Genomic DNA, 72,089 nt, shown 5'->3' on the forward strand with positions numbered 1-72,089 from the left:
AATTAAAAAGACAAAAGCGAGTAGCTTATGTGTTCTTCCAGACTATCCTCTACATCTATGCTAAAATCCAACGAAATCCGTTTAGTTGTTTAGGCTACAAACTCTAACAAACATCCATCCATCCATCTAAACTTTCACATTCATAATATTAGTAAGTAAATATGATTTTTTCTCCTATAAAAATCTCTCAATTAGGTCTCCAAATTGGGTAACATTTTTATATTTTCGACGCTTGATCTTTGTTCTTCATACGAAAAGAGTTTCTGTCATACTAATATTATAAATGCGAAAGTTTGGATAGATGGACGGATGGATGGATGTTTGTTAGAGTTTGTAGCCTAAACGGCTGAACGGATTTCGATGAAATTTGGCGTAGAGGATAGTCTGGAAGAACACATAGGCTACTCGGTTTTGTTATTTTTTAATTCCACGCGGACGGAGTCGCGGGCGAAAGCTAGTTTATAATAATCTTCTAATTCAATTTGAAAGTATTGTTATCGTCAAACACTGGTTAGTAACGGTGATTCCTTTCCTAAATGATAGAGAATCGTCGACCCGTAAAATGAGCTTTGACGGAGATCAAACGACGATCGTAGTTAATTAAGACGCCTCACAACATTTCCGCCGCGCCGTACGCATTAAGACCCCTTTTAAGTACGAGTATCTCTAATTATTTCTATTTACTTAATGTTATCTTTTATTAAAACTATGTAACATGTAATCAACTAAAAAACACACTATGTTTTTTGACCAATTAAGGTGCAACAGGCAAACAAAGAAGCATGCTATGACAAAGATACGACACGTGACTAGGAAAATTGTGTTTTAAAATGTCTAATAAAAGATATGCATGAATGGTGAGTTCATCTTATTTTAAAACCCACAAAATGTGGCTTATTTTCCTTCATCTGGAGTAATACAAAAAATAAACATTGAAATTCCCGGAGTGTTTCATCGTTATTTTTTGACCTTGTACAGTCCATGTAAGTTAGGAAATCTCTTTGTTTTTCGAAAGGGGTCAATGATCAATATAAATGGACCCAAGTCTGTGCCTCTTTTCTCGATTGGATATCTACGTGACCTAAGTAAAGACTAAAACATTTTCAATTTTTGAACGGTTTAACGTTGCTGGCAATACTTAAAAAAAATTACAAGTTTCTTTTAAAGGGAAACTTATTCAAACATCTAACTATCCTCTTTTTCTCACTTTCTTTCACATTTTTATAATTTGTTCAAAATACTTTATTACACATAGTAACTCCCTTAAAAATAACACAAGTAAACCCCTAGCCCATGTTTTAAAAAATGAAATAAAAAGACACAATTCAATCCATGAAACCCTCACAATCGACACGCAAATCGTGACGCAAAGAATGTTGGCATAAGAAACTGGAAATCGGTAGCCACTAACAGACCGAAGTGGAAAAAATTGCTTGACCAAGCCAAGGCCCACAAAGGGCTGTAGAGCTAAGGAAGAAGAAGAAGAAGTTCATTACGCTACGTATTTACGTTATTTTTATATTTTTATAAATATCTCCACATCACTATAATGCATTCAACTCTTAGCATTATTATTAACAGCATTATACACATTTTCAACATTTTAATAAAATTATTTTTCAATAATTTTAATTTTATAAAGTAACATGCTAGTTACAATGCGATCGAAAGTATCTTGCTCTATAAAGTATAGAAACCTAAGTAAAAGTATATGAAACTCATACGATCTAAATTGGAACGCGAAGAAATGAAACTTTGAGAAAAGTATTTTAAACTACGTCCTATACAACTCCCAAGTTGTTTGAAAGAAAGTTGCGGTTTTCAGTGTGATAGCAATTGGAAAAAATAAATCAAAACAAAATAATACAGATAAAATTTTACGGTATGTTTTAAACTGGAAAAATATATCGAATTCGAAAGTTAAGTCCGGTTTAAAAAACATTTTGTTTTCAAAACGATTTAGATATAAAGTTGTGCTATATAAAAATGTATTGTAAAGAATGTAAAGAAGATAAAAAATAATATTGTAGAGACGAAAGATTTGGATTTTTGTATGTATTGAAATATCTCAAAAACTACTGGACCAATTTCAAAAATTCTTGCACCATTTAAAAGCTACGTTATCACTGAGTAACATGTACGTTTGCTATTTTTTCACTTCCTGCGGACGAAGTCAAGAGCAATAACTAGTTTAAAACAAAAAGAACACTTTAATCCTTAATTCGATAATGCCCAGTGCGATAAACAACAATAAAAAATCTACTAAACTAGTTTATATGTCCAAAAATATGACTTGATTAATTTTTTTGCTACAAAAACTCTGTCAAATTAAGGCTTTAAATAAGAACATTTGTTTTCGTACAATATATTACGTTAACCGCAAAACTTGTAAACGTAGTATCTAACATTTTATAACTATTTTAAACCTGTCCACGTCTGGCCATATATCAAGAATGTTTCACGCGGTCGGTTCAATTACATGAATTTACTGCACCCTTGTGTGGTCCATCTGATAGCTGATGTCGGAATAGCTTAATAAATTGTCTTCTTTGCTAGAAAATATTTGCTGCGAAATATACAATATTTTACCAAGTTGTAACGCCAATGTTTTCAAAGATAAAAAAATGCACAAGAAGCGTAACTTTATATTTAATACTAGCTATTGCTTGAGATTTTATCAGCGTGGAATTGTAAAAAATCGTTAAAAAGCGTATGTTAGATAAGTTACTCAGAAAGAAAGAAATAGAAATGGGAATAATTTTATTGAAAAACAAGAGATTAACAATTATAATAACAGTTATACCAACTAAACATAATTACAATTTGTGGTTAATATACGTTTAATCTGGTGATGCCCACACTAGGCAATGCCTGTGTCGTGGGCACCGAAAACAGCAGGAAAAATTACTTACATTAATTACTAAAGACCTACGCTTACGGCGTTTCGGTATTATTTGTGAATTATATATTGCTGCACTATAAATCATCATCTTCACTACCTTATCCTACTCCCGTAGGGTCGGCGCACCGGGTTTTCGTCCTCCAAAGCACTCTATCACCGTCATCTCAGTCATCACTCCCTTCTTTATCATGCAAGATATATGGTAGATAAAATAAATAAAAAAGTAACAATAAAACTAAATACAGGTATTTAATATTTAACATCCTGTCGGGTTCCTGATAAAATAAGTAGGATAGTAACAGGAAGTAATGTGCAGTCACCAATCGAATGAAGGCTATAAGACCTCGGGAAGAAATCTCAGGAAAGCTTTTATCTTTTAACTCAATTGATTTATAACTGACAAAGGGTCTGGTGACCGCACTGTCAGTAAATCACGCGGCCACTTTCATCAACGATAAAGACAAGGACTCCTTTAACAATTTACTTGTATTATTATAAAAAAAATGCCCGATTAAAAAGAAAACGTCATCTTTACTAATATAGTAATAGAGAGGAAAGCTTTGTATTTTTGGATTTTTGTATATATTGAATTAAATCAAAAACTACTGGGTCGATTTCTTTCACCATAAAAAAGTTACGTTATCGCTAAGTAACATAGGCTATGTCTTTTAATTTCACACAAACGAAGTCGCCAGCAACAGCTAGTTCACTATAAGTTAAAAAACGTTATGGGTGTGAACTAATAGTAATTTGAATTTTTTAAAGTTTAAATTCACGTATATTGATTCATCTTCATAATAGAGTTAATAATACTTCAAGTTGGAAGACAGGGAAATGATGTACGTAATCATACTAATATTATAAATACGAAAGTTTAGATGGATGGATAGATTTTTTAAGAGTTTGTAACGAAACGGATGAACGGATTTCGATTAAATTTGATATAGATGAGGATAGTCTTTGAAAACACATAGGCTACTCATTTTCTTTTATTTAATTCCACGTTGACGGAGTCGCGGGCTAAAGCTAGAATACTAGTAAAAACAAAAATAAACATAACCAAAGATGAACATAACATATGAATGTTTCGAACAAACATTCAACCACGAGCAATCTATTTTTCAGGTTGTTGGCTAGCCTTTATCTAGGACTACAAAAGTCATATTTTACACCTGGCATGGTCTAAAAATAAATAAGTCATGCAAAACTGTGCATTTACACAGTTGTATGGGCAGTCCAGAATTCTATATACATTCGGAACAGGAATAAAACTGTCGGTTACTTTGTCTATTTGAATAACCGAAGGCACTTCTATTGTTAAGTTTTGAATACATAAGTAATTAATAGTTTTAAGATAGTTAAACTTACTTTTTGCCCCTAATTAAGGCTATCAAAATAAATTAGACTAATATAAAAATATTCATCAAAATTAAAAAAAAAAACATATTCATTAAAAAAATTAAAAATTTCAAAACAATTCTTAGATTCAAAGATGAGATCGACGTATAAACAAGTACGTGGTTACCTGATGAAATAAAAATTACAATATGTTTTCTTATGAAATATATTTCCCTATATGATATAGTAATTAGTAATCTTAATAATATAAATGCGAAAGTTAAGATGGATAAATGGATGTATGGATGGATGTTTGTTAAAGTTTGTTGCATAATCGGCTGAACGGAATCGGGGTGTAATTTAGCATAGATGTAGAGAGCATAGTCTGGAAGAACACATAGGCTACTTACTTTTGTTTTATTATACCACGCGGACGGAGTCCCGGGCGAAAGCTAGTAATACTATAAATGCGAAATTTTAGATCAATGGATGGGAGTTTGTAGCCTAAACGGATTCCGGAGTAATTTGGTACAGATGTAGAGGATAGACTGGAAGAACATATGGTATTATAGGCTTCTTACTTTTGTTTTTTTTTAATTCCAAGCGGACGGAGTCCCGTGCGAAAGCTAGTACAGTAGTAAAAAGATCGCTTATAAAGAGTTATTTAAGAATTAATCAAAAATAAAGTAGCACTAACATTCGCACAAAGGTCTGCTAGAAAGGGGAAACAAGAAAATATGTTGTCATGACAGAAACTTTCGTTTGAAAGGATGAAATACTGTGCCTCCATTTATTTTCCGCTACATTCTGGCAAACATTTCCCTTTGTTTTAAACAGAATAACAGAAATATCAAACGTACTTTGTCATTAAAACACGTTTAACAAAAACTCTTTTTGGTACATGCTTTATAAATGGAGTTCATTTTTGTTTAATCGAAAACAACGTGATACAAAAACGTTAAATTATATACTTACACTAACTTTCGCCCGCGACTCCGTCCGCGTGTAATCATAAAAAAAACAAAAGTGAGTAGTCTATGTGTTCTTCCAGACTGTCCCCAAGGTATATGCCAAATTTCATCGAGATCCGTTCAGCCGTTTAGGCTACAAACACTAACAAATCCATCCATCGATCTAAACTTTCGCATTTCTAATATTAGTAAAAAGGAAGATTATTTTTAAATCTTAAATTTACCTATTTTAATAAGACATGTAAAATAATTCAGAACGAAATTTTTAATTGATTACATCAAAATAGATAATATATTAGGCGTATTAAATTTATACAGACACATTAAAAATCTTTAACAGTTGCAAGAAAACAGTTATACCCTTAAATAATACAATAAAGAGTTTTTTAAATTAATTTTGATATTAAAGTTATTTATGTAGGAAACTTGTGGTCAATGTTTGGTTTTTTTTACAAACTACATAGTACACACGTAACTTTGGCCCGACTTCGTGACGTCCGTGCCAAGTCCATGTTTCATTGAGCTCTGCTATTGGCTCCAACGGGCCTCTAGAAATAAATTTTACAATCTTATAAATCGTATATATGTTATTGAACATGTATGAAAAAGCAAAAAATATCTAACCTATAAAACTATCTTGAACATCAACATTCATGTTTATTCAAAAACTTCTAATGTAATGAACATAGTTCTCCTTTCTATCGTCTTTTGTTTTCTCATCGCCATATTTTTTTTAATTATGCGTGGCCAGATCGAGTTTCATGGTAGCATTAGAACCCTTCGGATCTACCAAAGAGGTTGAATGTGCTTATTTAATTGGTGATGTTTGACAATAATAAATATGCTATTTAAGCACTTATAAAGTTTGTAATGTAATTAAATTCAAACTGTGATATTAACAGTTAACTTAATATAAACTATCAGTAGTTTTTTATTAAATTATACGTTAATCCTTTGTCAAAGATCAGATATTGCGTTCAGTTTTGTCACAGGCTGGTCGAAAATTGCCTTATAATAGGAATAAAAAGTTAGTTCCTCAGATGTTTGGTTGGACGTTGAGTGATGACGGCACATTCGAGACGACAGACGCATATTGCGTTAAAGGAACTAAAAAACTGTTGAGTTTATTTATTAATATATATTGACGGAAATGAATGAAATCCGTCATTGTACACAATTCCTAGGCAATGTATAACTCCTAAAATCGTTTGGATTTATTGACAACCCACAAATGCTATTTAACAATTTTATTTCATAGAAAAGATTTTTTAATTCCATAAATTTTCTAGGAAATGTTTAATTACCACGATATGTGTATTTAATAATCTTTGAAACATTTTACACATTGCCAAATATGCTTCGAAATTCTATAATTTTACTAGACAAAGTATACAATCCCTAGTAATAAAATTGGAGTGTCTGTAATATCAAAAGAAAATTTCCAGATTTAGAGAAAATGATGTATTTACGTTGCTTATAACGAAAATCGCATTTAAAAACATTTGTCTATCTGTAATTTACATATTTATTTATTTCAGTTATTTTTTAGGGTACAAGTGCTACCTCGAAACAACCATAGAAAGAAAAATAAAGCAGAGATTTAATTTTCGCTTAATACTTGATGAAACTTAATATAATATTAAACAACCATCATGAAGTGCAGTACAATTTTAGTCAACTACTCCATACTTTCTCTATTCGTTTGTAACATGCCTCAGCGAAATTGTTCAGCAACGCAAGCTTCTTTGTTTTGGTCAGTCATTCTATTTATCAAAGTCATTCTATTAATGTCAAAAAATACATATCATTGTCCATTTAATATGTAATTTGCTTCATTAAAATTAGCAAACAAAAGATATGGAGTAATAAAAATAACCTGTAATATTCAAAGGGACGAAAAGAAAAATTTTAAAAGTACATCGATTTTTTTTATCCAGAACTAACTAAATAGTAACATACCTTTTTTAATATCATTACGTATCGAAAATACTCCTACAAACTTACTAAACCTAGTAATATTTTAAATGCGAAAGTTTACATGGATAGATGTTTATTAGAGTTTGTAACCTAAACTGCTGAACGGATATCGATGAAATTTGGCATAGATTTAGAGTATAGTCTAGAAAAACACAAAGTCTAACTATTTTTTTTCACGTAAACGGAGACGTGGGTTAAACCTAGTATTTCAATATATAAGTTGCAGAAATCCAGTAACAATTGATATTGAATCCTTCCAGTAAACTTTTACTAATGGAAAAAGTTTCGTATTCTTTTATATAACCCTTTGGTACAGTTTTTCACGCAGTTAGTGTTAAATCAGGCGTACATTTCTCCCATTTGTCTGCTATTGCGAAGAAGGTATAAATGGTGCCTGACGAAAGGCAATAAATTACTTTATCCTTAATGGATGCCTGGATTTACGGATCGCTTAACACTCGCACCAATGCAATCGCTTTATGGTCCATAATATCGTCTACTTCCTGATACCCTGGTATTCTTAAAAACTGAAACTGTGTATTACTGCTAAATTATCAAACCAAATTTCATTCTCATGTCCTTCTTTGTTTTGAAAATAAAATTTCCTCCTGTTATTGTTTCGAGTGTGAAAATCTATCTTAGCATTTAGTTAATACACATAGACGCTCAGCCAACTCTAGAAGCGAGCCTACCATTTCCTCAAAGGTGAGCAACGCATCTGTAGTTCCTCTGATGTTGCGGATGTCCATTGTCGCTGATCCGTCGTTGTTTCCGCCTATGGTTTTCCCCCTTTTACTATAAAAATCCGCAATTTTAGCAAATATTTCTAGTATTAAGTGATTATTGATATCGTATAAATAAAAACTTTGTGATATCCGCTTATTTTTATTACTTGTATATTTATTCTTCATTTTTACAGCAATATATAATTCATAAAACTACGTCAGCGTAGGTTTTTAGTAATTAATGCAAGGAAAGATTTTTACTGCTGAATCGGTGCCCACGATACAGGCATTGCCTAGTGTGGTCATAACCAGATTAAACGTAATAACAACAGATTGTAATTTGCTTTAAGTTGGTATAACTGTAATTGTAATTGTTAATCTTTTGTTTTTTCAATAAAGTTATTTTTATTTCTATTTTTAGTCGCGTGTGTGTTGAAATGAAATAGGAAAAAACGTAACCAAAACTTCATTAAATACAGAAAATGTATCTAAAGGAATATCCAGTAGACTAAATGGTAAAATAGAAAAGGATATGAAAGTATCCGTAAATCAAGTGATCCATTAGAGACACCTTAATTTATCGCCTTTCGTCAAGCTCCATTACAACATCCTTCACACGAGCAGGAAAATGGATGAACTGGAAGCTGGAACCAAAAAAGTATTCGAGAAAAAAGTGGTGCAATATATTCTACAACCTAGTTTTAGTTCACATCAATACTGTACTAGTAGGTTCACAATATACAATACTAACGAGGCACCGTCTGCAAGAGTATTAGAGATATACAGGCAATTTGGTGTAGTGCGTACACCATGAGTAATAGACAGTACTGTCTGTATGGCAATTCTTAAGCCCATGAAGTCTATGATGTTTCTAATTCATTGACCGACTTCTCAAAAGAAGGAGGTACTCAATTCGTCTGTATGTTTTTTTTATGTGTGTTACGGCATAACTCCGCCGCAACTGCACCGATTATGATAATTCTTTTTTTTAACCGAAAGGCACTGCTTGCAGGTGGGTCCCATTTTTTCGTTTGTTTGTTTTTTTTGGTTACAGTACAAACAAGTACTATCAAATCGTATAACAAGATAGCTTCAGAATTCTAGTGTCGTCATTAGTTCCAGGGGCCAGATATATACGAGTAAATAATTGGGTATCGTGTGTCGTAGTTGCAATATCCTACCGAAGATTGAAGCTCGTAAATATAGGAAAATGCTCATAGATTAACAATAAATAATTTTTTTAAACTGAACTTGTTACATAAGTGACAAATTCAGTGAATTTCGAGTAATAACACGTTATTTAAATTTAAACATTTCATATTATAAAATCTTTTTAGCAAAGTCCCAGCTCTGCCGCAGAACAAAATTGAAATATTGCTTCTTGTCTGAAAGAGTATGAACTATTGGCTCGCTCGAGATTGCGCCGCAAAACTAAACTCATATTGGATAATATAAACACTTGTAGTGCTTGTATTGTACATAATTTATACTTTATTCTCCGATAAAACTTGCATCTTATCTATACTAAAACATTATAAAGTGGAAGGATTTAATTGTTAATATCAAACCTGTCTAATTTTCCAACCCTTCATGGGGAGAGAAAAGTGGATTTGACAGCGGAAGGAGAAGGAGAAACAGTTTATGTGCGTCTCCTCATATGTCAATTAAGGGTAGGCAACGCATCTGCAATTGCGGTTGTCTATGAGCAGTGGTCGCTTCGCCATTTCGGCGGATTCTGGTGGCCGCTTGCTTGTTTGCCAACTTATAATATAAAAAAAATCCTTCGAAATAACTGAACCGATTTCAAAAAACATTTTTCCACAAAGCTACAATATCATTGAGTAACATAGGCTATATTTTACATCAACGGGAAGGGTATGGACATGAAAGACAAGACATAACACAAATATCTTTGAAGCCCAGTAATAGCCAGAAAAATAAGCAGAGTAATCGTATGCAGGTGTATTTTAGGTTAATAATTTGAAAACTTGTGGAAAGTTACCCGGCTGTGTAAAATCACTACTGTTAATAAAACGGTACACGCCTTAATTAAGTTTGTAAACTATTAATGAATTGCTTTGATATCACAGTTCGGGTGACAATTTGTTTGGGAGTTAATTTCGGGAAGCTTGTAACCAATTATTATAATTTTTATAACAGAATCTGAGCTTTACCCTACTAACAGGAGGGTATTTTTTTTTTCTAATAAGTTCCTTTGTCGTTGTACTTGAGTGTTCAATTGGTAATCCCAGCTGTGTTCCATTGGGTGAGGTTTTTTAAATACCTCATTAATGGCCGGTTACCTAGCTAGATTTAACCATTCGTTAGTGTTTTTGTTTCGTTAACATAATGAAATTAATTTCCAAACTACTTAACTTGAGTTTTTATCCGTTGAAACTTGCTCAACCTAACATTAATGATTCACTAGGTCACGAGGTAATAATAAAATAAATAGAAACTTTAGAATCCCGGTATAAGAAAATCTTAACCAAAACATAACTAAAAAGTCTTAGCCTAACGCTATTTCTTAACTCAATCCCTTAATGTAATAAAAAGGGCAATGTGATTCACAATTTTAAATAAAAGTAATACAATACGAAAAGATACAATTAGTTTGGGACTGCAATAAAGTGAAAAAGATTTTATTCTAAAATTTATTTTACCCAATATGTAAAATTGGATTCGCGTAACTTATTTACATTTAGATCATGAAGCAATGAGTTTCAGAAAATTCTTTTAGTAAAAAAGTCTATGCTTCAAACAATTTACTATCATAATGTTTAATCTACAATTTTATTTTGTAATATAAAAAGAAAAATTCCAGATTTCGGGAAGATAATGTATTTGCGTTGCAGATAACGAAAATCGCGTTTTAAATTTTTTGTCTGTCTGTCTGTCTCTCCGCAAGCCGCGTTCGTTCCGGGTAATCTTAGTTACATCACATACAAAACAAAGTACAAGAATATTCAATCGATGTGCTTACGTTTTATCAATATCGCTTACGATGCTAAACCGAAAAGGTCACCCACAGTGTAAACTACATAATAACAATACGCCCAACGACTTGCAAACGATCAAATTGTAAATTCAGCAAATCCCAAGGCTCTGCTACGTACGAATTTTATTTGTTGTGATCATTTTATTGACTGACTGAATATTGTTTATGCAAAGATTTGTCGCTGTCCGTATCATTTTATTTGCTTTTGCGAGTGAAACTGTTAAACAACTAGTTCATTTATGTTGAGTGCAAAATACAACCTCTTCGGCTGACAAGCAGTACGAATACAGCCAAAGAGGTTGCATACTGGCCACTAAAACGTTTGCATTGTTTTTATTAAAAAGATATAAATTTTAACAGTGGTAGAGCCCGCTTTAACCTCTTCGCACGAATAGGTCGGCTCGCCCGGTGTAATTCCACGACCACATAGAAGACAGACGTGAAGTGGAAGCAATTCCGCGTTTCGTCTAATAAGTGTGGTGCCGGAGGCCTACAATTGCTGATGTTTATGGCCAGCGGTGGCTTTCCATTTCGGTGCATTCAGATGGCCGCTGGCTCGTTTGCCACCTTATATTATATAAAACAAAAACAAGAAAAGAAAAAGATGCATACAAGAACAAAATATGTGATCGCGGGATAGTTTTAGGTCCTAAGTCTAATTTTCCTCCTGTGACACAGGACACTAGTATCTGTAGTCCTTTGTGTTTACAAACGATTTTTTTTTTTCACTTTCATGTTCGTGCAATAGAGACCATTGTGTTGTTTCAAATATAAAATTTACATATTTTTAATTTACACGAGTTTAATAAAGTTTATCGTACAAAAATTTCTATACAAGTTAGTAACAAAACGAAATTTAATATTGGTCAATATGAAATGTAATCACAGAGAATTCCCCGTTGTGCCGGCCCACATTTCTATCGGCACAGAAAGACCAAACAATATGGTTATATTTTTTTATTTACTACATTTTGATTGTTTTTCACCACTTATGCTTTTATTAGTTTTTTTCGGCCTGGTAATAAAATTGTCCATAGAACAATGGTTAAATAAGACGACACTTTAATGAATAAAAACTCCAACAACCATAACTCTTCCAGCAAGTTATCTATATAAAGATCGCACAGAACTAAAGACGATATCTATACTCTGCTATAAAACTGTAGAGTTTTTGTCTTTAGAACTTGTAGAAGTAGTTAAAAGTAACACAACCTAAAAATCTCTTCAAGAAGGATGGCAACCCATAACCGTATATTCTATATTCATACCAACATTAAAAAAACATTTTGGGCACCAACGTTGTTGCTTCTGCTATAGAAGTACGGAAACCTATAATCATTTTCAACACATTCGTATATTCTCGTTGAATATCACATCCTTTAGTAGACATGGATACAACTCTTGAAAAGAGTTACAAGTGCGAGTGAGCAAGCTGATTGTTCCTCTGATTACAATAGCACAATGAAACAAAGGAAGAAACGGAGGCGGCAGCAGAGTTCCGGACTGAAAGCATTCGCGTTCAAATTGTGACGTCGTGCAACGTGACATGTATTACCGGTGTACTGATTTGGTACGATATTATTCGAAATGCAAACGTCAAAAATTGCGTCATTTTTATACTTTGGCATCTTAAAGAACTGCAAGATCAGACGCACATTTGCCTAAACTAACGCACAGCTGTTGTGCGATTGTCGATTGTTTCGCAGACAATTCAACTGTTTAGTTGCACAACTAAAAATCGAGTAGTTTAATAGTGATTAAACAGTTTATCAAAGGTGTGCGCGCGTTCTTAGAATACCATAACAGATGTTGATGGAACGAGTGAAGTTATTTTGTCCAAAATATCACCATAGGTTTAAGCCCTAAATTTTTATTGTACAAGTTTTTTATTGTAAATAATTATTGCTACAACAATCATACTACAAATACTTTTGTCAGCTATAAGAGAATCGCCATTAAATTTAAATAAAGATAAACTCTTACTCGAACGAAATTGAGTTGTGAAGTATGTGTCTGAAGTTGAAGTTTGATGGATATTGCGTCCCGAATTTAAGGATTGAGTACTTGGCAAGGAGGAAAATAAACTTTGCACACATTCAAGCGATACTTATATTACGCGATTCAAATAAGAACGTAAAGTTCAATAACCTGTTTCTTTCAAAACTTTGGACAGAAGTACAACAAGCAATTGTTTCTTTAAGCAGATTTTTATTAATCTGAATAAGTTTCATTTCGAATTCATTCTGAATAAGTGTAGTTAATGGCTATCTACTGTTAGCTAACTAGATTGGTTCGCAAGTATAGTAAAAATTAAGAAAGTGAACAAAAATTAATATGAATGTTGATTATGTATACTGTGGATGCATCACGACGTCTGGTACAAAAACATCCGAGGTCTATGAGGCCGTCATAGTGCTGGCTATGATGTGGAGGATCATAAGTCTCATAGGCAACCGCAAAAAGGGCGGAGAATACGGCGGCGCTTGTGGTGATGGCGGCCGGACGCTGGGTGGAAGCAGCCGGGAGAGGCGGCTAGCAAAAATATATTTAGATAAAATATGTTGATTTTTAAAGGGGGAGATAGTGTAGTTTATGGCCATAATGTATGCACTGTTTGCTTATGATTAATAAACCAGTCTAGTGCCAACCGCCGTTTCATTGAGATCCCTGACATCACAATAAGCTTAACGCTTGTTCTTGTGCAATAATCGAATGGAGGGATTCGAACCCTTGACCACGTAATAATATCCCCTTAACCAATAGGATATTGGCGCTTAGGTTATTGTTTACATTCGGAGATTAAAAAAACTCCACACCTATCACATTACAAATTTTCCAAGTTTCTAACAATTAGAAACATTTTCGTGTGAAATAGACACAGAATTGTTCACATTTTCAATGCAGTCTGCAATCTAGTTTCAAATAATGTTTGACATCAGCGTCGAATGGCGAAAAAGCAGATAATGGAAAAATCAGCTTGATTAAAAAACAGTTCGATTGAAATTGTACAATGCAGATATATTCTTGTTTTAACATTTCATCGCTATTGAATTCGTAACGTAAAAAAATAGTTTGTTTTAAATTTCAATACTTTCTTTCGCAATATAGATGTGCAAGAATCTTTTACTTTGATATTGCCAATGTGGCTTGGTATTTATTAGAGCAACTAGTAAGCGAGTAGACAAAAAATTTCCAACTTCTTTCGAAATTCCCCAATCATCATCACCCTCCTTATCCTACTCACGTAAGGTCGGCGGAACAGGTTTTTATCTTCCAAATAACTGTATAACACGTCGTCTCAGTCATGATTTCCTTTTTGATCGTGTTACCTTTCACGCAATCCATCCATCTTTTTCTAGGTCTACCTCTACCAGTGTACCCAACCACACTCAACACAACTAACGTTCTCCTCATAACATGCGATTGATCCCTCCTTATAACAAGCCCATACCATGCTAACCTTTTACTCCTTACCTTTTTTCCCCCTTGGGCTACTCTCAAACTTTCTCTAATATACTAATTTCGTATCTTATCCATCTTAACATTCTCATACCTGCCACATGCAGTCTCCTTTCATCCGCCCCTTTATTGCCCAACATTCAGATCCATACTTCATGACAGGACTTACGACAAATTCTCCTATGTTGAAAACAAAATAAAACTAAATGCAATTTTTTCGCAATTGATGTTATAATAATAGCGACATTCACCTGTGCAGTTGCCATTTCCTCGTTGGTCAAAATATGACGCTTCCAAGATGAAATTTGAATTCACCAAGCCAACTGCAACTGACAAGATCCTTATAGGTCTCTAAATCAATTGTTGTTTAATTTTGGTCTTTTCCTTTGCAATCTTTATTTCTTATTCGATCAGAATTCCAATTTCAATTTAGAAGAGAACATTTTTAAATTTAGCATCAGGCGATATGAAATTCAATGAAACCTTATTCCCCATTGTACTGTTTCGCAATCTGAAGATCGCATTCCACTCGTAACTTTATTATTAAATAAACTAGCTGTTCCCGTGCGGCTTCAACCGCATAGAATTATAAAAACTTTATTTTATTGCTTACATTTGTCTAATTCTTAATTGCAAATGCCAAAATTAACCTTGCTTCCTTAATGCTAGCTTGTAGTTTATGGTCCCTTTCCCACAAGAAGGTTTTTTCCAACTTATTAACCCTCTAAGTTTAATAGCGTCAAAATATATAACCTAAAGCGTGCAATAGTGTAGGGCTTTTTATTAGAGAAACATATATTCAAAAACATACTATGGTTGCCGACATCCTACGCTACGAAGTTGTGTATGATTATGCATTATTATAAAACTATAGAAGTATTTATTGAAAATTAAAGTCTCTTTCCCTAGAAAAAATCGGCATGTTTTTATAGAAATTTCGATTGGAATTTGGGATCTTTGTTAATTTTTTTAAACTCAACAATAATTAAGCATTCAATGATTTTTATATACCTTGAAAACATTTTAATGCATAGAAATTTTAAAATTTAGAAACGAAAAGTTTTCAACAAATTGTGTTCCATTCATTCTTAAGTGTTTTGTGAAGAAATTGATTTGGTCAGTGTTAGTTGAATACAAAGTTTCAATGAATTTATATTGAAGTTTAATAAATTCCACTCCGAATCATTAAAGTATATAAATCGACTAGCTTTCGATCGCGACTCCGCCCGCGAGAAATTAAAAAAAAGTAAGTAACCCATGTGTTCTTCCAGCCTATGCTCTACATCTATGCCAAATTTCATCGAAATCCGTTCTGTCGTTTAGACTACAAACTCTAACAAACATCCATCCATCTAAACTTTCGCATTTATATCAGTATGAAGTATGATTTGGTATTTAAATAAAAAGTATTATTTAAGAGAAAAGGTGCATTAAAAAAACTTAAAATGTTAAATGTGAGTAAAAAATCTTATATTGGGATAACACAAAAATGATTTGACTCAGTTCCAAAACGTATTTGCTTTTTGAAGTTTGAAAAGCTTAAACTGGTTAACAATTATGCGACACTGCAGAAAGTCGCGTTTAATTTGAATCCGCTCTGCAATTTGTTATAATTTCGTCGTTAGGCCTTTGGACATTTCATTCGCCGGGTAATTCAAAAAGACTTTCAATTTGGTATAGAAAAAACTAGCAAGTAAACATGAAACTACTAACTATATTGACCTACAAACGAAGTCGTCAAAAATCACGATAAGTAGCAGTGACATAACCTTATGGTACTAATATTATAAATGCGAACGTTTAGGTGGATGGGTGTTTGTTAGAGTTTGTAGCCTAAAAAGTTGGACGGATTTCTATGAAACTTGGTAGAGATGTAGAGGATAGTGACAATGACCATAGGCTACTTATTTTGTATTCTGATTTCATTGACAGGAAAGGGGTCGCGGGCGATAGCTAGTCATAGACTATCTAGAAAAGACATTTTGATAGAAAAGATATGTATGTGTAATTTTGTATTTGCTTATTATAAAGAGATCCAGTAAGTAGCATCTTATAGTTTAGTTAAAATTTAATCAACACTAAACCAACATTAGCTCGGGAGATACCCGGGGCTTAGGAGGACGAAATTGCCTTCTTAGTTGTACGTCCGAAGGCACATAGTACACAGTTAGGTAAAATTCAATAACTTTGTAGAGAATACTCGATAAAATACCTTAATCTACACTATTATAATAAAGCGTAAACACACACTTCTTTGTTGCCTAAGGTGTCAGCAATTACAGCATATTATTGAATTATTCTTTTTTTAATAAAGAGCCCTACACTTACGTCACGCTTTAGGCTACATATTTTCACGCCATTAAACTTAGGGGTAAATATTTTGGATTAAAACCCTAATGTGGGAAGGAGACCATAAGTTGCTGCCAACATTAAGGAAGCAAGACTGTCAAGGTGTGTCATGTCATTTTGACATTTTCTATTGATAATTTGACAAACGTAAACAATAATATAAAATTTTCATAATTTCATGCGGATGACGTCGCATGGGAACAGCTAGTAATATCTATATAATGGTAGAATCACCATTCAATTTTGGTATAATTTAAATAGCCAATTTAATTTACATTTGTAAATAATAACTGCTTGTTTTTGCCCGTGACTCTTTCAGCTTGGACTAAAAAAAAAAAGACTAAGTGGCCTATATGTTTATTTTAGACTACATCTAAATCTATGCCAATTCATAGAGATCCGTTTAGGTGGCAAACTCTAATAAACATCCATATCTAAACTGTCGCATTTATAATATTCGTAAAGTATCATGATTGTTTTAAAAACTACGCGGAGACCACGCATTGACAACGATCGCAATTGTTTCAAAATTAACCGATCTAAAATCTTAAGACAGATCGATCTATGGTTTGATTTAACTCAGATTAAGGATAGTTTCTATTGTAAATATTATTAAAATCTCTTGACATTTTATGTTAAACAATGTTTGTACAATGTAAAGCAAAATATGTCGCGTGTTATAAATGATTTTAATCCTCGTTCCGTATGTGGCACATTCCCTGAGCTTCATTAATTTAACCATTAGTCTTAAAACGTGCTTACTTACGACGTGCGTGTACTTCAGTATGAAATAAGAGAAAATTTCTTAATGACTACTATCGCACCTGGTTTAATACTTGTGTTTAATTAAATTACATGAAAATTACATTTTACATCTTGTATTCCTTCGTGAGTATAATAAAGGGTTAGCACCCTTTATAAGTTAGAGGCGATATTTTTACCACTATGGTTTTTTTCACTGATTTTCATAAAAAATAAAATTAGATTTTGATACATATTAGTTATAAGTAAAAAACACTTTCTTGTACTACTATTTTTATAATAATAACTTGATTTTCGCAAAGTTTTTTTTTAAATACTACCAAAAATAAATTATTGTATATAATTACAGTAATATACCAGGTCAGACGCGTGAAGAGTTTGCAATAGAGAATAGAATCTGATCGGTAGAGGGAATATATTTCCTAACACAGAAACTCCTTATGATAGTTTAAGGGTAAAAATATACCCTTGGATTATATGATCAATTTGTATTACCCATAAAAGCTTAGTTAAACATAATTTATTTTTTGTTTTGAAACACACGATCTTTTAACTTTAGTTTACGTATTAAAAAAGATATTAAATTTAATTAAATCCTGCCAGTTTTAATTGGATTTTCATTATATTTAGCCTTTTCAATATGCTACGTAGGAGGTCCAATGTATATTGCTCTTTATTGGTGGAGTGATTTAATTAAATTTGAGCAAAATTATTTTGTTAGTGCACTTTCTGATATAAGGGCGAGAATACACATGCCAATAATAAAAACACTATAGTTATGAGTATGCTTGTAACATTTAGTGTAATGTTTGTAATGTCCACTCTATCATACTAATATTATAAATGCGAAAGTTTCGATGGATGGATGTTTGTTAGAGTTTGTAGCCTAAACTGCTGAACGGATCTCAATGAAATTTGGCATACATGTAAAACGTAGTCTGGAAGAACACATAGGCTACTTGGTTTTATAGACGGAGTCGCGGACAGCTAGTAACTTATATTTGAATATCTTTTAATCGAAATTAAATAGATACGAGCAAGTTTTTTAAGATCTAAAACGATAGTCATGCGCGTATGATTAATGCTTCATTAGGCGACGTTGAACTTACCAAGGGCTTCATTAATTCAGCCATTAGTCTGAAATAACATCTTACAAAGGCAATATATCTCCGTTCTCGTATACGGGGATTTTAAGCGACTTCACGTGTTATAGAAATATTTATAAGTACGTAATACCCTTGACACAAAAACAACATAAACATTTTTTGTTAAATACACAAAAAGTTGTGGAGTAAAAAATTTTGTGAAGGTAAATTATCGGTCGTTCAAAATGAATGTAGTTTTGTCGTTTACTGAAGAGTAGCCTATGTGTTTTTTCAGACTATCCTCTGCATCCATACAAAATTTCATCGAAATCCGTTCAGCCGTTTAGGCTACAAACTCTAACATCCATCCATCCATCTAAACTTCCGCATTTATAACAATACTTTATGAAATTCTCTGCATTTATTTCCTTAAAAACGTTGTACCCACAAACTATTCACTTCACGTATTATTATAATTTAGTAGTTTATTTACGATTACGGTATTTAGTTTAAATTCTTATATTATCTTTGTATTAACAAGCACATACTGTGTTAATTGGTATCCATGTTATCGAAGTCTCCCAGCGACCATTTCAATTTGCCCGTGTTCGATTCCCAATTTACATACATTACAATGCAAAACGTGAACCGGCCAGCTGCGGGTCGTATTATTGCTATTGTTACATTAAATACACATTTATATAGCAATTGTTTCACTTTCCACACCTTTAGCGTCTTCAATTGTTTCCACGTAAGTTAAAAAAAGAGCGTGCACACCTTTGACTAAACAAATTTTAGTGCCTTTACCATTCCATGCTTTTCTTAAGAGGAAGGGATGGGAAGGAAAAGTGGACTTGACGGTGGAGGAGACGCATAAGGAAGGGGAAATGTCCTCTTAATGTGCGTATCCTCCTCCGTCTATTGAGGGTAGGCAACGCATCTGCAATTGCGGATGTTTATAGGTAGCGGTCGCTTTCCAATTCGGTAAATTCAGGTGCTCGTTTGCCACCTTGTATTATAAAAAAAACCTATTGCACAGCTGTTGTTCGATTGTCGATTGTTTCGCAGCCAATTCAACTGTTTTATTTGTACAAAAATTAAGTTGTACAGCTAAAATTGAGTAGTGTGCGCACCTCCACAAGCTCGTAGGAATCAAAGCACGACTAAACAGTTCTGCGATAGTTTAATCAAATGTGTTTGCACGCTCTTATAACCAGCAATATTTTTTACAAATGTACTTAGCTATTTGAAAAATGATTATAAACTTAACATGTGTTTTATTACCCTTATATTTCTACTCTTATTCTTAAATGGTTTGTTTTAATTTAATTTTAAAGATACGTAAGCAGCCAATCTCATTTGGGTGTTTTATAAAAATAATTACCACCCACTCATTTAGTGATCACATAAGCGTCACCTAAACAAAGACTAAACTTACACTTAGCGTTTAATTAAATTACTCTAAGATATATCTATTTATTACACTGTAACATATTGGACTGAGCAAAAGAGCATTTAAGCTAAATTGCATCTTAGACGAAGCTGTTACGACGCCTCTGAATGAAGACAAAGTGAGCAATAAATATACTAAACAATTTTCATCAAGTTTTCACTCCAAATGAAATAAGGTGGACGAATATTAAGATGGAACCTTTGGTAGCGAAACTATTAACCTAAGGTTAATTGATCAATTGTTTTTTATTAACGACAAATATTAAAATCAGTGAAAAACCATGTTAATATTTATCAATTTTCCGTCAGTACGACAAAACAACAAAATTCTAGAAAACAATAATCTAGCTAGACTACACTCCTTAAGACCCGTCAAAGTCGGTCCAACCGTTCCTGGGATAACTCGGAAGAAACGCGTCTTAGAGGACAGGGAGACAAATTTTTAATATTGTGCTTTATTAGTAAGGAAAATACATCATGTGTACGAAATATTAATACTGCATACATAATTTTTTCATGTCAAAATCCCATATTCATTATGTAAAAATCATTTCAATTTTACAAGCATCTGTTACAAGACATACCTATTAAAATTGTGATGAAAATTCCATTTCGTTCAAGCACTCGTTGGTATTGCATCGAAAATTAAAAACCCGGTCGGAAGATTAATTAAAATTTCCACTAAAAGTCAGAAGAACGTGATGTTGCCGTCATCATCGAGTTTATAACACGTTTACACTGTAAAGTTAAAATTTCAAACAATGTTGGAGGTAAAAACATAGACTGAATAAAATCAAATTACTTTTGCTAACTTTAAAAAATTGTATATTATTTTGCATATTACATAACAGATAGATCTTACTTCTTTCTAATATTATAAATGCGAAAGTTTAGATGGATGTTTGAGAGTTTATAGCCTAAACGGCTGAACAGATATCCATTAAATTTGGCATAGATGTAGAGGATTGTCTGGTTGAACACAAAGGCTACTCATTATTTTTAATTCCACGCGGAAAGAGTCACGGGCGAAGGGTAGTATATTATACAAGTTTAGATGGATAGACGGATGGATGTTTGTTAGACTTTGAAGCTTAAAATTTTGAACGAATATTAATGAAATTTGGTATAGATGTAAAGGTAGCCTGGGACACACATAGGCTTACTTTTGTTTTGGTTTCCTTCCGCGGGCAAGAAGTCGGGGTCGAAAGCTAGTTTATTATAAATTATTCTATAAAAAAAAGATACGGTTGCGTGGTTTTTGAACGATAAATTGTTAATTTAGATCATTTGGTCAGTGAGTTGAGCTACAAAAAATATTTAAACCATTTGTATTTTATCAACATTATGCATACTTATTATATTTTTATTCAGTCTCCATTGAGCAGGAAATATGAATACCATCTTTTCATGTTCATCTTTTATCACAGGAAGTGTTGCGTAAAATTTTCTTTGATGTTACAACTTTAATATACAATTTAGATGATGCGTTACAATACATTTTATGCTTAAAAAAAGAATCTGCGTAAAGTTTGAAATTAAAAAAGATATCAAAGCGCAGTTCAGAAAAACAAAAAGAATACTTGTATAATTAATTTTTAAAGAACGACAGGTTATATTTACATTAATGAAAAAAAAATTAAAACATCCTAATTATTCTTTTTAAAATATTTCATATAATTTCTTATTAATTAAATCCTTATACCGTGTTAATGGAAATCAAGGGAACTTAATTAAGTTGTCACTTGCGCATACGAAGCATATTATTCCTGCTCGTTGAGGCATAGACAACCCCTAGCTAATATCATTCCTGTTATAAATTAAGGGTATTTATTTAATTTTTAAACGTTATAAGCGTCACTTTATCCATAAATATAACAAAATTAGAGTGTCCGTAATATCAAAAGAAAAATTCCAGATTTAGGGAAGATGACATATTTGCGTTGCTGATAACGAAACTCGCATTTAAATTTGTTTTGCCTGTCTGTCCGCAGGCCGCGTTTGTTCCGGGTTATCTCCGAAACGGGTGGGCCGATTTCGACCGGACATAGGCGGGCATGTTATAGGTTACTTTTTATATCAATGTTGCGTGGACGAAGTCGCAGGTAGCAGCCAGTGAGTTAAAAACTAAAGTGCTGCAAGTGTACCAGTAAAATATCGTCTAAAATTGGATAATCGATAGCACTGAAGATAGGCGATAGAAAATAGCAAACATCAAAACCTCTCATAGGCGTGAAATAGAAAGATTTCTTAACAAATTCCGGTTGTTCGATGTTAAAGAAATAAGAAAGAAAGGCTAGTGCGGGTCTAATATGAAAAATACTTTTTGCTTTGTAGATTTTAGGCACCTTTTACATATTACAATTTACATTTCTCGGAGTAGTATAGTTTGACAACACGCATAGATATAAAACAATACAATGCTGCTATACAAAAAAAAAGTTTTAGATCTAATCGCGTTGCATCAAATTACATTTTAACAAAGTGTATGTATACATTTATGAAGGCTGACAATGTTCACCAGCTTTTCCCCTGTATAAAACCGTCCCCTTTGATAATATTAACAAGCGTTCCGAATTTTAAATGTAGACGAAGCGCTAAAACGAGGATTGCAATTACGTTTTCATTTGGGTCTGTGGTGTTCTCAAAATATGCGGTCCCCCACAATTTGCTCGGAAACGTATGTTTAGAATTAATTTGATTTATGTATACCTGTCCGAACTTTTTTAATTTTTAAAAAATATAAGAACAAATTATTTGTAGTTTTATAACACGTTGAAAGTCATCTTATACTTTTTTACTAATATAGTAAAGTAGAAAGATTTGTATTTTAATATGTATTGAAATAACTCAAAACGCTAGTGGGCTGTTTTTAAAAAATCTGACATAATTAAAAGGCTACGTTATCAGTGAGTAACATGACCAAGTCGAGAGCTACAGGTAGTTTCTATAAATTAACTAATCGCTGTTTTAATTCCATCATCACTATCATTGCCATCACCTGAGGTCGTCCAATACTGAACGTAGACCTCATAATTTAACATACATGAACAAGCTATACGCACTAATCTATACTATTATAATAAATCGTAAACACACACTTCTTTGTTGCCTAAGATGTCAGAAGTCACAGTATATTTTCCAATAACTCTTTTTTTAATAAAAATCCCTACGCTTACGTCACGCTTTAGGCTATATATTTTCACGCTATTAAACTTAGGGGGTAAAATTTTGGATAAAAACCCCAATGTGGGAAAGAGACCATAAGTTGTCGCCAACATCAAGGAAGCAAAGTTGCCATGGTTTGAGATGTCATGTCATTTTGACATTTGCAATTGACAATTTGACAAATGTGAACAATAAAATGAATTTTTTATAATTTTATGCGGATGAAGTCGCATGGGAACAGCTAGTAAAAAAAATAAAATAAAATACTATGACATAGTACTGTATTTAAATACACAACATTTTAAAACATAACTCACCAGTCAAATAAAATTTATATTTCTGATTAACGTCATTTTATTATATTACAATGTAATGAGTCTACATTTTTAGCGTTCTTCCATTAAATAATCGTGAGGAACCTTGGTTATATCGAGTTGACACATGATCCATCAATTTCAAGGTATTTTCAATTACTTTAGCTGTTAATTCTAGTTATGGACAGTTCTCTTCGATAATCATCTTCCATCCACTACATGACACACTAGTAGCCATAGAATTAGTAGAATTACTACAGTTGCTAGAACCACTAACACTTGATTTAGGTCTACGCAAAATTCCTGTGGACTGCGAACATTCTTCTTTGAAGATTTCAATTTACTCATGATTCTGATAAACTTTACATTTTGAATATCGTTTTTATTTCATATTATTAGCCTTTATTTTTAATTTTCTTCATGTTGTTGACATGTCATTGTCAATTGTCAATATGTTAACCATAGACGGAAAACAACTTTTTATTTACGGTAACCAGCCAGCGTCCATTTAAAAATTACTGTAAACCATAGGCAAGTTTTTAAATGTCATGACATGTTGAGATGTCGGTTTCAAAAAAGCATATACTCACGCTCGTACTCTACAGGGTTTGGTAGATATTAAGGATTTCTATTTATCGCAATTTTGGAACATTTCTTTCGCCTCTCTGTTTCCATTGTATTAGCGTGTCGGAGGACTTTAGTCCTCTTCATAAATGTATTCAGTAAAGGGGACGCATTGGTAGGAGTAATATCCTCTTTCTGTGAGTTAATAAAATTAGTAAACGCATCTACAATTATGTATATGGGCAACTGTCGTTTTGCTATTCCGGCGAATTCCAGCGGCCGCTTGCTCATTTAATACTAATAATTTAAAAATGCGTACATCTGTGCTTATAGTAATTTTTAGTTCTTTGCTATTAAGATTACTAGAAAGAGAAAAGATTTGTATACTTGTAAGTATTGAAATAACTCACTATACAAAACTACTAGGCCAATTTTAATAATTCTTACACCATTAGAAGTTACGTTATCGTAACATAGGTCATATTTTTATTTCACTTGGCCGAAGTCGCGAGTAACAGCTAGTCTAAAATATTTTTAAAGACACCAATATACTGTGTCATTGACATCAAAATAAAATCCAACAGTATCCCTTCGTTTGTTATACCTGGCCGGTACAAACGGAATTAGCATGACAAAATAAAAAACAAAACGCCCGCAAATCTGCGTTGAATTGTTAATGCACGTAATTAACTTACAAGGGAAAAAAACAAATAGATATGCAAATTGAATACCTGAATATATTGTGAACAGGGTGTATTAGTTTATTAATAATGAATATTATATTTTAAACCCATAATTTCTTTAATCAAATTCACTTCATTCATATCACGTTTGTACCGGAACGTTTTTTTTTTATAACAAAAGGTGGCAAAGGCAAACGAGCAAGCGGCCACGTGAATCCGCCAAAATGGCGAAGCGTCCGCCATTTCGAATATCGACATTTATAAGAGTTTCCCAAAAGAAAGAGGTACTAGTCCTTATGTTTTTTTATGTGTCTTACAGCATAACTCTGCCGCTAGTGTACCGATTTTGATAATTCTTTTTTTATCCGAAAGGTAGTGCTTGTGTGTAGGTGAATTTCTAAAGTTTTAAAACATTGTTTCAGCAATTTTAAAACTAAGGAAAAATGAAACGAAAATTAATAAATAATATAACATTATTAATAACAAAAACAACTTGAATTTTCCTTGTATAACGCTAGTAGACCGCGTCATGCATTTGAGACAAGCGATTTTCCTCTCCTGCAAGAAAGCATTTTTAAAATATTAATTTTTTTTAAAAATACTTTAACATAGTTTACAAAATTTGTAGGAGATATAACTTTTTATTAATATCATAGTTGTTAATGTGTATTTCTATATTACATGCTATAAGATTCATCATATCGTAATATTATAAATGCGAAAGTTTCGATGGATGTTAGTTAGTTTGTTTGCTGCACGGAATTTAATTAAATTTGCCATAGATGTAGAGCAAAGTCTGGAAAAACACATAGGCTACTTTTTTATAAATTCTACAATTTATTTTATAGCCATACTTCTTACTATCATTAATGCAAAAGTTTAGATGGATAGAAGTTTGTTAGAAGGTATCTGTAGAACCGCTTAACGGATTAAAAGAAGGGGGCAAACGAGCGACAGTAACACAGAGGTGGTCAACGACGTCCATGGACATTCGCAACACCCGAGGAACTACAGATGCGTTGCCGGTCTTTGAGGAAATTGTAGGCTCGCTTCTTGAAGGACCCTAAGTCGAAATTTGGCATAGAGGAGAACATAGTCTGAAAGAACACAGGCTACTTACTTTAATCCATGAGTTTGGAGTCGCGGCATTAGATAGTATAGATATAACTTAAATATACAGTATTTACATATACTTACTTTACTTAAACCATCACCGTATCTGTACAAATTATTGAAACCAAAGATCTTTGTATACGAACTCACAATCCTACAGAATTACAAGATAATTATGTTCACGACTTCCTTAACGAGACAGAGTTTATTAAATTTGTAAAATATGTATGTTCTACATAATTTAATTTGATATCATTACATACGGCCAAATATTGAAACGACATTTAAATATGTTATTCTTAAACGATAAGGTCACACTTAACCTCTTAATTAAAATTTTTAAAACGAATGTTCAAAGTTAGTTTCAGTATTCGGTCGATAATAATGTTAGGTGAAGTAACCAAACATACTTCTGAACCTGCCAATTTATGGTATAGTGTGTAGGGGCCCTTATTCACATTGTGATGAAACAAAGCATATTTACAATAATTGAAAGACAATTTTGCTAAAGCATATTTATTTTTATAATTTCTCTACAGTTCCCATATTAATTATAATGCACTGTCATATCCTTACCAAATAACCAGTCGTTGCTTATTCTAAAACCAACCGAAGCATAAGGTGTTAAATCACATTTTCCAATACCCTCTGAAGACAGTGCATATTTACAATCTATACAATAAACCAAATCCACGCTAACTGTAAATGAAATGTCATTTCATATAGTCGTCACACTCATTCTTTTAAAATAATCATAGACATTTTTTTCTACGTATCTTTAGACAATGGAAACTAACTGTATAATGGAAACCTTGACAACATTGAATTGCTATTTTTCTACGACTTTAAAATAGTTATAGACACCTATTTTTTATACATTTCTGGGATTTTCCTTCTACATTCATATGTTTGAATTATTTACTACTCATCAAGACAAATGTAATACTTTTAGAATATATATTTAATTACGTTGTTTTCTTAGTAAAATATTCATATGTAAAATGGCAAAATTGGGAAACCCATTTAGGCAAGATATTAAATTAATCTAGCTAATGACAATCAAATTATACAGCGTTTATTATTAACTTCCTCTTGTATTTTTAAAATCTAGTTTCTCTCTGCAATAAAATATAAAAATACCCCAATTAAAACTAAGTTAACATAGCAACCAGTTTGGCAGTTAATTTAAAATTCACATAAACCTAAATTAAACCCAATAATTATCTAAGTAAAAAAACTTAAATATAGGAAAATGCGAGCAATAAGCACAGCCTGCTTAATATAACTTACATTTACTATATTTCATTGCACTTTTTATATACAAAATATTAATCTTTGGTATTAAAAAGTGAAATATCATGCAAGAGATAGGATATGCATGCGTCTATATATGTATACGTACTATAAGTTTATTATATAACAGCTATAATAAACGGTTTCGGAAAAACAACCACATGCAGTTTAAATCCTTTAAACATTTTTGAGATATAAAGATGACCTTTGGTCAAGGTCACCGTCAAATAGATGTCATTTGATAACAAAAGTAAAACAAAAGAAAATTGCTTATTTATTTGTTTAAAAATAAAACAATGACATAGATTAAGTAATAACGATTTTAATGTTTTAAGTCAACGTTAACGCCTCGAATATTTTGAATAAATTAAAAGATTTGAATTTGGAATTAAAATGTTTAAAAGATTTAAATACACGCCGGAAATAAGATGCGGAAACATTAGAAGAAAATAAATTAATAATAAGCAAAATTAAAGGAAATCAATCGACTTGGAGTAATGCAAAATATTTCCGGCAAAGAGTTTTACGTAGCTTTACACATAGAGGTAATATTACATTCAATACACATTAGTTCGACTAAAATGATCTCTAAATAAACTTGTCCATTAGATTGCACCTAAAATCACAACAAAAAAATATATATTTTTAAAAGTAATTAATGTACATTAAAAACAAAAAATAAGATATTCCAATTTCAATCAAAAAACCAGTTACGATCTTAAGCGTAGGTTTCTATTGTTATGTAAAACGTGTGAAAATTACAAAGCAATTGATATTCAAATTTGAATTATAAATTATTTTTCACATGTATAGACAAGGTCAGATAGAGATCATATTTTACTAATAACACTAAGGTTAGTGAATAAAATTATTGTTGTTTATACTTCTTCATAGCTTTTCTTCGCGTGTTTTCCATAGATCTTGTGACGAGCCAGACCAGGAAGGGTCCTGTTAGAGCGTGTAACGCGTTGAGAGTCTTCACGAACAAAGCGTGTGGAAAATACCCATTTGTTCTGCACGTTGTTCCCACGAGTCTGATTGCGGAGTTAACAAATTGTTTAGCGGTAGGTGCAAAGAAAGTGCTTCGACGAATCCCTGACATATTTGAGCAGACGAAACCGGGCAATACGCATTGGACAATAATACCGTATTTGCTATATTCCATATTGATACCTTCCGTGAACTTGTCAACATAAGCCTGCAAGGGAATAGAATTATTTTACAATCTGTTACGTTGGAGAACACAGAAGCCCTTCGCATCCTGAAAGGGCTCTAAACACCGATAAACATGAAACTAAAAGAGAAGACATCGAAGAGGAAAGAAAAGCGTGACAGAAAGCCTCAACAACAAGAGACTACCTAGAACTCTTACCTCAAATGGATTTGACCATCGTTAGCCATTCCAGTCATGTAATCAAATAGACAAAGAAATGGTAGTTTTACACTTTGAAGCATAAAACAAATATTTTCATCATAAAAATCTTACTACCTTACTAATCTCATTAATGAATTCAAAATTTTGAATGGATGGATGCTAGAGTTTATAGTCTAAACGGCTGAAAGTATTTCGAATAAATATTATGTAGTATCTGGAAGAAGATATAGGCTACTTTCTTTAGATTTTTCAATTCCACACAAACGGAATCGCAAGCCAAAGCTAACATACATTAAAAGCGCTAGTTATCTCCCTTGAAGAGAGACTAACGGTGTCCAAAGAAGATTCCAATAGTACTGTAAACAAGTTTGTCGAATAAGTTAAAAAAGATACTGCTGTAACTAAGGTACCTAGAATTTTTGAATCAACATTTTGAAGACTATATTTTATACCCTTGGTAATTTCAATTAAATTATGAAATATCACAAAGCTTACAAAAATTATATGCGGAATATCTTCAACCGAAACCTATTTACACTAAAATTAGTCAAAACGATTGTCAGATAAAAATCTTACAACTAACTTTGGAGTCAGTTGATTCTTACCTTAGAAGCAGCGTAAACGGTGAGCAGAGGGCTTGGTATAGCCGAGGATGCGGAGCCAATGTTAACGATCACACCACCGCCTCGCTCCTTCATACCAGGCATGACGATCTTTGTCATACGGGTCACCGGCATGCAGTTCGCCTTTATTATGTTATCCACGGTTTTAGTCCTGAACAAAATCATGAAACTTTGACCCTAGGAAAGACTTTAAACTGGCATTCAACCAGAGACCTATCGTAATTTGTACAAACCCTAATTTAAATAAGAGGTTCAGTGGCTGAGATTTGAGCATTTAACTTGTAATCCACAGGTCCTGGGTTCGAATCTCGCCATGTACAGATTTTCGATTTTACAGATTTCATGTGTACATAATTTCCCGACGTTCTTACGGTGAAGAAATTCAAAGATATGTGTGAAGTCAACCCGCAATGGGCCAGCGAGGTTTACTAAGGCCTAGCCACACAAACTTAGGGTAGGCCCCGGACCCCTCAGTGGGGACACATACTTGATGAGAATTTGAATTACTGTAACTACATAGTTACCGGTAAATAAATCTATGATATTACTTCCTTACATCTATATCTATACTAATAATAAAGCGTAAACCCACACTACTTCTCGGCGTAGGATGTCAGCAATCACAGCATATTTTTGAACAATTCTTTCTTTAATAAAAAGCCCTACGCTTACGACACGCTTTAGTTTAAATTAAACTTAGGGGGTAAAGAAATTGGGAAAAGGACCATAAAGTACAAGCTGCCAACATTAAGGAAGCAAGGTTGTTATGGCAACGGCAATTTTGACATTTGCAATTGAGAATTTTACAAATGAAAACAATCAAACAAAATTTTTATAATTTCATGCGGAAGAAGTCGCACTGGAACAGCCAATAATTATAAAACAAAATGAATATCAATAATAACAACCTTCATAAGACGTTGATAAGCAAATGTCACGGCTAAACAACTATGACCCTAAAGTACATTTAAGTAGTAAGTACGGTAAGTCCTATCTTAATTAGTGCCTATCCGTCTCCCAGGAGTCTCGTAATGCCGAGATGATAGCTACTTTAATTAATATAATTAACTATACCTTACATTTGTAATGTAACCCGAGTAATGACAGTATCGTTAGACCCTGGTTTTATTAGTAATGCTTTACTGAGAGATTATAGTGTTAGCTAACAATAGTTAGATTCGTCTCAATTTGCGTTACAAAATTGTATAAAGTCAGGTAATTTCTACAGTGGTAGAACCCGCTTTAACATCTTCGCACGAATGGGACGGATCGCCCGGTGTAATACAACGACCACACAGAAGACACACGTGAAGTGGAAGCAATTCTGCGTTTCGTCTGATGAGTGTGGTGACGGAGGCCTAATTTTAGTCCCTTTCCCTTTCCACCCTTTTTTTAAGCGGAAAGTATGGGAAGGAAAAGTGGATTTGACGGTGGAGGAGACGCATATGAATAGGAAATGACCTCTTTATGTGCGTCTTTATCTCCGTCAACGAAGGGTAGGCAACGCATCTGCAATTGCGGATATTTATTGGGCAGCGGTCGCATTCCATTGTGCGTATTCAGGCGGCCGCTTGCTCGTTTGCCACCTTATATTATTATAAAAAATAAAATATTAAACCATATCAATCGAAAATCAACTAAATACGTGTTTTAAATGGAAAGAGCAAAACGCAAACACACTGACCCTAAAAAAATTAACACGACACGCAATATTAAAAACCACATGCACATTCTTAAAAGGTCATTTTAGGGAGAGTATTTAAAATCCTACGAATAAAATAGTACTAATATTAGAAAATGTTTAAAATGTATTTTGACTCAAAGGTGTGAATAATAAAAATAGAGTACAGAATATAGATTGCAGGTAAGGCGTTAGTAATATCGGAAGGGAAGCAGCACAAATAACGCTCGCTCGATAAGGCGACGATAGCTCGAATAATATTTCAATTCACCAACACTTATAAGGTGGAAATACTCCGCCCGGCTTTGAAAATATTTTCTCTAAAAATTCCAACGTCAGTGTAACTTTCAGGTGCAAGAGGATCTCAGTGTCGAGTTTTAACAAACTTTACAGCGCTATTTAAGTGCTATTTCCCACAGCACTGTTTGCATTTGCACTATCGATTTTCTTTTTATTAAAACTCTAGCTGTTCCAGTGCGGCTTCATCCACACGAAATTATAAAAACTTTATTTTATTGTTTACATTTGTCAAATACTCAATTGCAAATGTCAAAATTACCATTACCATAACAACCTTGCTTCCTTAATGTTGGCAGCTTGTAGTTTATGGTCCCTTTCCCACATGTATATTTTTTTGCAATTCAATTACCCCCTAATAGCGTGAAAATATATAGCCTAAAGCGTGTAGTAAGTGTTATGCTATTCATAGGAAAACATTTATTCAAAAATATGCTGTGATTGCTGACATCTAACGCCACAAAGTAGTGTGTGTTTACGCTTTATTATATTTGTATATATTAAAATAGTATTTGTGACAGACAGATTGTTAGAGGCATAAATTTATTCGCTCACTGATCGGGTATGTCCAGGAAGTATTCCGGGTAAGGATAGGACACGCCCACATTGTTAACCAGGGTACCAATCTCGAGGTCCGCAATCTCCTTTTCTATTTTGTCATATATTTCCTCGCCTTCGGTGAAATCCACTTGTATGATCTTTGTTGTCACGCCGTATTTATTTTCTACAAGAACAAATACATTGTACAAACAAATATAGCATCGAAGTCACCTTCATTGTCCATAAAACATTTCGATAATATGATATTATACATTATGAGCTAGATTTTCATTGTATAAAGTTAGTTCCTCCTGTTAACATGAGTTATGTTTTTCGCCCACAAATGGTGGTCCATTTTTTACCTTTTACTTTAACATGTATGCCATAACAATTTTTCGTTTTAAATAAACTAGCAAACCGACATGTTGACACTCTGTGAGACATTTAAAATGGAAATTAAAGGTGGAAAAGTTCAAATTATTTACCGATTTCCTGGGCAGTATCCTGCAGTTTTGTCATCGAGCGGCTGATCAGCACGATGTTACAGCTGCGGCTTGCCAGCTGAAAAATACGTGCTATTAGTGTCCGTTTTCACTGCTCATACAGTCATACCTTTGATTGTCTTTAAAAAATGATATTCAATAACGTGTTTGAAACTCATGAATAAGTTGAATAAAAGCGTTCTATTCCAGGATTTTTATTTATTCTAGGTCATCATTCGCAGCAAAATGTGCATCTTGTTAACTCTATACTGTTATAACAGAATGTAAAGTGGCCTTAACTGATAATTATCAAACAAAAATTTAAGAAATCACTAGCTTTCGCCTGCGACTCCGGTCGCGTAGTATTAAAAAAAAGCAAAAGTGAGTACCCTATGTGTTCTTCCAGACTATCCTCTATATCTTCGCCAAATTTCATTGAGATCCGTTCAACCGTTTAGGCTGCAAACTTTAACAAACATCCATCCATCCATCTAAACTTTCGCATTCATAATATTAGTAAGATTAAATCAAAGTGACTATTGTGTTAATGTTTGTATGGACCAGCTTATTATTAACTAATCTGTCGTGTATCTGTGTTCTAGCAAAGCGTAGTACGATCCCGGCCTAATGTATAAAATGTTATCCTCTTTATATGCATCTCTTCCTCCGTCAATTTAGGGTAAGCAACACATCTGCAGTCTATGGCCAGCTCGCTTCTCCTTTTCGGTGTATTAAGATGGCCACTGTCTCGTTTGCCACCATATAATATAAAAAAAAGCAAATAAAAGTAATGTATTTTAAAAATCGCCACATCATACTTCCATTAATCGAACAAACAAATCTAAATACGAATTGTATTCAAATACACCGAGAAGGCAAAATGGCGTTATTTACATTACGGCTTGATCAATATTTGTTATAGAATGTTTAACAAGGAGCAAAGGTACATTTATTTATAATAGTGTATTCATTGTTTGCCATTTGAGTAAACGTACAAGATTATATGAGCAAATATTAAACTATTTATTAATACAAAAACATTATTCATTAAGTTAAAGATATTCGTAAATTACTGATTTTATTGAAAAACTAGCTGTTTCCTGCGACTTCGTCTACCCAATAATAAGATAAAATAAGTACCATAGGCATTTTTTCCGCATTTAATCGAGATCCGTTCAGCCGTTTAGGCTGCAAACTCTGACAAACATCCATCCATCCATCTAAACTTTCGCATAGCATTCTATATCAGCTCCCTTCAATGAAAATTAACTTTCCGACATATGAAATTTGTCTTTTGATATTATATTACAAGACATTCCAATTTTATTACATGTAAACACAGATAGTTGCAGACGGTGTCGCTGAAAACTGCTAGTACTATGGTAGTTTGGTTGTTAAGTCAGTCATTCCAGGATAAGATTGCAAGAAAAACCAGACATGAGAGTCTTTTTATACAGGAAAATCTTTAGTAAATATTTAATTTTATAAATAAATTGCGGTGGGCACGTACCTCAAACGCTTTGAATATTTATTAATCCTATGTCAGTTAAAAGGTCCCTTGATGATGTTCCCGTTTTCAAAGGAAAATCTCAAAGGCCTTTCGCTCTATTCTATAATTACTTTTCAAATGATGTGCAAATATAATTTCTTCGACGGTAATATTTCATATTTTTTCATGCGGACAAATTGCTGAGTCTAGTCATATAATGGTCAAAGTATTTAAGACAGTATGTAAAAGGTAAAAAACTTTTTATTAAAAAAATTTTATTTACCGTATTAAAATACCGTTTTTCAGTAATACATCGTATTAAATACATATCTGCAATTCAAACACGTTGACGTAAATGTGAATATGTACATTTTAAAAAGTCACGCATAAATGGATATCAAATATACAACCTTGAATATAAAATAACCTATTAAATTAGTAGGAAATATTACATATACGAAAGTCTACGAATACATCCTACTTCTTACTAATATTATAAATGCGAAAGTTTAGATGAATGGATGGATGAATGGATAGATGGATGTTTGTTAGAGTTTGTAGCCTGGCTGAAAGGATCTTGATGAAATTTGGCATAGACGTAGAGGATAGTCTGGAAGAACACATACTCACTTTCGTTTTTTTTTAATTCCACGCGGACGGAGTCGCGGGCGAAAGCTAGTAAACATATAAAAACGTGAAAAATCGTTAAATAATATCTCCTTACTACTTCTACGTGTTTCTTTATAAAAAAAATACTAGCTTTCGCCCGCGACTCCGTCCGCGTGCAAATAAAACAAAGCAAAGTAGCGTATGTGTTCTTCCAGACTACCCTCTACATCTATACAAAATTTTATCGAAATCCGTTCAGCCGTTATGGCCACAAACTTCAACAAACATCCATCCATCTAAACTTACGCATTTATAATATCAGTATGAATTATAATTTCAAACAACAACAACGACATAAACAAAATAACACAAATTTCATATCCCAATTTTCATCTCACTCATTTCTCGTTGATGCATCAGATTTTCATCATCCAATTTAATCTATCCTCCGTCATCTGTCATCATTCCCTTCTTGATCATGCCACCTTTCACGCTGCCTACTTCTAGATACACCCCTATTAATGTACCCTCCCTTACATTTAAAGCTCTCCTAATCACATGCAATTCTTCCTTCATAATATACAGGGGTATATTGCATATATTGGTTTATTTTACGTTTGTTAATGTTTTTAATTACTTTTATTAGAGTTTTAAAAACTAACCGTAACTTTAGTTCGAGTACGAATACCGCCCGATTCCATTGAAATCCTGTGTTTATTTCAGTGGCCTTGTGACAAGTTCCTGGTTATTATGAATTTTTGGAGAGCTAAGGAAACGGGCATGTTTTTAAAAAAAAATCAGCAGACCAAGTTCCATATTTTTTTTTTCGTTTTTAAGGCATTTCAATGGACGAGGTTCTCGAAAAATATTGAAGTAAAATGTTTCTTTAGCTCGCATTTTTTAAATTTGGACAGATAAATTATGTTTTTATATTGTATAATAATCAGTGTTTAATGGTTTTTATAAATCCAAAGAAAAAAATTAGTTATAAATGATAGTTTTTTTTTAAATAAAGTTTTGAATCAAGATTACTTGAAAACGGTTAACTTTTGGATAATGCACATAGGGGTCAAAATTATCACGAATTATCCCCTCTATTACCCTCTAACGGCAATACATCTAATTACCAAAAACACTGTATATCATGCTAACATTGTAAATCATACCTGATGTGCGTATTCCTTGCCGATGCCATCAGTACATCCGGTAATAACTGAAACAAAACATACAATAAATGTGAAAACTCTTTTATCTTGTGGGATAATATGAAAACTTCATTGTTAAGGTGAAGTTCTTGCTCAGTGATGGAACTTCACTTATATTTAGAAAATAATAACTAATTATTTTATATATACACTAGCTTTCGCCTGCGACTCCATTCGCGTGGGATTGAAAAATACAAAAATGAGTAGCATATGTGCTCTTCCATATATCCTCTACATCTATGCCAAATTTCATCGAAATCCGTCCAGCCGTTTAGGCAATAAACTAACAAACATCCATCCGTCCATCTAAGCTTTCACATTTTTTTTTATTTATAATATTAGTTAGAGTAAGATTAAGAGCGATTACAGTAAGAATCATATTGTTATGTTTTATTTTTCATTTTATTAAGCAAATGTCGATTCCCGTAATTGCTGGTATCTTTAATAACAAGATATTTGTGGTTAAAGATCAGAAACGTATAGATTACGCGTCAAGGGTTATTTACATGTTATTAATTATTTTTTTACTCCACAATAACTAATGTAGGTATAATCATTGTATATGCACTCTATTAGAATTTAATGTTATAATATGCAGTGGAATTTTAGCAGGACTTGGAGAAATTAATTGAAATTCTGGTTATACTCGTAATTACTTAGTCTCCAACCCTTTTGACGAAATTCCAACGGGAAATATATTGCACATTATGAAAGCCGTGTTGTTAAAAGATAACATAATTCAAAATAAAGCGAAGATCTAAAAGTTAATGAAATTTCTTACATAGTCGAGACGCTTTGGAGTATTTACTTAAGATCAAAGCACGTAATTTACTGGAGTTTTAATGGCTCCAAGAGGCACGTGAAAATGCGACGCGCAATTCTAAGGGTGTTGACACATTAAGCTGACACGTGAATGGTCTGTTATGGGATGTTATTGCGTCATTTGAGAAATTTATAGATTTTTAACATACATTTTTGAGATTTAATGAGTGCACACCTTTATAAATGGTTTTAGAAACAATTAACGAAGACACAGATTATATCTAGAAGAATTACGGGTATTATACTAAGTGGTCATGACCACTAACTGTAGATTTAGTATAATAAATCTATACTAAGGAATTACCTAAGTAGTTTCGAAGCCAGTCTTAGTGCGCCAGTGTGTACGATCAGTGATCACACTACTCGACTGGTATTCGAATTTCAAAAATTCTTCGAGCCATTTACGAGTACGTAACTAACATTACAAACAAGAGGTAAACTTGGAAAGCACGTGCTTGATACATCGTTCAGGGAACCCTCAAAGGGGAGTTTAGAAACACGTCGATAAGCCGAGTGCAAATAAAGTAAAAGTCAAAGAGGCAAACCCCTCGGGCTTGTGAGTTGCAACATTTCCTCGTTGCGAACTGTTAACGAGTTCCAAAGCTGAACGATGATTGGTGCGACTGTAAGAATACTGGAAACTCCTATATAAGTTTACCACACGTGGAAACTTTCATTTCCGGTAGAAATGTTTTATGAACAATGTTTTTGTGCTATGTTAAACTTCAACTACTATGTCGATTATTTAAACTAGCTAACATTACAGCTCCCTATTTAGAGACTGATTTTTTTATATATATAGAAAAAGCGGGCAAACGAGCAGCGGATCGCTTGGTATCAAGTACCCACGCCCATAAACATCTGCAACGCCAAGGGAACTGCAGATGCGCTGCCGGCTTTTAAGGGAGGAATACGCTCTTTTCTTGAAGGACCCTAAGTCGTAACTGCTTGGAAAGAAAGACCGCTGAGGACAGAGTATTCCACAACGCGGCTGTACAAGGTAAGAAGGTACGTGAAAACCTCATCGTTGTGGAATGCCAACCATCAAGGTGGTAACGATGATATTTGGCGCTCTGTTTTCTTTAATTATGTTGATGTTAAATTTTCTACAATTACCAAACACGATAGTCTCAATAAATATTGCATTATTTTTTTTTTGTTTTTTTGCGGCTTCTGCCGCTCTCGTCGCTCCCCTGACATATATTTCTCAGGGACCTGTGATGCGGGTATTTTTATAATATTGCATTATTTAAGCAACAAGGAAAAATCCGATAATGTTTACATGTAGTTTTTAATATTATTTTGTTACATTCGTTGGTTATTTTTGTAGGCTGCAAAGCAATCATTTTTAATTCGTTTCCAATCGTAGCGAAGCGCGCCACTCGATCCTATCAAATTTAAACCCGTCCATAAACAAAGCCATCAGTTTAGTTTTATCAAACGCTACATATTTATATTGCAGATTTTAATTTACTTTTTGGACGTCCGTTATTTTAAACTATATCTTTTTAAACTTTGATATAAGTATTTTTTTAATCTGACACATTTGGCACTCCATCATCATCTCCCCTGCCTTATCCTACTCCCGTAGGGTCGGCGCACCGGGTTTTCGTTCTCCAAAACACTCTATCATCCGTCATCTCAGTCATCACTCCCTTCTTGATCATATCACTATACTAGCACAATATACTAGCTGCCCTCCCCCCCCCCTTTAGACTTACCTAGATCATAAACTGACTACGCCTATCATACTACTATTACAAATGCGAAAGTTTAGATGGATGGATGTTTGTTAGAGTTTGTAGCCTAAACGGCTGAACGGATTTCGATAAAATTTGGTATGGATGTAGATGATAGTCTGGAAGAACACATAGGCTAATCACTTTTGCTTTTTTTTAATCCACGCGGATGGAGTCGCGGGCGACAGATAGTGCGTACATATTTTACACGTGTTATAAAACTTATCGTAAAGAAATATGTAAATAGCTAACCTTGAAACCGATTCCTATCCACAATCTTATTGTAATTGATTTTTTGTAACAGCCATAACGAATTTAAAAAGAGTTACATTTTTTGCAAATAACAGGATATACGTAGCCATTTTTTCAATCTACACTAATATTATAAAAAGGAAAGATTTGTATTTTTGTATCTATTGCAATAATTCAACTACTGCGCTGATTTAAAAAATTCTTTCACCTTTAGAAAGCTACGTTATCGCCGAGTAACATAGGCTATAAATTTCACGTGGACGAAGTCACGGGCAACAGCTAGTATCCAATATTCTCGGAGTCGATCAAAATTAATTCAAATAAAGTGCCTTGATTCACGCATTTGTAATAAATTATTTAGTATGTGTTTTGCATAAGAGTGCTAAGATCGTTCCTATTGATTCGTCCTGCGGTTTTCAAGTCAACGACCTAATGCAAATATGGTAATTTTTAAAACAAGAAACAACAAGCTCTCTAACTTAGTCCGGTTTGACAATATGACATTCAAAACAAGAGACATGTGAATATAAATAACTAGCTTATCCCGTGCGGTTTCATCCGCATGGAATTATTTAAAAAAAAAAATTATTGTTTACATTTGTCCAATTCTCAATTGCAAATGTCAAAATTACCGTTACCATAACTTTGCTTCCGTAATGTTGGCAGCTTGTAGTTTATGGTCCCTTTCCCAAAAGTATTTTCCCCCTAAGTTTAATAGCGTGAAAAAAATAGCCTAAAGCGTGTCCTAAGCGTAGTGCTTTTTATTAAAGAAAGGATTATTCAAAAATATGCCGTGATTGCTGACATCTCACGTCACAAAGTTGTGTGTGTTTACCCTTTATTATATTAGTATAGATAAACAATTCTTATGGCACTTAAAAAACAAGTAAAAAAAACAAAAAATAAAAAAATGAAGTACAAAACTTCGCCGTAAAACCCAAGCAAGTATTGATTTTTATTAAACCACAAATTAAAAAAAAAAAACATTTTTTTCTCAAACTAAGGAAATGTCATTAAGTTACCTTTAAAACAAATGTTTAACTTCCGTATCTATCGTACAAGGAATAAACGACCTTGTACTTCTCTCGCCAAAGACCAGTTTTCCTTGAACTTGGCTGTGTGAAGGTGAAAGTTACGTTTACAAAGTACCGTAATGGTCCACAGTTAATTTGTCAATCTAAATTGAACTGTGACACGTTGTAATAAGGTATAAATTTAGTTAATTAAAGTCGATTTATAATCTGTTAATGTCCTATTGAAAAAAATACACGCGTTTTAACGTTAAAAAATGTTTTTTTTTGGTATATCAGTCAATAGGTCTTGGCAAAAGCGTGTCAACTCTATTAACATAAAGCACTTTGAACATATTGTTTCCAATATAGCCGCTTGCCTCCATTTTAATGTCAACGACCGAAAAAATTCTAGGTCACAACAAAAATTTACGACAAACATTTTTTCATCAACAAATTAATAATGATTGTCACTTAAAGGAAACAATGTTTTTAAAAGTATCTATTATTTAAAACCTTGAAAACAAGAATAAATCACAGATTATATTCAAATATCGACTATTAGTAATCATTTAGGGAAAATCGAGGTAAAAACACCAAATACTATTATAATAAAACTAAATCGTCAAGTAATAAAATAAATATTATACAATTCGAATACGTCACGCGTCATAATCATTTTGACTAAGAGCGGGCGCTAAGTTTGACTAAACTATCACACAAATGTTGTGCGATTGTCGATTGTTTCGCAGCCAATTCAACTGTTTAGTTGCACAACTAAAAATCGAGTAGTGATCGCACATCCGCATAAGCTTATAGGAATCAAAGTGAGACTAAACAGATGTGCGATAGTCTAGTGAAAAGTGTGTGCTCGAAAGGGAACTCAATGGAAATATAGTCGGGGAAGTTTATTTTCTACCCATATCAATAAAATACCACAATGCTTCGGTCAAACACTATATGTTATATTGTCATAGTGCATTGTAAATTGTTGCTCTTGTAATGACAGTTCTACGATATGCGATATGGTTAGTAAATTTAATTATTTGAGTACACACTATGGTTTATTCCCAACTGTCACCCCGCTCTGTCCCCATGTGGAGACAGATGAGAATAAAGTTTCATCCGTCTCACTTTTTGCGACGAAGTGACGGTTAGAACTTATTTAATTTCATAACGGTTCCATCTGCCTCCTTATTGGTGATGGTGGGACGGTTGAAACTATTTATACCTACGTGGGGACATAGTGGGGTGACGGTTAGGAATAATTCCACTTTATCTATCGGATTAAAAAGGCACAATACCTGTATAATTTGCAACCACGTGTGTTGGCATGTGAAGTATAATGTTGTAAAATAATAAATTAACTGACCTTGGAATTTTAACGTACTTAACTACGATTATTACCTTCCGTGTAATTAAGTGCGTATCATACCAACTTGTAATTAATGTTTGCAACACAATTTGAATTATATGCGATATATATGCCTTGTGCATTATATTAAAACTAGCCATCGCCCGCGACTCCGTCCGCGTGGCAGTAATTAAAACAAAAGCAAGTAGCCTATGTGTTCTTCCTGACTATCCTCTACATCTAGACTAAATTTCATCCAGATCCGTTCAGCCTTTTAGGCTATAAACTCTAAGAAACATCCATCCAAACTTTCACATTTATAATTTTATATTAATTAATATATTAATATTAATATTACAATATGGACCGCGTGATATTAAAAAAATAATTAAAAACTCACCCTATGCATTCACTGATAACGTAACTTTTTAATGGTGAGAGTATTTTTGAAATCGACCGAGTAGTTTTTGCTTTACTTCAATACATACAAAAATACAAATCTTCTTCATAATATCAAGTACTAGCTTTTGCCCGCGACTGTCCGCATGAAACTAAAAAAAAACATAGCCTATGTTACTCACTGATAACGTAGCTTTTTGATTGTGAAAGAATTTTTGAAATCGGCCTAGTAGTTTTTAGATAATTCACTACATAAATACAATTCTTCTTTATAATATTAGTATGGATTTAATAAAAGCAAAAGGTTTCTCTGTGATCAAGGCAAGTAAGGTAATTGAATTCCTTCATAAGGGCAAAATACGTAACGACAAAGAACAAGTGATAAACTTAGTATAAAAAGCCTCACGGTCAAATATTGAAACGATTCTTGAAAACTCCACTTCTGATATACGTGAAAATGTGTTATTTGTAAGCGTGACCTTATCATTTAAGACGCTTACATATTTAAATGGCGTTTCAGTATTCGGTCTATAAACATCCAGGCAGGACAAACGTCATGCGAGGTGAACGGCTACTCGTGTTTCCGGTAAGGGTAAATAATTCCTATATCTTAAAGAGTATTGCAACCTTGCGACAACCTGATTCAGGAAGAAATAAGTGGTCAAAAGCGGACAACTTTTTTTATTAAATGCTTTACTTATGCTAATTTTTTTAAAGTTAAATCTACATACATAAAATTTAACAATAATTATTAAAATTTATTTAAAACTAGCTTTTGCCTGCGACTTCATTTACGCGGAGTTAAAAACGTATTAAGTAAATACGTTCCTCCAGACTATGTTCTATATTTGAGCCAATTTTCATGAAGTTCCGTTTAGTCATATACACATAGTAACAGGCATCCATCCATCCATCTAAACTTTCGCATCTATAATACTTTCGCCCGTGACTCCGTCTGTGTGGAATTAAAAAAAAAACAAAACTAAGTAGCCTATGTGTTCTTCCAGACTATCCTCTACATCCATACTAAATTTTATCGAAATTCGTTCAACCGTTTCGGCTACAAACTCTATCAAACATCCATACATCTAAACTTTCGCATTTATAACATTAGTATGAAGTATGATATGATTAGTAAGAAGTTTTTTTGAGGTTATCAAAACCAAAGTACAATATAGTCACAGCACCTAGTTCAATACCATGTCTGTCAAGACTGAAAATTCAAAGAAAGAATGCTCAATCAAATATTCTTTTTTTAACTAAACTAAACTATCGCAAAACTGTTGTCTCGCTTTGATTCCTATAAGCTTATATGGAGGTGTTTACCACTCGATTCTTAGTTGTACAACAATTGAATTCGCTGCAAAATAATCGACAATCAAACAACACTTGTGCGATAGTATAGTCAACGGTGCGACCGATCTTAATGTAATAAAGAATTTAATATATTGGAATCACAAGTTGTTAAAAGTAATTTAGAATTATGGTTACAACATTAGGTTATTTAATTATATTATGAAGTCATTCATTTGTAATGAAGAATACAATTACGCTAATATTTTTTGCCTAAAGTATGTAAAATCTAGACTGAAATAACAAAAAATGATTTACAATATATAAGATTATATATTATTAATATTTATAAGAAACTAGCTTTCGCCCGCGACTCCGTCCGCGTGGAATTAAAAAAAAAACAAAATTGAGTAGCCTATGTGTTCTAGACTATCCTCTACATCTACGTAAAATTTCATCAAGATCTGCTCAGCCGTTTAGGCTACAAACTCTAACAAACATACATCCATCCATCCATCTAAACTTTCGCATTTATAATATTAGTAAGATAGTAAGATTAATGTTTATAAGAAACGAGCTGTTGCCCGCGACTTCGTCCGCGTGGTATTAGAAAACATACAAACTATATAAATTACAAAAAGTTACGTATCCCGCGGGAACCGGACATTTCTCGGGGATGAAGCTTATCCCATGTGTACTCCACACTTTGTTTTATATCTGTGCCCAATTATAATAAGATATGTTGAACCGTTGCAGAATAATCGAGTAAACATTAAAAAACTAAATTAATGAATCCCACGGGAACCGTAACTATTCGCGGGATAAAAGTAGCCTATGTGTTCTTCCAGACTATGCTCTAAACCTGTACCAAATTTCATAGAGATCCGTTCAGCCGTTTAGGCTACAAACGCTAACAAACATCCTTCCATCCATCCATCCATCCATCTATCCATCCATCCATCTAAACTTTCGCATTTATAATATTAGTAAGAAGTAAGATGGGTGTTTGTCGCCAACAAACTGCTGTGCAGTTTGGCAACATTTTTATTTGTAATTTTTTTACATATTTTTTCTCTGTATGCAAATAAAAAAATATACCACTTGAATTATGAATAGACAATAACAATAATTGTGTATAAACAGTGAACATATACGCGAAATAATTATGAAGGTAATTACAGCCAGTAACATTTTTGGCTGGATATTTAAATGCAAAAAAATTCCCACCAGCAAGATTATAAACTAAATACTAAACTTGAATTTTCGTATTTAGATATTTTTATATTACAAACTGCAATAAGACATAACCTTGCAGATATCCTTAACATTCGAGTAAATTTACATTTAATAAAAACTTTTTAATTAAATAATTTTAAATGAGAGAGTCGGTGGCTCAGTGGTTAAAGCACTTGACTTGGAATCTACAGCTCTTGGGTTCGAATCTCGCATTGTACCCAATGATTTTCGAATTACATATGTATGTACGTACATACCCGACGTTTTAATTCTGTAAGGAATAATTAAACTATTTTACAACATTCTACAATTTATAGCTAATTTATCTATACCCGTGTTTTAAACTCGATAAAAACAGGTCGATACAGAATAAATTGCCGTTTAACTAGTTTATTATCTTAGACCGTTGAAGGAACATCGATATAATCTTGCTAATATAATAAATGCGAAAGTATGGATGTATGTTATAGTTTGTATTAGCGCCGATTTCAATAAAATTAGGTGTAAAAGTAGAGGATAGTCTGCAAACACATATAAGCTACTCACTTTTGTTTTTTTTTTAGTTCCACGCGGACGGAGTCGCGGGCGAAAGCTAGTATTACATAAATATACGTACGTATGTAACCTAAATCTGTTATCTAGGTTATCAAACTATTTTCCCATACTAAACATACTGCATGCAACAGGTGTATACATTATTCACTGGAATTCCAAACCATTGGCATAAAATTACTTCTTAAAAATCCATCTCCAGCAAACACACATGATTTATGTTTACTGTGAGTTCACACTGCAGAAACACCAGTTTGAAAACACTGCTATCACTGTATTTCCCTTTGTAAGAAAGAGATAGAACGATGCTTTCTATAGGCGTATCAGAAGAGGATAGTTCAAGGTCAAACTGTCTAAAAATCAATAATGCATCAACGGATTGGTAAAATGTGGAACAAAATAAATAGGGATTGTGATATAAAACATACTATATTTACTTATCTGAATAATTATAAATAATTATATTTATACAGAATAACATATTTTAATATTAATCAAAATAAACTGCAAGAATGTAATTAAATTGAATGATTTTTAACCCTTATATGGTATCTTTTAATAAACATAACATAAGGAATTTACTCACCAGCCCATTTCCCCTTCGATGGGAAATCCACTTGATTCACAGGTGGGCCCAGATAACACAAATAAATAAGTCTGAAGAAAAATCTAAGCACATATAACAAAACCAAAATGATAAAAGCTATACCGCACTGCTCTAAACCTGAGTAATCAGATAGCATTTTTAACGTTTTTTTTTTAATTAAAAATGTAACTGGAAGATAATTAATGGAGCTAGCGATGAAGTTATGACAAATAGTGAAAATCACGGACAGCCGTTTGACATAGTTAGCGCATGCGCACAACGAACTATACGGAAGAAAGTTGACGCATGTACTGAGCAACGATCGCCGAACAAGTACGATATGACGCGATGACGTCCGAACCACGCGTTGTTCCCGTTTCGAAAGAGACGCTTTTATTCAAAAATGGGATGTCTCGCTCGCACACTATTGATAAGCGAGCGCTCACGTGTCTATATTTAGATATTGTTGCCAATATAATGTCGAATAAAATATGATAGTGTTGCATTATGACTTAGTTAAAAGACGCATTAGAATTTACCTGGAAACATTAAAAAAAAAACAGGGAATGATTATCTTTAATTCCGGTTTAATCGGTCATTACCAAAAAATACTACTTTTTTTTTACATTTCTGGATATCTACATAGTATTTTGTCACCTCATTACACTACATAACAACCTCCCGTAAGATAAATAATTTTACTCTCAGCTTTCCAACCAAGACTACTTTCATCTTGTACAGTCGGGGTTTTTGAATGTGTTCCATCCAGTTACCTATTCGTTTAAACGCATTTAAAAAAGGTGTGAAACAGTAATTAATAGAAGGCGGCTATCAAATGGGTTTCTACAAAAAAGATCGGTCAGATATACTAATTTCTTTTTATTACTACTATCTCGTTTCCGTATCTGACTGCCATCCAATTTGTTATTTGAAAGAAGAGACGGAGTTTGTCTCATTGCAAGAAACAAAGCAATTTTTCTATATTTGAAACACCGCAATTACCGCGACTGTACCTATGCTTGACCAACATTTCGTAGTTTCTACTAAAGAGTATAGTAAGTTTCTACGACCCTCTTATGAAATTTCTGATAAGTTTTTGATGTTTCTGTTTATTGCGGATTTTAAAAGAGTTTAATATCGTAATAGTTTCTTTGGTTTTTTCTTAGTTCTATATGTTGATATTTAATTCCAATAATTTTAACAATCTATTCTTAACTGACAAAACTGTATACATGACAAATATTATAAAGAGGAAAGATCTGTATTTTTGTATGCATTGAAATAATTCAAAAACTACTGGGCCGATTTTAAAATATTTTTTTACCGTTAGAAAGGTAATCTATCTGTGAGTAACAGGCTATATTTTTTTCAATTTCACGCGGACTAGGTCGCGAGCAACAGCTAGTGATATAAAAAAATAATTTTAACATAATTAGGTGCATAGTTAGCCGTGGAATTCCAGATGTAATTACATTTAATCATTTACATAGTAATGCACCTGTACATTGTTAATGAATGATGGCTCACATTATGTAATAAATAGTTTTGATAGGGTCATCATCATCACTATACGACCCTACTGAGGAGCTCGGAGCCTACCCTAAATTAGGGTGACTATGCCATAGTCAAGGCCCAATGCGGGTTGGTAGACTTCACACATATATTTAAATTTCTTCGATATGTGCAGGTTGCATCACGATGTTTTCCTTCACCGTAAAAATGTCAACATATGAAAATTCGAAAAATCGAAAATCACATTGGTACATGGCGGGATTCGAACCCAAGACCTGTAGATTACAAGTCAAGTACTTAAACCATTGAACCACCGACGCTCTGATTTGATTGGGTACGGTAATAAGAAACGTTAATGGTATATCGATTGGAACTTTTGGTGGGTACTATACTTACTATTCCTAGGCAATGTGTTCAAGACAATTTCATTTTTTATTACCCAGTAATGTCCAAGGAGTATTTATTAAGTTGACAAGGCAATGTTCTCATTTGTACCTTTAAACTGCGTTAAAGCTCTCTAATACATTTTTTGCAACTAAACAAGATTAGATCAAGCAATAATATTTCGTTTCTACTCTCTTTGAATTCCTTAAATATTTGTTCAAAAACACATTTTCCTATAAAATTACTTAAATATAACAAGGGTTTACTGCAAAGGTCGCAATTCGAGATAAAGTCCGATACAATCTTACGCAACAGCAATTTTCAAACTAAAGAGTTCTCACAAAAGGCTAAGCTATTCTGAATATGCAAACTTTAATCCGTCGACTAAGAGTCGCTGTTGACGCCATTACTGGGTCGCATTATCCGACATTAAGCGCTCTTATTGCGGGTATTTTGTAAAACTTTGCTTCGTTTTGTTTCGGATATTTTTAACATTGTATTATAGTTATTGTATAGTAGAAATTATCATAATTTTATGTTAAAGACGTATTTTATTGAAATTTGATATGTCCATCAAATATTTATAGTTCAATGAGCTGTTGCCCGCGACTTCGTCCGCGTGGTATTAGAAAACATACGAACGATATAAATTACAAAAAGCTACGTATCCCTCCGGAACCGGACATTTCTCTGGGATGAAGCTTATCCCATGTGTACTCCCGACTTTGTTTTATACCTGTGCCAAATTTCAATAAGATATATTGAACCGTTGCAGAACGATCGAGTGAACATTAAAAAACTAAATTAATGAATCCCACGGGAACCGTAACTATTCCCGGGATAAAAAGTAGCCTATGTGTTCTTCCAGACTATGCTCTAAACCTGTGTCAAATTTCATGGAGATCCGTTTAGCCGATTAGGCTACAAACGTTAACAAACATCCATCCATCCATCTAAACTTTCGCATTTTTAATATTAGTAAGATTAAAATATGTAAATGTCAAATCTAGATTTATATATATCTTCTATACATTTAATAAAATTGGAGTGTCTGTTTGTATTATTAAAAAGAAAAATTCCAGATTTCGGGAAGATGGTGTATTTGCGTTGCTGATAACGAAAATCGCATTTAATTTTTTTGTATTTCTATCAAAGACCGTGTATTCGAGTGCGGAATTAAATTATCTAGAACACTATTCGTTATTCACTTCGGTAAACATATTTTAGTTCACAAACTGTAGCTAAGCCAATAAATAAATGAATGTTCCATTTTTTTCTCGTCATGGAAGCCTTCCCTATAAGTTGTCCTGTCTGTACCCAGTAGAAATGTACCTTAAATTTTATCATTAGCCGTAAAAAATATACATCATTCTTATTTCAATGAGAGCGTTACCTAATCATACTAATACTATACGAGTAAATACGTAAGTTTATTAGAGTTTGTAGCCTAAACGGCTCAATATATTTCGATGAAATTTGGTAGATGTAGAGGATTCTGGAAGAACACAGGCTGTTTTATTTTTTTAATTCCACGCGAACGGAGTCGCGGGTGAAAGTTAATAACTTTATATGACAAATCGTTGTTTCAACGATTATACAGACATGTTAATATTGATAAGATATTGTACGTATTTTTTTTATTTAGTTACTGATAAGCTGTCAAATTTCATAGTGTACAATGGTTAGAATTTCAATTCCTCAAGGAATATTAACTGGTGGTGAGGTTAAAACTGATAGTGGATTCGAGTATTATGAGTTTTTAGGGGTGCCGTATGCTAAACCTCCAATCGGCGAATTAAGATTTAAGGTAGACTGTTTCTAGATATTGATTTTTATAATATATAACATTAAACTGTCGTGGTTTTTACAATTATAATGTTTGTAAGATACGGGTTTCTTACCACGATTGAATTGTTTTAGCTCCCGATATTTCGGCACAGTTGTATGCGCCATGTTCATGGGCTGAAGTGATGCGGTAGTGTAAAAAAAAAACAACCCAATCGTGGTAAGAAAACCGTATCTTACGAACATTATAAATTATTTTTATGCTTTTATATGTCGTTTTAGACGTAGATTTAAATCTATTCAGCACTAGATATATATACTTTTATATCTGTACTAATGGTATAAAGAAGAAAGACTTGTTTTTTTATATGTATTGAAATAACTCAACATCTGACAGTGGTAGTGCCCGCTTTAACATCTTAGCACGAATGGGTCGGCACGCCCGGTGTAATACCACGACCATACAGAAGACAGGCGTGAAATGGACGTAATTCCGTGTTTCGTCTGATGAGTGTGGTGCTGGATGCCTAATTTAAGTCCCTTTCTCTTTACCACCCTTTCTTATAAGGAGAGGTTGGGAAGAGGAAGTGGATTTGACGGTGGAGGAGATGTATAGGAAGGGGAAATATCCTCTTTATGTGCGTCTCCTCCTCCGTCGTATAAGGGTAGGCAACGCATGTGCAATTGCGGACGTCCATGGGCAGCGGTCGCTTCGCCATTTTGGCGATTTCAGGTGGCCGCTCGCTCGTTTGCCACCTTATGTTATAAAAAAAAATCTACAAAGCTGATTTTTTAAATTATCTAACCATTAGAAAAGTAATCAGTGAACATAGGTTATATTTTTAACATTTTTTAATATCACGAGGACGAAGACGCGAGCAACAGGCTAGTTTACCTATAAAGTGATTAAAATTTGGATTTATTGACGATCATAAACCTGCCTATATTTAACTGGTAAGTTTATGTAACGCAAATTGATAATTGAAAGTATGAATGAAGAAATATTATGTTAAATGAAGCTGCAAGCCGCATCTTCGTCTACGGCGAATTAAAAAAAATGTATCTTCATTCCAAATTTAAAATGTAAAATCTCACTTCGTTGTTCTTTTAAATATCTAAAGTCTTTGATTTGATTCACAGATTCCTCAACCACCAGAAACATGGGAAGACGAACGTGATGCTGCAACCGCGAAAAAAAACAATGTCGCTACTCAATTTGATATTAAAACTTGCAATATCATTGGATCAGAAGATTGTCTATACTTAAATGTATATACGCCTAAATCACTCTTAGATAACACTCTTCCTGTTATGGTCTACATTCATGGAGGTAGTTTTTCTTCTGGAAACGGCATTATTAAATCTGAAATTGGACCTGATTATTTAGTTGAAAACAATGTAGTATTAGTCACTATTAACTATAGATTGGGTATTTTTGGATTCCTATCATTAGATATTCCTGAAGTCGCTGGTAATATGGGTTTGAAAGATATAGTTAAAGCATTAGAATGGGTTAATATAAATATTGGTTATTTTAATGGAGATAGTAATAATGTAACTGTATTTGGTAATGATGCTGGTGCGGCTTGTATAGAATATCTTTTATGGTCAACGACAACTAAACAACTATTTCACAAAGCAATTTTGCAATCGGGTTCTATACTTAACTCGTGGTCACTAAATAGAAAACCTATGGAGCTATTACAAATGTTGTTGAAGAATTTAAACTATGAAGGTGATATAAACAAGAAGCGTGAAATTTATGACTATTTAATGTCACTTTCGACTAAAGAACTCATTCTAGCAAACACTAAAGCTTTCCCAGATGAGGACTCTAAGAAATTAAGTTTCGGATTTGTACCTATTATTGAAAATAATTATAATAATAACGAATCATTTTTAACTGGAGATCCAATTAAGATGATCAAGGAAGGGAAATTTAATAGAATACCTTTAATTAAAGGATTTTGTAGTAAGGAAGCGTCATTGAGAAATATGTTGGGAAATAATTCTGTGAAAGATTTGTCGGAAACTAAAATGTTTAATGAATATGTTCCCAATAATTTTAATGATGAAAAATGTAATGATATTATTCGGAAAGTTTATTTTGACAATGATTTAGAACATGATTATGAAAAAGCAATAGATTTTCTAAGCGATTTAGATTTCATATCAGGAATATGGATTTCAGCTAAATTGATGGCAAAATTTGGCGTTCCGTTACACGTTTATGAGTTTTCTTATGTAGGAGATATAAATATGAGTCAAATATTTAAATTAAATGTTAACGGAGCAGGTCATTGCGATGATCGTTCGTATATATTTTCCAGTCAAATAAATAAATTGGTAGGTTTTAATGAATCAGATAAGATAATGATACAAATAATGACGGAATTTTGGACAAATTTTGCAAAATACAGGTAAAAATGACAACTAAAACAGTGAATAAATAAAACCAATGTTTGCCAATACCACCAAAAAGTACTAATTTCTTTTTATTTTTCAGTAAACCATTATCAACCAGTGATCTTTCGATATCTTGGCCGTTATTTTCAGAAGAATCCCCAGCATATTTAAGCATCAATAAGAAATTGGAAATTAAATTCGATTATGAAACGGAGAAGATGACGATATTTCAAGATATATTCAAAAAGTAACCTTTATTATTGTAAAAGTCTTTCTATCAAAGTTTTTTCTTAGAAATCTAATGTGATTTTTATTCAGATTTTACGTATGTGGAGTATTCTCCAAATGACGTTTTATGATGCAAGCAATGTTTTCCTAATTAATCATTTTAATCTTAAATTCGAGTTACTATTTTAATTAACATACTATTGATAATTGAATTATTTCATATTCAAATACTAGATAAATTAATTAACCTTACAATGCTTGGGACAAGACTGCTTAGTATTTGTAATGACCATTATACTCGTACTTGATGGTGTTACATTTTGTAGGCTGCGGTTAAAATGCGGCTAAATATTATATCTGTTAGTGCCTTCTAAGAGGTCAAGAACATCGTCCAGGTCATAAATTTTAATGACTATCGTATTAACTGTTTAACTTCTTTTGTTTCTTAGAATAATATTTAAACACCATAAAGTTATATAGATTGTAATGTGATACCGCTAATGACTTATAAATGATTAGCTGATGCTGGCGACTCTGCACACGTAAAATAAAAAAATATAATGAATAGACTATGTTACTCACAGATAAATTACCTTTCTAACGGTGATAGAAATTTTAAAATCGGCCCAGTAGTTTTTGAGTTATTTCAATACATATAAAAATACAAAAATCCAAAAGTTTCCCCTTTATAATATTAGTATAGATTCGTCAATAATCAACTTCACCTATGTGAAGTGATCTGTTATTCAGTTATTAAATATTTACAGTTTTCTTTAAACGGAATCCAGAAATCCGAGTCTTATTAAAGTGATTTTCCACAAGAACCCCATAAATGTACATATTTATTAAAGAAATAATTACGTATTAAAATACAATCAAGGTAGAGTTTCAAGCTTAGATATAAAATAAAAATCTTTGCTTACATCTGTTTTGACAAAAGTAGTAAATGTCTATTTATTTAAAAATCTGTTACGAAAGTAATTAAGTCATTCAAGTCTTCAAAATAAATTGTTGAGACATCTTATAACGATTTATTTATACAGTAAATGTTTCGACTAAATTGTAACAAACTTTTGTCTGACAGTTGGTTTGTAGCTGTTTTGTTTCGGTCGAGTTTAAGTTCGTCTCTAATCATTATTTTAACAGCTATTCCGCTTGAAAAGATCCGTCAGAAGTTAATTATAAAGGTTGATTCTAACGGCAAACTTTTAACTGAGTTCATTTGCTATGACACTTTTAAAAGGGAAATTTGTTTAATTAGTTTTTAATTGAATACAACATAACTTAAACGCATTGAACAATTTTAATTGACGTCTTCCGATTACTCATTAGTCAATCAATTCTCAAAGAGCGACAGGCCTATTGGCTTACTAAGTAAAAAACAAACACTCTCCACAAGGAAATGATACATGGAATTGAGAGTACCATTTCAAATAGCAATTACATGAAAAGCGATCAGAGACACACGGAAGTCCGTGTGAACAGCGATACCTCTATTGGACATTGATTGTAAAGCACTGAGCGTTTTCGGAACACCCACGTTACTTATTCATTTCAAATACACGAAATCGAACCTTAAACACAAGATATACAGGTCACTTTAACTACATTTGTATTGTTGCGTTGTGGTAGTTACGCCGACATTTCAGTTCCTTTTGTTCCTTGCATCGTGTGACAGGACTAGACCGAGATTGAAGTGTGTTGAATGTGGGGTTTCAATTTTAGGTAGATCTACCAATCAGATATACCGTTGTTAGATATTTCGATACAAATTATTTTTTTAAAAATTATATACGAATGGTCATATGAGCAATATAAGTTAATTGCTTTAGACAAACACTAAGGCAACTACGTAAAGATATTGAACGTTCTTTGGTTACGACTTTTTTTTTTTTTTTTATAACATAAGGTGGCAAACGAGCAAGCGGCCACCTGAATCCGCCAAAATGGTGAAGCGACCGCTGCCCATAGACATCCGCAATTGCAGATGCGTTGCCTACCCTTATACGACGGAGGAGGAGACGCACATAAAGAGGATATTTCCCCTTCCTATGCATCTCCTCCACCGTCAAATCCACTTCCCGTTCCCATCCTCTCCTTATAAGAAAAGGGTGATAAAGAGAAAGGGACTTAAATTAGGCCTCCGGCACCACACTCATCAGACGAAACACGGAATTGCTTCCATTTCACGCCTGTCTTCTGTGTGGTCGTGGTTTTACACCGGGCGTGCCGGCCCATTCGTGCTAAGATGTTAAAGCGGGCACTACCACTGTTAAACTGACTAAACCGACTATTAGCTGAGCGACTGAAGAACTGAGATACTGAGGGGCAGAGCTGCGCCACGCCTTTCAATAATTTCTTACATACAAAGTACTTTTGAATTACGTCGTCTATTAAAAAATAATTAATTACTAACAATTCTTTTTTTAGAAAGTATGTTATTTTAAAAGTTATTGTTCTTCACTTTCTTTTAAAAGTAATATAGTCTCACGAACTTATCTGGCGCCACACTGGCGCTGTTATAGAGATTAGTTCTGTGAGAAAATCTTACTACTTACTAATATTACCAATGCGAAAGTTTTTTTAATTCCACGCAAGCAAAGCCTGGGGCTACAGTTAGTGTAAAAACATTCTTAGGCATAAAACCAAGTGTTTTCTCCAAGATTTGGACACATAAATTAACATTTCATAGCTTTTGAATCAATTCTTTTTAAATAAATATTACTTGTCCGAGTATATGATAATCCTTCGAAGAATATTAATACCGAGATAGGTAATCCCACTAACAAATGCCATTAGTAAGATACTTAAAGTTTTAATTCGCTTAAGCTTACTTAGAATAAGCTGGCGAATAATTAGCAACTGACGTTAAGCTCTAAGGCTCATTATTTACGGATTGTAATTAACGAAATTATAAAGTATTCAAATAATGTCCATTGGTTTGTTTATATTTATCCATAATGTTGACACACTCCTGCGAAACTTGGTCCACAATAAAAAGACTCCACAAATCGAACTAAAACTACAGAACAAACAACCTCAAAAACAACCATAGAATGCAAAGAAAACCACTAGACAAAAAACCGAAGAAAAGAAATTTCAACTCGAGGGAACCATATCTTACAAGACAAACATCTACGAATCGTGATGTAACAAATAAACAGTGCCATCTGGTATGGAGTAGCGGAAACGGCGCCGACACAAGTACGTAAGGTTGGGACGGTAAAATAATGTCTTCCTATTTAATCACTATATTACTCATCCTTAACCCTATTTTACTAGATAAATATAATTTTTTAAACTTATTTTTTCCGTCTTTAACCTAGAAAACGTTACGGCTATATCGGCGCTTCTTTGTCTTTTCCTACATTCACTCCAGTCTTTCATACATTAGTCAAATTAATAATTCACTCTATACGTCGTTTAGAACCAACTTTCTTATATTTAATGGTCATGTTGGACAATACGAAGGAAGTAACGAACGAAATTTTATATAATATTACATTTAGATCTGATTATGGATACAATTTATTCTCTTAAAGGGTATCGTGCCTCATCAAAACCTTTATTTGAACTTTCTCTGCGAAGTGTGCTATTAGGGAACTGTGTGACTTTAAACGTCTCAAAGGAAATGCTTCATCAAAATTCATGAGCAATTGTTGAGTTTCACGGAAGTTGAGTGATATTATACTTTTATTAGATTCTCCGCGGTATATGAACATGTATGAAAAAACATAATAGAAAACAGTAGGATAGATAGATGTTTGGTTATATTAAACAACAATTGTTTTTGTTAGCAGGTTTAAAAAAAATAGCGCCTGTGACATTAAATAGCAATATTTCTTTTATGATTATTATTGCAGTTGCATTAACTTGCGACTTAACCTTCAATAAAAAATTGATATCTTGTAGCATGTTTTAAAATCAAGACAATAGGGAAAATATGGATCTACCATACATTAATGAATACATCAGTTATAAACACTAATAAGTTGGACATATCGTCCAAATTTCGGACACGGTTACGTAGGAAACAAAACAATATTGTTAGTATAGTTAAAAGCATTCGTCTATGGATAAAGCAGCCACTGCCCATAAAAGTCAGACGGAATATAAAATCTAGTCGTGTCTGTTCAAAGCCGTGACTGTAAATGTTTTGCATCTATATCAAATTGTTTTTAAATATCGAAATATAACCTCATTTATTATCATCATTAAATTATGCCAGTATATAGCTCAGATTTGTAAAATTGTTTTTCTTGTTATTTATAAATAAAAAAAAACCATTTGACCTGTATTTTATCTGTGGTTAACAAAGCGTCCTTTATTCCTAGTTCAAAGACTGACTGGATTAACGATTTAAACTTGAGTGGCAAGTAATTAGTGTCGCAAACACAGTGAGAATTTATTATGCCGCTTTGAACGCAGTTCCTAACACTCAATTTCCACTTGGCGGCTAACGGAGTGACCGCCTTTTGTATGGAATCATCCTATTTCCACTGGCGCGACGGCGATTGTTGAAGAGTTTAGATTCCAGTAACATTTGTATGCTTATTGTGTTTTAGTAAAAGAGAATAAAAGGGATAACAAAATATATTAAAACAGTTGTGTTAAGGCATTGGAGTTTCTGGTTAGATGAGCGACAGTGGCGCGGCTAATAGTTATGTGGAAAAACGCTAAAGGCAACGTTGTGCTTTTTAAGATGACCTCATTTCACTCTATAGCAACAATCGGGTATAAGAACGTTAACTCAAAAGCTGTTAATAAATACAATAATAGACGCCATAAGGAAATGTCGCGTATAAATGACATTAACCTCTTTAGGCTATCATTCTGGAACAGATTTAGGAGGTTTCTTGCACCATTCTCTTACTTCTTACTAATATTATGAATGGGAAAGTTTAGAAGGATTGATGGATGTTTGTTAGAGTTTATAGCCTTAACGGCTGAATGTATGTGGATGAAATTCGGCATAGATTTAAAGCATAGTCTGGAAGAAGACATAGGCTACTTCCTTTTGTTTTTGTTTAATTTCACGCAGACGCAGTAGCGGGCCAAAGCTAGTATATTTATTATAAATGCAAAATTTTAGATAGATTGATGGATGTTTGAGAGTTTGTGTATTTGTTTTTTTTTTTTGCTTTCACGCGGACGGCTTCGCGGGCGAAAGCTTTTTTCAAAGAATTCTCTAGTTTTCGTATATTTAATTGGATAGGAAAATTTTAATTATAACTATTGTAACAGGAACAATTAAATTCACTAAAAAACGGGGTAACTTTAACCTTACGTAAATTACTTACTTTAAGTGCACTCCAGTTCGCAAATAAACGAAACACGAACGTTCCGTACACGTGCGGTACAGAAACCCAACTCTTTACAAATGGCTTTTACAAATACCTGCATATGGAGGTATTGGCATTATGTAACACTTACAAAGAAAAATATATCATATTATTCATGCTAATATTATAAATGCGAAAGTTTAGATGGATGGATGTTTGTTAATGACTGTAGCCTTAACAGCTGAAGGGATTTCAATGAAATTTGGTATAGATGTAGAGAATAGTCTGGGAGAACACGTAAGCTGCAAACTTTTGTTAAATGTATTACAATTTTATATAGCATTGGTTCCTTAAGGGCGCCCACACCTTTGACTAAACTATCGTATAATTGTTTACTCTCACTATGAGCTTATATGGAGGTGCGCACTACTCTATTTTTAGTTGTGCAACTAAACAGTTTAATTAGCTACGAAACAATCGACAATCGGACAACAGTTCTGTCGAGTGTCATAGAGTAACAAATTGTTACATGTAATGATTTTAAGTGAGAAAGGTTAACAAAGTTTAAAATTATGATAGAAAAAACACCCAATACTATTAAAGAAAACAGACAATCTACCTGATTGTAAAGACTAATTAAATTTTCATATAAAATTAAATAAGGCTTGCTTGTTATATTCCAAAATTTTCACGTAATATTTGTGAGATCTAATGTTTTTCCCTCGTGGTAATACAATATTCAAAGCTCGGCGTTGAAACTGTTTGTTTTAGATGTGTTTACATGACATGTGTTGCGAGATCTGTTTCCAAATTGTTGTTCATTTGTTTGATGTGCTTACGAAAATTTTGTCTATTTTAAACAAGGTTTTTCCTCAAAATTTTTCCTAAACAGTTAGTTAAACTCTTGTTTTATTATTTTTTGACCTCCGCCGCCACACGTGATACACGTAAATTTAACAACATAATAAATTAATAATTATTTAACGGCTTACTCACGTCATACTTTCCGGTGACGGCACCGACCAGTTTCAGACCCTGCGGGGGTACTTCTTCAGGTCGAGGGTTAAAGATGTATCGCGGACAAAAAAGTATGACGTAAGCCGTAAAATAATTAATTATAAAATGCCTCACGAAAGTTTAACTAATTTAACATATAAATGTTTTATCGCCTTATCGCTTTCGGTATAAGTAGTGTATATTTTACTAGCTTTCGCCCGCAACTCCGTACGCGCGGAATTAAAAAAAATGCAAGTAGCCTTTGTGTTCTTCCAGACTATACTCTACATATAGATGTAATTTTTGGTATAGAAAAAATTTCATTGAAATCCGTTCAGCCGTTTCGGCTACAAACTAACAAACATCCATCCATCCATCTAAACATTCGCTTTTATAATATTAGTGAGATTAGTCAACGTCACATTTCTCAAGCATACAAAATATCCAGAATCCGCACTGGGTCGCCGGTACAAAAGCATTGTCGTATGTTTAACTTGAAAAACTGTCTAATTTTCTTACGTTAACGCTCAGTATTATGACTAACTATAAGGAAAGATGGCTTTATGTTGATTATTTCCTAAATTTTAGGAGGGTAATGTTTTTAATTGGTTATATTTGTTGAGTTCTTTGTGCAGGATGTCAGCTGAGCTTACTTTTTATAAGTTAACTAATAAATAAAATACAATAAGCCTTTGATGCTGTTCTTAAATTACAGTAATGTTTGAAATTTACAAATATATGCTATCTAATATTTAGGGAGAATCTATGCGACAATCATAATGTTAAACTAAAACAAACCAAAGCTTAAGATAAACAAAATTTAAATATTAAAAACAAATAATAAAAATATATATTCACATAAATAAAAAGTAATTAATTTTTTTTTTATTAATTTTATACTAAAGTTTCAATGATTACAAAATACTAATACATTTTCTATAAAGGCAGACTTATTTGACAAATAACATCATCAATCTTAGGCTTCAAAGTAAAATTGAATAAAACGTATTTGACGATGTTAATTTTTATGAAATATTATCAGAATTTACCACAAACCGTTTTGTATGAAGCCTCTCTGTCTTACTTAATTATTTAATCAACGGACCAAGCCGCAGTTTACAAAGCGTCCCTCTACAATTTCACTTATTTAAGGCCTCCCCTTATCATTATTTACAAGAAGCATTTTAGTAAATCGCCTTGTATTACACAAAGATTTTGCCTCAAAATTATCATTGAATTTTTGGTACATTAAAAAAGACTATTGTTTTTCAGATTACAACCTTAATTCTTACTAATATTATAAATGCGAAAGTTTGGATGGATGAATAGATGTATGGATGTTTGATAGAGTTTGTCTAAACTACTAAAAGGTTCTTGATTAAATTTGGCAGATGTAGAGGACAGTCTCGAAGAACACATATGCTACTTTCTTTTGTTTTTATTTTATTCTACCCGGACGGAATCGCGGGGGACAGATAGTTAATTAAGAGTCCCTAGATGCTAATACTAAATTTTCTTATCGGTCACAATTATGTAACAATGGTCGTGTGTACGGATAAGCTTGTCAACCGACAAAGGTCTCTTCTAAAGGTTTCGTCACATTCTTGTCTCTTGCTAAACGAGTCCATTCTGGACCATTTTCTTGAGTCATCTTCCCATCTATTGTTTTGTCTGCCTCTTTTTTATTAATAACTTGGTCCATTGCTTTGATTGATATTTGCAAGTTACTTTGTAAGTATCTGGAAAAGAATACGTAATCAATAACACATATTCCTGTGTTTTAATACATTTTTCCTACTCGCCATTTTCTTATACGGAAAGGATGGTAGGGGAGAAGCGAATTTAACGGAGGAGGGGACGCATAGAAGAAATGTCCTCTTGCTGATTGTTACCTTTTTGTTGGTTAAAGGTAATGCATGATATTATCGTAAGAGAAGTAGAATGAATAGATTAAAAAATATTCTTTCAATAACAAAGCGTAGTTTCCTATGTAGGTGACATTTTCTTAAATTGATTTTAATAATGCGGAAGTCGGCGTTCCCAGGTCACCTTGTAGTTTAATTAAAGTCCTTCACAAGCTTTAAATTATTTTAGCAACAACCATACTATGTAATCGCTAACTGAAAATTGATTTTCACACAGCTTAGGAACAATAATCATTTTGAAGATTTTTGGAAGTCAATTCTAAATGTATCAATGATTATAATATGATTTAGAACTTCTGGATGAATTTATATTTTATTCCATATTGTTTTTGCCGTTTTTATTAAATAAATTTCCATTTATCTTTTGGCTTGACAAATTAATAAACTAAAATTACTCTCCAGTGGTTTCCTTTCGCTCACTTGTTTCTTAGAATCAGAAGATAACATTTTGATCTTTCTCCGAATTTCATTAAATTGCGACATTAAAGACTGAAATCTGTCTGGCTTAAATTGTGGCTGATGGATTTGAATGTCGGTAAATATACCAATTCTCGCGTTAATAGTACCATGAAAATAATTCAGTATTATTAAATCGATATTAAACGCGCAAGAGTGTGCGATTGTCGATTGTTTCGCAGCCAATTCACTACAAATCGAGTAGTGCGCTCGTCATAAGCTCATAGGAATCAAAGCAAGACTAAACAGTTGTGCGATAGTTTAGTCAAAGGTGTGCGCTCGCTCTAAATATGTAGTACAAAGTTAAACAATTAATAAACATTAGGTTACCGCACACGGCGCCGAGGGACATAACATGTTATCGTATTCATGAAAAAATTAATGAATAGTCGGCCGCTGCGACAAAAGCAGAAAATTTTCTAGTTTAGTTTAATAAATTTTTCCCGAGGCTTTAACAATGATTAACTTTATTTTGGGTAGCAATTTATAATTGCACTAGCTGATCCCGTGCGGCTTCGTCCGCATGTAATTATTAAAAAAATGTAAAATTCTCATTTACAAATATCGAAATTGAAATGCACAAATGACAACGAAGGCCTTTGACATCAGATAACAATGCTACCATTGGTAGCTCATTGGTTGAGATTCGTCGTAATTCATAATCAAACATTTTATTTTTTACAAGCTGTGGCGCGCAACATCGTCCGCTTGGAATTTAAAAAAATAAAAGCGAGTGGCCTATGTGTTCTTCCAGACTATCTCCTACGTCTATGTAAAATTTCATGGAGATCCGTTTAGCCGTTTAAGCTACAAACTAACAAACGTCCATCCATCAATCCATCTATCTATCCATCCATCTAAACTTTCACATTTATGATATTAGTAAGAAGTAAGATAAGAGCACGTACCCTTTGACTAAACTATGGCACAACTATTACGTCGCGATTTGATTCCCATGAGCGATATGGTGGTGTGCACACTCCTCGATTTTTAGTTGTGCAACTAAACAGTTGAATTGGCTGCGAAACAATCGACAATCGTACATTTGCGCGATAGTTTAGTCAAAGGTGGCGCCCGCTCTAAGAGTTTATGCATTTTTTCTTAGAATTAACCTCCGACGTTCATTTGTTCTGGAAATTAAAAAAAAAAACGGGTTAAAATCTTCGCTTCACGTCTGAACAAGCTATAAAATTGGACCTGCGAGACGAAGTGTTTGTTTTTCTTGTCAACGCAAATGATGTTATTCCCATTCGAGTATCGAGAAGCACGCGTCTGTGGTTGTTTTGGTTGCGTACTTTGATTAACATGGCAGACGGTGTTACAGGTAAATTTATTTAGGACAATGACTAAGGTATACGCAGAATTAACGTTCTACGTGACTTACTCTTAGTTGAATTAGAGTAGCTAACGAATTAGTAATCAAGCAAATTGAAATGTATCTAATGTGCAAAACAGACACAATAAGAATGACAAACTAGAACTTTCTTCAACATAAACTCAAATAATATGCATGTTGTTAACAAATTTTTATTGATCTACTAGCTGTTCCCATGCGGCGTTATCCGCATAAAATTATAAAAACTATAATTTTTTTGTTAACATATGTTAAATTATGACAATCTTGCTACCTTGATGTTGGCAGCAGCTTATAGTCTTTATTAGGGTTTTTATCCAATTTATTTAACCCCCTAAGTTTAATACCGTGAAAACATATCGTAAAGCGTGACGTAAGCGCTTTTATGAAAAAAATATTTAAAAAATATGCTGTAATTGCCGAGATCTTACGCCACAAAGAAGTGTATTTACACTTTATTATATTAGTATAGATGTGCCAAAGACTAGAAGTTTAGTCGCGCTTTGATTCCTATAAGCGTATATGGAGGAGCGCACACTACTCGATCTTTAGTTGTCCAAATACACAGTTGAACGCTGCGAAACAATCGACAATCGCACAACAGTTTTGCGATTGTTTAATTAAAGTACAAAACTTCAATTAATTTAATTTAGATAAATTCGTTACGTTTCCTTCAGAACATTTTTATATAATAAGGTGGCAAATGAGCAAGCGGCCACCTGAATACGCTGAAATGGCGTTGTCTACCCTTAGTCGACAGAGGAAGAGATGCACATAAAAGGTATATTTCCCCCTCCTATGCGTCTCCTTCACCGTCAAATCCTCGTTCCCTTCCCTCTCCTTTTCGTATAAGAAAAAGGGTGGGAAGGAAAAGGGACTAAAGTTGGGCCTCCGTTACTTAAGACAAAACGCGGAATTGCTTCCACTTCACGACAATATTATTATCACGATGTATTCGTGACCTGTGTAATAAATAAGAGCAAGCAAAATGTAAACCATTAGTGCTGCAATTACGAAACGGTAACGCAATTTGTTATCAAAATTGCCACTTAATTACTGCGTAGCCGCTGGCATGCTCAATTTTCATTCCTTGCTATTGCTTGCCAAACTATACTGGATGGAGTAAAATCCTAAACTAGACTGAATAATAATTCCATTTTAAATGCTCTAATCTACTTGAAGGCAGTCTTCAAAAATTTTACACTAGTGTTAATAATTTTTAAGTTTTTCTCCCTATTTACAAGTTTTAACAGTGGTAGAGCCCGCTTTAACATTTTTGCACGAATGGGCCACCACGACCACACAGAAAACAGGCGTGAAGTGGGAGTAATTCCGCGTTTCGTCTGATGAGTGTGGTGCCGGAGGCCTAATTTTAGTCCCTTTTCCTTTCAACCCTTTTCTTAAGAGGAAGGAATGGGAAGGAACAGTGGATTTGACGGTGGAGGAGACGCATAGGAAGGGGAAATGTACACTTTATGTGCGTCTCTTCCTCGGTCAATTAAGGGTAGGCAACGCATCTGCAATTGCGGATGTTTATGGGCAGCGGCCGCTTTGCATTTCGGTGGATTCAAGTGGCCACTTGCTCGTTTGCCACCTTATATTATAAAAAAAAAAGTAGGTAAAGTCTGTAATATGTGAATGAAATAAATGGAAACTTTTATATTTGACTCTAGTCTCAGTTTGGCAAAGTATAGTACTCGTATAGCAAACACTATAAAGATAAGCTGACGCCGATCGTCAGCGCCATCTCTCGGTATTGTTTGTAAGTCAGGTTACTGTTGTGTTTAGATGCCAAGTTTAGCCACTTGTAAGACTTCCCAACTTATAACTACACTTTATTTATGTTTCTTAATAAAGATCTTGTGGTATTTCCTTCCGTATGGTCCATGTAGGATATTTTCTACAATACGTACAGCGACACATCTCTCCCATCTTACATAATATTGTAAATGCGAAAGTTGGATGGATAGAAGCATGTTTGTTAGAGTTTGTAGCCTAAACGGCTGAACGGATCACGATGAAATTTGGCATAGATGTAGAGGATAGTCTGGGAGAACACATAGGCTCTTTGTCTTTTTTTTTTCAATTCCATGCGGACGTAGCCGCGGAGTATTACATAATACTTACAACACAACAAGTTACTTAGAAAAACATTCTTTCTTCTGCATTCTAAAAATGCCTGATTTTTCTCACGACTGTACGAATTAAATACCTCTTAAACGAATAAGTCAGTCATTATATAAAATTGTATAAACAATTTTCTTTTTATGAATTCACAATCTAACGAAATGAATAAAAATAAAAATTTTGCAAACGAAAAGGAAATAAATATAAAGGAATCCTATAAAGAGCAAACATCTGACGTCGAGATACAATGCGTAATATCGAAGTCTATTTCAGTTTTACAATATTCAAACTTTACTCCGGCTCGGGGTTAGCTCTTAGCGCGACTACATAAGCGCATATTAGGCAGGCCCATTACTGGATGAACAAATTGCCTCTAGGTGTGCCTAATGCATTTCATTATATCCCGCCAATAACTAAATCTGCAGATATACATTGTTTCGATATCACGCCAAGATTATAAAATAATAGTACAATACAAAGAAGAAAACAAAAAATATTTCGTTACTTTCGTTTAAAAAAAAATGCGTACTTTACTATGATTTTTTTTTTGTTTGAACAATGCAGGTTATTTTCCGCAGTCTCTTTCAAATTTCCGAGCATCAATAAAGTTTGTTTGTAACTGTACAGTGCGTTATCAACCTTTTTCGCGCGACAGTCAGCTAACATAACAAGCCGGACCCTTTATGTTCCGAGCTCTTCCTTTATTGAAAGCATTCTCCGTTGTGTATTGTCTTACTTTTATCTACGATTTTACATCACGCGTCATGAGATATTGTTTATTTAAATTTTATATAGCTTTGCGTAGATAAATTGCTATGAAGATTAACAATTATTCTTTGTATTACTAATTAATATTAAAAAAAGTTATAGTCAGGCATTATTTCATTCAAATATCAACAAATGGTCATGACATTTTACGTGTTTATACATGAGCAAACATCCTATTGGTTAAGGATTCCGATCATGAAGTTCTAGGTTCGAATCAACTATTAATTAAGAGCACACCTTTGACTAAACAATCGCACAACTGTTGTGCGATTCTCGATTGTTTCGCAGCCAATTAAACTATTTAGTTGCACAAATAAAAAAGGAGGCAAACGAGCGGCGGGAACATTAGGTGGTCAACGACGCCCATGGACATCCGCAACACCAGAAGAACTACAGATGCGTTGCCGGCCTTTGAGGAAAAGGTAGTCTCGCTTCTTGAAGGACCCTGTACTGCTTTGGAAATACAGCCTTACCTTTAATAGACGTAGGATAGAAGATATTTCCCCACTCTTATGCGTCTTCTCTGGCATAAGCTTAAGAAAGGGAAAGTAGCATAAAATCAGTCCACTTGCACGCACACTTATCAGAAAAAAGTATGTCCTGTCTTCTTAGTGGTCGTTGTATTTCACTGTGCTAACTGGCCAATTAGTAAAATATGTTTTTGCATGCTCTTGTAATAATATAAAAAAAATAACTTTGATGTAGATCTGATGGAAATTTTATACAGTAATGCCTTAATATATCCTTAGATTTAAACAACGTGTGTAAATTCTGACACTTATCTCCGCATTTCAAAGTTTTCTCGTTAAATGCACTAAAACTTAGCGCCGACAAAGATCCAAGTTAGAAACTTCCTGCCCATTGTGGTGGGATGTTAAGTTTGACAATTATCTTCTGTAGAGATATTCTGTTCTTCAGATTTAATGATTTATTGATAAATCAAGATAAATCCAAAGGTCGTATTTATTTCTATAAAAAGGTAACTCATTTCCTCCACTTACGTCATTTACGTATTGTTAGCTCACAAGGTCTTAAGAATTTTAATGTTTTGGCACAATTTATTAAAAGATGAATAAAAATTACTAGCTTTCGCCCTTATTTTCCAAATTAAATGGATGCGGTATGCAATAAACTCACCAAATTGCATTTAAATATTTTTTAGTAAAATACACGAGGATAAATTTGACGTTTTTTTCGAATTAATGGCTATGTAACTATCTCGTAATAATAACGTAGTAAAAAATATCAAACAACTCAACAGGGAAAGGTTCCACCAAAAATTAAAGAATTTTACGCTACTATGACATCATTGTAATCAAACAGTCAGGCTGTTTTTTTTAGTATGTGAGGGGCGAGTTCACACAAACATTTATATTTGTCGATTGAGCCATTTAATTACATTACAAAGACAGTAAAAGTACTAAAAATTTCTTAAATTGATGTTTCATTAATAACCTAAAAGAATAACAATACGCTTTAACTAATTTCTCTGTTTTTAAGATTAGATAGATAGTGTTTTATTACAAAGATGGTGTTTTGTTATAGGCTCAAAACCTACGAAATTTAGCTCGAAAAGAGCACCAGCTTTTCAGTCATGCGGTCAAGAGTGCAAATTGCTCTAATAATTGTAGAATTTTGTAAAAATTTTAGATTTTAAGTGTACTATCTAGTGTTGAATTAACGACGTTGAAACCACGTAGACAAAACATACCTTTGGTTGACGCAAAAACCAAAGTCGCGACCACTGATAAACGCAACCTTCACTATTTATCTCTTCGACAGAAGATTTATAACTGTCGTTTTTCGCAAGTTTAAACACAATAATCCATCAATACGACATAGTAAAAGTTTTTGTACCTAGGAGCAATTGTACGTGAACAGTTAAAATACTTAGGAAACATACTATCATCCTTATATTTCCCAAATTATATTTCGAATTCTATTCTTTGTTTTAATAAGGCATTGTTCTTTTTATTAAATCACTAGGTTTCTCCCGCTACTCCTACGTAAAATGAAAAATAAATTAAATAGGTAACCTATGTGTTTTTACAGGTCATCCTCTACATCTATGTCAAATTTCATCGAGATCTGTTCACCCGTTTTGGCTACAAACTCTAACAAACATCCAACATAAACTTTCGCATTTATGACATTAAGATAGTAAAAATATCACATTTAAACACATCCTGTTTAAGTATATTTACCTCAATTAAATTGGAATGTTTTTTTACGGATTTCTTAAGTTAGTAACAATTACATCACGTGAACAGGAAAATAGGTAAGCGGCAAAACAGATCATATAAGCAAATTAATTTTGCAATAACATTTTAATTACTACGGTAATTTAATTAGAATCTAGACATACAGAACATGGGAAAACGAAATAAAAATAATGATCTTTGATATGAAGTTTTGTTTGAAATTTGATTTAACGTTGGTTTTTCCTTCCTTTTTTTGTGATTAGTTTTTATAACTTATTTATTTCACTAGACCCGCAACACAAGGAAGTAAGTGATCAGTTATCTACAAAATATTCTCGAATTATTAGCAACTTGAAGAGTTCGAGAAAATTCGAAACAAAAGACATACGATGTGATATTCATTTAATTACAACTAAAATCATACTAATATTAATATTATAAATGCGAAAGTTTAGATAGATAGATGGATGTTTGTAAGAGTTTGTAGCCTAAACTTCCGAACGGATCTCGATGAAATTTTGCATATATGTAGAGGATAGTCTGGAAGAACACATAGGCTACTTACTTTTGTTTTTTTACTCCACGCGGACGAATGCGGGCGACAGCTAGTGTACCTGTAATTTACTAAACACGATTTAAAAAGTATTTTTTGATAGAAAAAAATTGACGAGTGAAAGCAAATCATCCTTCAAAATATCAATTTCCCCGGTTTTCGTTTATAAGGTGTGAAAACGGGTCTCGTAAAGGATATAATATTTTTTATTCATAACACGTCACCAACATTCCTGCTTTCCCCGAAATCGAAGCGGGCGGACGTGGACAGAAATCATAATTTATAGTAAATACCACATTGTTATGTTAAGTTATATTTAAATGCATGTGTCTATTTGCAAATATATGTAGATTAAAATATATGAACCTTTGTGAAATTCGTTTTAGTTTTTTTTTATATCGTAAGATGGCAAACGAACAAGCGGCCAACTGAATACGCCAAAATGGCGAAGCGACCGCTGCCCATAGACATTCGCAACAACGGATGCGTTGCCTACCCTTAATCGACGGTGGAGGAGACGCGACGCACATAAAGAAGACATTTCCTCTTCCTATGCGTTTCCTCCATCGTCAAATCCACTTTTTATTCCCATCCGTTCCTTTTAAGAAAAGGGTGGAAAGGGAAAGGGACCAAAATTAGGCCGCCGGCACCACACTCTGATGAGTGATGTCTGAACCGCTCCCTTCACGCCTGTCTTCTGTATGGTCGTGGTATTACACCAAGCAAACCGACCCATTCGTGCTAAGATGTTAAAGCGGGCTTTACCACTGTCAAAAGTTTTCACTTTCTTAGCCTGACTAGGAGGATAATTATTTGTACAGGGAATAAGTGTACAATCAGGAAAACTGGTGGTGTTCCACTTAAAAGCTACGATTATTTGAACATTTTCAAACGATAACGTTATGACGTAATTTTTAAACGTATCTGTACAAAAACATCTGAATACTATTAAATTATTAATGTATCGTATATAATTACGGTAGTGTAAGATTTAAAAAAGTAAATACTAAAAAAGGCTTCCCTTGTAAATTCAGTAGATCAAGCCGATAAAAGTTTTCTCATTTTCACTTGGGATTATAATTAAGATAACATTCTACTTATTTAGGTTACGAAGTTATTTTAATTAAATAAATAAAAACAAACAACTGATAACATTATAAGCGAGTTTTTAGAAATAAAACTTATTGCTTACATTTTAAGGTTTAAAACAATAATTTTACTTAAAAAAAAATTAGCAATTTAACCATCTTCTTTCAATATTATGCAACTAAGCACGGAATTTAAAAAAATAGATTCGAACCTATCACTTTGTTCTTAATCAACAAGATAAATGGTAAATGTTTATCGGAATACTATGTTAAAGCCATTAAAGTTACATGGTAGTACTTAAGTTAAAGCAAGTTTAATTACGGGCCAGCCAGCGTGCGGCCAGCACTTTAAACATCGGCACCTAACGCAAGCGACTAAATTGAAATATTAATGAAGCACCACATCGATACTATACTACAAGAAGATTATTTTCCAAGCTTTAGTACAAGCCAGACAGTTTATTTTCAAACTATCTTTCGCCCGGCACTCCGTCCGCGTGGTATTAAAAAAAGTGAGTAGCCTATGTGTTCTTCCAGACTATCCTCTACATCTATACCAAATTTCATCGAAATCCGTTCAGCACTTTTGGCTACAAACTCTAACAAACATCCATCCATCCATCAAAACTCTCTTATTTATAATATTACTATGAAGTATGATTATATGTCGCTCAATAAAAAAAAAGTTTTGTTACCTATATACATCTGTTCGTACAGACTATGTTCTGCATCTAGAAATTTCAATATCACTTGAACTGTTCAGGATATCTCCAAACAACCAACATCCAACCATCCAAGCTTTCGCAGTTATAATCTTACTAAGTTCGGGACAGATTTTTTTATAAATCATGACAATTGATATCATTATGTGTCTAGCATAAATCAACCTTAACTATTAAACAATAAAGTGCTAATTCCGAAAGCAGTAGTAGGTTCATAGTGCAGCATCCAACTATGTTGACGTCCATATTATTGTTGGGTTAAAACACATGTTTAACTAAATAATGTCTATGTTTGGGTTATTAGTATGTTTTAAGTGTCAATTGTTTATTAACATTTATATCATGTTTTGTGGCTATATGAAGGGAAAATATATCTCTGAAATGAACTCCAATTATAATTCTTTGGATTCGGCGGAAACGAATGACGAAACTTTTCTCATTTTCACTTCAAAAGATAATTTAGATAAAATTGGACATCTTTTTACATTTACAAACACCTTAATAAACAAGTATGAATGGTCCCGTTCTCAAGCAAAGCTTTACAACTTTGAAAATAAACTTTATTGCAAGGAAAAATTAAAAATTCGCAAAATTATCTCATTGTGAGAATCTTAATTTGATATTTTTATTATTTGCATTTTTAACAAATGTCTAAAATATTTTGTCGAGTTACGAATTCTTTGCGCTTATTGTTAAAAATTAAATAAGAATAAATTCCTATGTCGAGATATCTCCGTATATTGTGTTATTTATATCATTAGCGTATCAGTTTTATAATAATTTTGACGAATTAAACAAAATCATTTTTAATTCAGACGAAGTATTAATGACATTTTGCAACATCATAATGTAATTACATTAATTTTCACTGAAATATATTTCAGCTAAAATATTGAAGTTCTTAATTTAATAAAATTTTACATTTGATAATATAATATTCTTATAATACAAAGTCATTTGTACGTCTGGTAGAAGTCGAAAAACAAAAGCACTAAGACCTATTTCCACTAAAAGTATAGCCGCGTATAGTACTGCCTATCCTATAGTTACCTACTACAAGTCGGGGCTGAACTATATCTATACTATAAAGCGTAAACACACACTTCTTCGTCGCCTAAGATCTCAGTAATTTCAGCATATTATTGAATAATTCTTTTTTTAATATAAAGCCCTACATTTACGTCACGCTTTAGGCTATATTTTCACGCCCTTAAACTTAGGTGGTAAATATTTTGGATAAAAACCCTAATGTGGGAAAGATACCATAAGTTGCTGCCAACATCAAGGAAGCAAGATTGCCATAGAAGTTAATTGGTATTTTTATATTTGCAATTGACAATTTGACAAATGGAAACAATAAATTAATAATTTTATGAGGATGAAGCCGCACGCGAACAGCTAGTAATACATACAAAATTCAGTTAACATAACTGTAGCCATATTCGAAGTAGTTTTTGTTTATTTTACAATCTTCAATTATCTATCTCCTCATGGTAACACCAATCATTTGGAATATCAATTTCGAGTGGCGAGAGTCGCTCAGTTAAACACTGCAGTGGAAAAGGGATCTTAATAGCATTCTATTTTAATCACTAGATAGCGTTGAAGATAAATTCATTAACAGTGAGCAAATAAGATGGAAAATGATTACATCTATTCGACAACTAACTGTTCCCCGCGACTTCGTCCACGCAATATTAAAATAAAAAAGTAGTGTAATAAGAGCAGGGGTATCTTGGGCCGAAACAGCCAAAGAAAACACAGCAACAAGGCGGCAAAAAGTCGTTTATTGGTTATTACACCAATGTGGTTGGTCTGCGCGCGGACCCCGGGTTGGGAACCACACGCAGATACAAAAAATGTTCAGATATCGGGTAACCGTCACAGAACAGCAAGCGGCTACCTGCTAAATTAGGCCGTCACTAACCGCAAGCGACCTAATTCAACTGCACTACTGTGCTATTCTGAATAAAATTAGTCACGATACAGCAAGCTAATGTACTCAGAATCGCGTCGTAGGAACTAAAGTGGAGAAGACAGTAAGTGTTTTCCCTTTACTTCTCTCATTTGCGTAATGTACATGAAATGACTTAACCTAAGGCGCATGTGATACAACATCGTGTTTTAAAATACAGGTGGCGCCATCTAGTTTTGTACGTAGAACAACTGTTTGCAGTAAATGTTTGTTACAGTAGTATATAATATGCCCGTCTATGTCAGCTACACATCAGTGAAAATCCGGTCGAAATCGGCCCAGAAGTCTCGGAGATTACCCGGAACAAACGTGGAAAGACAGACAGACAAAACATTTTTAAATGCGAATTTCGATATGAGCAACGCAAATACATCATCATCCTGAAATCTGGAATTTTACAAACAGACACTAATTTTGTTACATTTATAGAAGACAATGCTTTTTTTTGATACGAGTGGAAAGCTTAGCTATTATATTATAATTCATAATTTACCTATCTAGACGTGATAAACAGTAATTTATATACAAAACAGAAGGCAAGATGGTGCATTGTTTGTATTATTCAGAATGCAGGCACGCCTGGTTCAATAAATAAGAGGATTTAGCCGGTTCATGCTCCAGGGTTACAGTTTGTCAGAATTTACTATGCAAATGGTTTTCTGCAGACGCTACTGTTTACGGTCTCAAGGAGTAACAGTCTTTGAACCATATCCAATGGAATGCATAGACAAAAATGTTTTGTACTAGTTTTCCCCCGTTTTCGTCTGCGCAGACTTTTCAATAAAGGTGCAAAATACCTATTGTGTTCTAAGATATTAAATTATATAAGTGACATAAGATCTGTTGAACCTTTACTGTTAATTTATATGTGTCTAGCTTTCGCCTGCGACTCTGTATGCGTGGAACTAAAAAAACAAAAGTGAGTATGTACTTCCTGACAGTCCTCTACATCTATACTAAATTTCATCGAAATCTGTTCATCCGTTTAGGCTACAAACTCTAAGAAACATCAATTCATATAAACTATCACATTTGTAATATTAGTAAGATATTTTTGATTTGGAATAAAAATAAATAAAAAAAATTGCTGGCAACTTTGTTTCGTAGATAACTAAATCTATTGAAAAAAAAAAAACGAAATCTTTGATATCAGCATGTTTGAAAATCGATTGTAAAAACACTTTATTCAGGCAGTTTTATTCTTATTTTGATATACGAAAGTTATAGATATAAATGCACCGCGCTTCAACGCGGCCCCGGTGTAAGATCTTTGGCTCCCTGTAAATACTACGAGATGAGAATCTTTGCTGAGAACAAATTGCTTTGTAAATTGAATTGGCTTCGTATAAACTAAAATAAGACGTTGAAGTCAAATTGATATTGCCTTAGGTACGCCAAGTATCATGCGCTCAGTGAAAACTGCAGCGTATTTTACTAAATAAATTCATTTGAAAATTGTAAGTTTGGTTTCCATAGTTAGAAAAATACATTAACTACACTTCTTTATTCTATAGTTATGAAGTACTAAATAAATAAAATATAAATCCATTTACACTAACAGTTAGTTAATTTAGACACACACCTGAACACTTAGCCCAGATATTCTACTGGGAACGTGCTTAAGTTGAAATAT

General features: G+C 33.2%; 2 protein-coding genes across 3 annotated transcripts; one reads left to right on the top strand and one right to left on the bottom strand.

Annotated features, from left to right (window-relative positions):
- Nucleotides 1-25,199: 25,199 nt before the first annotated feature.
- On the bottom strand, nt 25,200-45,018 carry LOC106109691 (very-long-chain 3-oxoacyl-CoA reductase). 2 transcript variants are annotated; one of them, XM_013291281.1, is made up of 7 exons: nt 44,695-45,018; nt 35,413-35,459; nt 32,152-32,227; nt 31,682-31,850; nt 29,131-29,299; nt 28,035-28,348; nt 25,200-25,302 (listed from the first exon to the last, which is right to left on the bottom strand). In XM_013291281.1, the coding sequence occupies exons 1-7, from the start codon at nt 44,849-44,851 to the stop codon at nt 25,272-25,274; spliced, it is 963 nt and encodes a 320-aa protein (XP_013146735.1). In that variant the 5' UTR covers nt 44,852-45,018; the 3' UTR covers nt 25,200-25,271. The 2 variants fall into 2 exon arrangements, with proteins under 2 accessions (XP_013146735.1, XP_013146744.1); XM_013291290.1 differs by lacking the exon at nt 25,200-25,302 and having other exon boundaries at nt 27,493-28,348.
- A 3,210-nt stretch (nt 45,019-48,228) lies between these two features.
- LOC106105897 (esterase E4-like) lies at nt 48,229-51,180 on the top strand. Its single transcript, XM_013286357.1, has 3 exons — nt 48,229-48,397; nt 49,516-50,795; nt 50,882-51,180. Exons 1-3 carry the CDS (start codon nt 48,269-48,271, stop codon nt 51,030-51,032), a joined length of 1,560 nt encoding a protein of 519 aa, XP_013141811.1. The 5' UTR covers nt 48,229-48,268; the 3' UTR covers nt 51,033-51,180.
- The last annotated feature ends 20,909 nt before the right edge of the window (nt 51,181-72,089 follow it).

Source organism: Papilio polytes, unplaced genomic scaffold, assembly GCF_000836215.1.
Source record: "Papilio polytes unplaced genomic scaffold, Ppol_1.0 DF824269.1, whole genome shotgun sequence".
In the NCBI taxonomy this organism is placed as follows: domain Eukaryota; kingdom Metazoa; phylum Arthropoda; class Insecta; order Lepidoptera; family Papilionidae; genus Papilio; species Papilio polytes.

Excerpts from the sequence above, each read along its gene's own strand:
- LOC106105897 (XM_013286357.1), top strand. The coding sequence starts at position 48,269 with ATGGTTAGAATTTCAATTCCTCAAGGAATATTAACTGGTGGTGAGGTT. Across the intron at positions 48,398-49,515 it reads TCGGCGAATTAAGATTTAAG|ATTCCTCAACCACCAGAAAC; the intron begins GTAGACTGTTTC and ends TTTGATTCACAG. Across the intron at positions 50,796-50,881 it reads ACAAATTTTGCAAAATACAG|TAAACCATTATCAACCAGTG; the intron begins GTAAAAATGACA and ends TTTATTTTTCAG.
- LOC106109691 (XM_013291281.1), bottom strand. The coding sequence starts at position 44,851 with ATGCTATCTGATTACTCAGGTTTAGAGCAGTGCGGTATAGCTTTTATC. Across the intron at positions 35,460-44,694 it reads ATCGAAGGGGAAATGGGCTG|TTATTACCGGATGTACTGAT; the intron begins GTGAGTAAATTC and ends GTTTTGTTTCAG. Across the intron at positions 32,228-35,412 it reads GCAAGGAATACGCACATCAG|CTGGCAAGCCGCAGCTGTAA; the intron begins GTATGATTTACA and ends CGTATTTTTCAG.